This window comes from Emydura macquarii, unplaced genomic scaffold (genome assembly GCF_026122565.2).
Source record: "Emydura macquarii macquarii isolate MOO-44397 ecotype Brisbane River unplaced genomic scaffold, CSIRO-AGI_Emac_v2 contig_2636, whole genome shotgun sequence".
Classification (NCBI taxonomy): Eukaryota; Metazoa; Chordata; order Testudines; family Chelidae; genus Emydura; species Emydura macquarii.
The window spans coordinates 9573290-9645378 of NW_027132773.1; the positions used below are offsets into that span (position 1 = coordinate 9573290).

A 72089-nucleotide genomic window follows, 5' to 3' on the forward strand; every position below is an offset into this window, starting at 1 on the left:
GGTTCATAAGAATGGTATGTAGCTGCTGGTGAATGGAATATGGCTGATGGAAAAGGGGATGTGGCCTCCCCAGCTGATATCATGATAGCATCCAAAATATGCCAGGCTCAGTTCAAACACAAAGGAAGACAAAATCTGTGCCCTAACAAGAATGCAGTCTGACAGACAAGAGCTGACAGTGTTGAATGATTTGTGGTTTCCTTACCATTTTACTAATCTGCAGAGATGCAGCTTCCATAACAGAGCTGGATTACAGCATATGAACAAGGTCTAATGCCTACAGCTTCAGCTCCTAGAGTCCAGTGATTACATCAGAATCCTAGTATTGTTGGTTTTGGCTCTTTCCAGAATAAATGTAATATGAAGGAACCGCACAGGTATAGTGGACTCCAAATTACCACGGTTACTAACACAACATCCAAGGCCTAACTAAGCATGCAGACTCCTACCCTGGTTTATTTCTAAACATAGAACGTACAGTGCACTACTAGAGGGCTCACAAACTATTTAAAGAGATAACTACCTGAAAGGGGGTTCCAGGGAGGATGGGGCTAGGCTGTTCTCGGTGGTGGCAGATGACAGAACAAGGAGCAACGGTCTCAAGTTGCAGGGCGGGAGGTCTAGGTTGGACATTAGGAAAAAGTTTTTCACTAGGAGGGTGGTGAAGCACTGGAATGGGTTACCTAGGGAGGTGGTGGAATCTCCATCTTTAGAGGTTTTTAAGCTGAGGCTTGACAAAGCCCTGGCTGGGATGATATAGCTGAGGTTAGTCCTGCTTTGAGCAGGGGGTTGGACTAGATGACCTCCTGAGGTCCCTTCCAACTCTAATATTCTATACACAATTCCTATTTCCCACATTCAGCTTTCATTTTTAAAAATAAAGTAATCCTTATTCTTCATGGTTGCAGAAAAAAAAACTTGAAAAAACTACAGTGACTTGTGCCTGGAACAATAGCTCTGAGAGGAAAAATTCCCCCAGACAATTCATTTAGATGTTATCTCCAAGCCACACTGGAAATTCCACCAACTCTCCCTCAGAAGAGGACTATGGGGTTTTCTGCAAAAGTTAGGTTGAGTTCATACTGCATTTGAGCTAGCTGGTTTGAGTGAGTATGCCTAAACCGCATTTTAAAACCTGCAGCAGTGAGTCTCAGAGCCCAGGTCTACAGACTCAGGGTCATGGTATGGTGCTAAAACAGCAGTGTAGATGTTATATGGGCTTCAGAGCCTGAGCCACAATATCTACATTGCTGTTTTAAGCACTGTAGTGAAGCCCCAACAGCCGGAGTCTGTAGATCTGGGCCCTGAGAGTCACTGCCGCAGGTTTTAAAACACAGCACAGACATAGTGAGAGCAACCACACTTCAAAAACAACACTAGAATTGCACAGAATGATTTGACTAGCTGCACAGAGTGATTGGATAGACTGATGATGAGTTGTTGCAACTCAAGCTGCTACCAGACCTGGAGAGGGGAGAAATGGGGTCACCTGTCATTGCCATTACAAGTAGATAGTGAGGTTATGGTGCAGTGGTAGCCACTGTACTGGATTGCCTTAATCTGGACCTGGGTTCTCTTTCCTCTTCCATTCTTACTTCTCTACTGGATTTGGCTATTGGGTATTTCTGTTATGTTTGCCAACTAGTGGCCATACAATAATGGGAAAATCCTCCACCCAGTACCCAGGCTGAATAGGTAGTCTACTTGCTGGTATCTTCACATGAGAAGCATGAGTGAGGAGGAAAGTTTCTTTCCTCCCAGAATGTATAATGGCAGCTCCATGGAGATCACTTTAGTTCAAAGGCTGCGATAGCCAACTACCACAGGGGATGAGGAGTACCAGAAAAATTGTGCACCAGTGGATCCTCTGCCTTTACCCAACATGCCCCTGAAATGCTCCTTACATGACCCCTACCATGCAGGAAGATTTTATAAGCCATGCACTACTCCATTAAATCAATTGCCCATCTTTGTGCATCAGATCCATGTTAGTTCCACTGTCAGGAGTACCTCAGCATCTGAGGAAATAAGGGCTGAATCTGCTTGCAAAATCAGATAATTGTTTGGTTGAAGACTAAGCTGTGGTAATGTGTAGAACATGTATCTACCACATCTAGACAGCAAGGGACAACCATGGTGTCTGATTAAGTCCACTCTAGTGTCAGACCACTAGTTGGCAGATATTCAGCTTTGGTTTATCTTTATCTCTGTGAACTCCTCTTGACAACATATTCACTGTGACCCTTGCTAAAAACCAAACACAAAAAATCCTTACACAACAATTATATAAGACTCAAAATCACAACAGAAAGCTCTCTAGAATCACTTTTTTTGGGGGGTTCTTCCTATCACTCTCTTCTGCTTAAAAAACAGTTTTCATGATCTCAGAGGGTTTCACAGAGAGGTGGATTCATTTTAGTGGGGAATAATGAGATCCCTGGGTATATTTTGTGTATCAGTTTGCTAAATATATAAAGTGCTTTTGCACTTTATATGGTGCTTTATTAATGTAAGATATTATTATGGTATATAAAATCAAAGTTGAATATTTCAGAGGCTCATGGCAGTGCTGCTGTCAAAGAATCTGGCAGCATTTTAATTCTACATTCCATGTCTCAGGGGATTATAACACTCATTTTCAGATATTTTCCATTGATAAAGGACACAGCAAAGAAATAAAATCTAACCCACATTGCAACGATGGTCAATGTCCTTCAGTGAATAAATATGTGTATTCAAAAATTTTAAGGTAAATAGATAGTTATTGTTTATTTATGATCCTTAAGTGTTTAGGTTCTAATGCAGAGGAGTCAGCCAACCAGCCTGAAGAAGGAACACAATTTAACAGTCCCAGTTTCCAGCATTGTACTGATTATACTGAAGGCATCAGAAAAAGCAGCCAAGTCAGTGCTGTGCTGGCATTTTCTTTGGAGGGAACAGGAGAAAAGTAACTGTTTACCCAATGAAAAAGGACTAACGCGGTTAGAAGATTAATGGTACGATTGCATTCATATTGGCTACCACAAACTGCAGTCTGTAAAAAAAGAAAAAATCTGAATACTTGGTGGTACCTCTTTTAAGATTCTTTATTTCTTCTCTTCTGGCTAAAGTATCTCTTAATTTTTTTAGTAGTGTAACTCTGGAGGCAATTAAGAAGCTGTTCTTCTTTGAGGCTCACTAATTAAAATTAATGGGAGCGGGCCATGTAACATGAACATTGGGTGAAAATAATTTCATCTGCATAAAGCCAGAGGACCAGATTCTGCCACCCTTACTCACATTATTCCTTGAGTAGCTCCCACTCTGATAACCTAGGAGAAAAGAGACATTTTATTGCATGCCCTCAAGGTCAGACTTAAGGGATATCAGATAACAGTGTGATTTTAGAGCAGGTAGACATACCGGCACTAGCTTTAATCTATGGAGAGGCACAGATTTCCGCATGGGCTAGCAACCAAAGTACATACCAAGGGTCACTGGAGGGCTTGTGCCAGGTTGGCAAGCCCATGCTGAAGTCCTTGCCACTATGTCTTCATTACTACTGTTACCAGTGCTAGTTAGATTAAGCTAGTGCAAATATGCCTACCCATGATACAATCACACCTTTATTTGCTGCATAGATGTACTCTTGGGCTCTGTTATATCTCTCTCTACTTTAGGCCCAGGATTTGTTTGTGTGAGGTGAAGTGACCCTTCTCTGACTTCAGATGGAAATCAAGTGGTTCTTTCTAGCATAGTGCCTCCACTTAGATGCGCTGTGGGCATACAAATACCAAGAATCTCTCTAAGACATTTCAGTGTGGATGCATAGATAGATGTATAAGGTTAATAGCTCTATGGACTCAGGAATATGCATGAATGTATATGCAGTAATATATGATTTCCTAAGGGAAAGAAAAAAAGGGATGACCAGATTGGATACAGACAAGCAAAAAAGCTTGGATTCTACAGTGAATAATGGGTGCTACAGAAAACTCTAGGAGAATCCAGACAACTCACTCCCTCCCAGCAGAGAGTCCCCCAGGAATTCCAGTCATGGGACCCTCTCCAAGATATCGTTTTCTCAAATCTATTTCTATACACATAAAATGACTTTGAGAAGATGCATATTGCAGTGGTTATGTCGCATAGTATATTATCCACCCATATTCTCAATCTATTTTCTCATAAAACTGTCTTTTCTCCATAATATCTGTCTCATTATCATCAATTTTGGCTCAGGAAGGAAATGACCTAAACGCTGAAATGATCTTAGTAGCAAAAGGGGGGAAAAAAATCAAATTAGTAAACTAAGAATTCTAGATGGCAGTTTCACCTTTAAGACACACAGTGCTTTCAGAAACCATACGTAAAATAATATTTATATTGCCAGTGATGGAAGCCAGATTGCCATTAACATCTGTAACTGAACAAGAGCCCAATTTTATTCAATAAAAATATTATCTCTAACTTCTACCACTGAATCTACCAGAGTAATTAATTTCCTTTCTAAATAATAATAGCAAAGTGTCCTGGATACAAGACTTAAGACAAAACAGGAAAGGAATAAAAAATTAAATTGAAAGAGAGCAACACCATACACCAAAAATTGGGACCTTTCTTTTTTATAGCAATATTTCAGCACATTCACTCATCACAATGATTTATTAGCAGACAACAGAAGTACCCCTGACAGGCATGGTTAATATTTTAGTACTGCAGGCAATGGTATGTGACAGTTTCACTTGTTGCAGTGACCTTTATTTTTCTTTGTACCAGAATTTCCTAGAACTTTCATTTATCTGGAGAACATGCAATTAGAGATATCTTTTCAGATAAGCCATGATAATTTCTCACATACCTTTAACTCCTATTTTTCCAAAATGGAGCTTGTTATTCACAGTGTCCACATCAAAGTAGTTTGAGAATGACTCTGTAGGGGGTGTGGGGCCATCCCTCCTTATCAGTCTGTGAGGAAGGCCATGCCCCTTTGCTGTCCCATCTATGTAGGCTGGCTCAAAGCAAGTAATTCGTTTTCTCTGCTGCCCAGACCCTCAGGCAAGGCAACTTAAGCAGTCCATGGACCCAGGTCCTCAGGCAGGGCAGGGCAACTATGCAATCTAGGGACTCACAGACGGGCAAGCACCAAATACAGTGTAGGGGTTCACAGGCGGGGGCAAGTCCATTACCACCAGGATATTGCGGAAGCCCACAGCACGTCTTTCTAGGGGCCATGGCTGTCCTCTTAAAGGGCATTCCTACCACTGGGAGGGGGGGCCCAGTGGACCTTTCAGCATTCCTGATGGTGCCACCAACTGGCATTCTGGACAGGAAGCACAATAGTCCCTATGTCCCGGTATACACCCAGTCAAAAGAAGCAGGTCAAGATCCGAACCAGAGTCTTCTTTTCACCCATATGGCCAGCAGCAGGGAGGTCATGGGCTAACTTTAGCATGGCCTGCCAATGATACCGGGTAACCACTAGTTCGGACCGGAAATTGCGGGTCTGGGCATCCCGGTTGATCCAATACAGTTGATCCTGTTTGAGTTCAAACTGAAGCAATTGAGTGGCCTGTCACAGGTTTGTTGCCACGCCGTCTATGAAGGCCAGCTGCTTGTACGCTCAGCTCAGTGTTGGGTCTTCCTTCTGGTCATTGCCAAAGTCCTTTGCTGGGTCTAGCAAGGGTTCCTCTCCCTCCAGCTGGATTGGTGCTTTCTCGTCTGGGATGAGCTGGTCCTCCAGTGGGTCCCCTAAGTCTGTCTCCCCTTGTCCTGTGCTGGTGCCATCAGGGGAATCCCTCTTCAGAGCTATCTGCTCCAGGGAGTCCTGGAGGTTCACAATTTCCAAAAGCTGTGAGAATTCAGGCCAGTCCTTGTCAAGGATAACTGGGTAGGGCAGGTTCTGGCTGACGCCCAAGGCATTCTATGATCACTCCATCTATGGTTAGGGCTACACAAGCCAGGGGATAAGTCTTTACATCCTTATGGATACACTAGAGGCAGACCTGTCCCAGGGTTTGGTCACATGCTGGAACTAGCCACCACTGTACCAAGGTTTTTCCACACCTAAAATCTACAGGCATCTCTCTCCAGGGGCCACTAGGACTGTCACCTTCGTGGCCAGGCACTGATGGGTGCAAACCTCCCCGGTATATACCTGGCTGAACAAGCAGTCCATGGCTGGGCTTTGGCACTCTAGACACCCAAGATGGCTGCACATGAAGCAGGGGACAATCTCTGTGGGATGAGATTAATGCCACACATTAATGATCTGGAGGATGGGGTGGATTGCACCCTCAGCAAGTTTGCAGATGACATTAAGTTGGGGGGAATGGTAGATATGCTGGAGGGTAGGGATAGGATACAGAGTGACTTAGACAAATTGGAGGATTGGGCCCAAAAAAATCTGATGAGGTTCAACAGGGACAAGTGCAGAGTCCTGCACTGATGACGCAAGAATACCATGCACTGCTACAGACTGGGGACCACCTGGTTAGGCAGCAGTTCTGCAGAAAAGGACCTGGGGACAAGTGGACAAGAAGCTGGATATGAGTAACAGTGTGCCCTTATTGCTGAGAAGGCTAACAGCATATTGGGCTGTATTAGTAGGAGCATTGCCAGCAGATTGAAGGAAGTGATTATTCCCCTCTATTTGGCATTGGTGAGCCCACATTTGGAGTACTGTGTTCAGTTCTGAGTCCCCCACTACAGGACGGATGTGGACAAATTGGAGAGAATCCAAAAATGAATAGGGGGATGGAGCACATGACGTATGAGGAGAAGCTGATGCAACTAGGCTTGTTTAGTCTGCAGAAGAAAAGAACGAGTGGGGATTTGATAGGAGCCTTCAACTACCTGAACGGGGGTTCCAGAGAGGATGGAGCTAGGCTGTTCTCAGTGGTGGCAGATGACATAACAAGGAACAATGATCTCAAGTTGCAGTGGGGGAGGTATAGTTTGGATATTAATAAAAAAATTTTCACTAGGAGGGTGGTAAAACAATGGAATGGGTTACCAAGGGAGGTGATGGAATCTTCATCCTGAGTGGTTTTTAAGGTGCAACTTGACAAAGCCCTGGCTGGGATGATTTAGTTGGGGTTGGTCCTGCTTTGAGCAAGGGGTTGGACTAGATGACCTCCTGCCGTCCCTTCCGACCCTAATCTTCTATGACTCTATGATTCTATGACCCGGGCCTCCGTGGGAGTTCCACAGGGTCCATCTTTGGATGTTTTCTTCCACCATCACAACCATTGGGGTGCCCGCAGGCTCTAAGGGCAATTCATAGTTGAGGGCCGGCCACGCAGCTGCCATCACAAGTCGGGTTAGGAGGGTTCTCTGGTAGTACGGAAGCTACATGTCACCGTTGCAGTTCTGGGCATTAACGGACCAGTATCAGGAAGTTCTCAATCAGTTGGACTGCCGCGCAGAAGGTGATGGAGCCATGTTCCATGACCCCGGCCTGAGGTTGTAGGATACATAAGAACTGTTCCATCACCACCTGCTTGGCAATCTTGGTGATGGAATGGCACTCCAGCAGCAACCATCGCCAGCAGGCGTCCTTGAGTTCTTGAGCCACAACCCGGGGTCGGGCCCCTGGTGGATAAATCTTCCCCCAAAACCAGAGCCGGAAAGTTTCAGGGGTAATATCAAGTGTGTCCTGGATGGCCAGCTTTACAGCCTGATAGTTGTGGGCCTGTTCATTTGGGTGGGCCTGATATGCAGTTTGGCCTGCCCCTGTAAGGTAAGGGGCCAGGAGGGTGGCCCACTAGGTCAGGATCTACACTGTGGCAGAGGAGATGTGCTCAAAAGTTATTAAGGATGCCTCGGATCATCCTCTGGCCCCATCTTGGTGAGGCAGAACTGCATCACAGGGGTCATTGTGCCTCTGGGGGTAGGGCTGGAGGGACTGGGCATCAGGGTCTCAGATGAGCTGCTGCTGGTGTGGCCCCATTTGCTGGAGCAGACCTGATTGGCTTGTTGCTGCTGCTGGCTCTCGGCTCACCATTTGTCGAGATCCATGGTGGTAGGTTTGGAACAAGTTCAGTCCCCCTCTGTCTCAGGGGGCAGGTCCTGCCCACATTCTCCTGCACATGTAAGGGGTGTGCAGCCATCTCTCCTTGTCAGTCTGTGAGGAAGGCCATGCCCCCTCACTGTCACACCTGTATAGGCAGTCTCAAAGCAGAGAATTTGCTATCTCTGGTGCCCAGGCCTTCCAGCAGGGCAGGGCAACTAAGCAGATTATAGCCCCAGGCCCTCCAGCAGGGCAGGCAGGGCAACTATGCAATTTATGGCTCCGGGTCCTTTGCAGGGGCAAGCACCAAACACAGTCTAGGGGTGAGCACCAAAAACTATCTTGGGGGACAGGTCTCCTGGCCTTGTGGGGGGAGTCTGCTACGCCATAGGTGGGGTGGCAAGGAATAGGGGGACCCAGCCCCTCCTTACTGTACCAGGTCCCAGCTAGGGCGGTGGAGTGTTCCACACTGGGTCATCGGGGCTCCGGCCGAAATGCGCCGACCAGTGCTCAGGCAGGAGCAGAGCCGAACTGTAGTTGACTATCCCTGGGCTACTTCCTCCCCTCCCTTTGGGGTGCACCTGCGTCCGGGGGTCATCATCCACTGCACCAGGGTAAGTCATCAGTGGTAGTCCCAGTAGTTCTTCGGTGTCTGGGTTGTCAGGCAGCTCAGGTGGGTCTGGCAGAGTCCTCTCCAGGGTTCTATCCCCGCAGCAGGCAAGAGATATCTTTCTCTGCTGGTGGTTCTTTCCCAACTGAGCTGGAGGGTCCACCCTGTATACTTCCTGTTCCTGTCTTGCCCATCTGCTTCTGGACTGGTGGGCATGGCCTTCCTGGCTCCACCCACCAGAGGGTGCATGGTGGCCCATCCCTATCAGTCTCGGAGGGAGGCCACACCATCTCTAGACCCATCTCTAGACCCATCACTATAAACAATAAAAACCTTAGACAAGTCCCATTAAATTATATTGATTACTAATCAGAGGTTATTAAACTAAAATTTGATTTTTGGAGTGTTGAAGATTATATATCAAAAAGTACTTATATCTCCCTGGATGGAAGCCAAATTGTCTTTACATCTGTAGCTGAACAAAGAAGCAACAGAATGACAACTTCATTAAATTTAAATAAACTGCCTCCAACTTCTGCTGTAGAAGCTACTTGAGCAATTAATTTCTTTTTCTACAAGTAAAGATAATGTCTCATGGAATGAGAAACAGACAAAAGAATTTACAACAAAATAGGAAGGAGATAACTTACAAAACTAAAGAGCTAAATCAGATTTTGATAGTGTGCTTTTTCCTTTCATTAACAATATTTCACAATCATCTCTCAATACAATCAATTATTAGTACACAAAGACAAACCCTTTGTCAGGCATGGTTAATATTTTAGTACTACAGGCAATAGTATGTGACACTTTCACGGATATCTTTGTTTTTCTTTGTACTGTGTAGGGTGCTGAAAGGTGAAGCGCTGTATGGGGTGAGAGCACAACACTCAGGAGTTTTTCACTGAACTTAAGGGAAACGATGTGGCTTTTTTCTTCACACTCTTATATTCCCTTGGTGGGATTTTATTTTACAGAGACCTTAACTAGAGTTTCAGAGAATGTTGACTTTTGTAGTGAACAAAGTCATTTTAACATATGGGAACTGCAGTATATTGTCATTCACTGAGTTTTCATGTAAATTTGTTATGAGATGTGTCATTTGATTGGTTATTCAGGAAGACCTGATAAAAGTTGAGTAATCAAGTAATCTAGAAGTATATTTTTTTATATACAAAAAATTGAAAGTGCAACAGTCAATAGCCAACAAGACTATCAAAGAACTGGCAGTGCGGTGGATATTGCAATTATTTCATTGACAATAACTGTTACACCAAAACACAAAGGAGGAGAACCCACAGAAACAGAATAGTCAGCCTGATTCTCCATTGCCTTGAACCTCATGTAGTCCTTTAGACGAGTGCAAAGAGAGTGCACAGTGGCTGTTAAAGCACTATCAGATAAGAATGTTAGCACTTTATACCCACTCTGCACAGCTGTCAGTGGCTATGATGAGTTCAAGGCAGTGGAGAATCAGCTGAAGGAAGTGGAGGAGCTAAAAGAAGAGGATTATAAAGAAAATAACCTATTTTCTTTGTGAAGCTGCAAGGTGGGAGGAGGAGGATTTGTCTCATATTTCTTTGCCTGGGAGAATAACTGAGATACAGAACATTCAGAGAATGTTGAAAAAGACTCTAAAAAATGAGGTGGGTTTTTCCCAGCTGTACCTGATACTTTAGTATGGCTGCCAGAAGTGCTAGAGAGTCAGGCAGAATTCAGAGGGGATAGGTAGGGAACTCTAACCATCAGGCCCAGAACAAGAGGTTCTAATCACAGCATTCTTATCTCAGCCCTCCACCCCCACCAGACCTTAATGGAAGCAACTTGGCACTTTTCAAAATCAGTTTACTTACACGGGTGCCTAAACATGGGCTGAGGGTAAAATATTCAAATGTTTTACTTTGAGGTAGGGCTAGTCAGAAAACAACATTTCCATATGAGGAAAAATATTGAGATTTTGAAATTTGTTTTCATTCCGATGTGGAGCAAAACACAGACCTTTCAAAATATCTCATGAAAGGTCTCTGCTTGGTCTCATTCAGAGGAGGTCCAGAAACCTAAGTGTCCCACATGAGTGCCCACTGGGCTAGAGAGAGAGAATCAGTCTCTTCTGTTGGAGCCGTTCCACTTTGTGTGAATAATTCACGATGCACTGGGTCAGAGAAAAAGACGGAGTCTCTCTATAGCTTCGTGGTTGGGGCACTTGCCTGGGACATAGAAGACCTTGGCCTGAGAAAATAGATAAGCCTTGTGATGTGCCTTTAAGACCAACAAGCCTGAGTTCTACCAGACCAGAGTGGGGAAGTGAGTTTCAGAACTGTGTAGCCTATAGGACTAGCCTGCTTGCTTGCATATATATATATATATATCTTTCCTTATAGATTTAAGTATTGTTGTTTTATCATAATAGAGTCATAGATTCATATTAAAATATTATAGCTGTAATGCAAGGTACCTTACAGGCCACATCCTGTATGAAAGCTAAGGCAGTTAGCCTACATATGTTCAGGACCTTGGGCCCAGATATGTAATGACGAGTTAAAGGATAAGACATATGTGGTTATAACCTTTACCCTAGATAAGTTAGGAGGCATAGAAACAGGGCAGGCAGTCACAGGTTATGCCCCAAGTAAACTTCACAGATATACCACAGAACCCACAAAAAGGGCCAGAAATAACAAAGGTGAGATAAACGAACCATCTGGAAAGGATGTGGATACGTCATTAATACACATGAACCTGCAAGCCTATAGAATAAATGTACCCTAATAATTTGGGGGTGAAGAATCCAAGTTTGGACTTAGAAGGAGGACCCACATTGCTCAGGGTATAAGAAGGGGCAAATAATGTTACTTGGCGCAATCGTCAGCTACGCCTTCTTGAAGCTTCTTTTAGTTAGTGTTAAAATTTTGTTCTTCACTTATACTTAGTATTATTTGTAATGTTAATCTTAGCCTTATATCTCTTAGCCCTTGAGCATTGCCTATTTCACCCCTCTACTCAAGAGTTGAGGAACCAGATATCTCTCTCAATCAGGTCATCAGGGAAGGGTGTGAGTATATTAATCCAAAGCATACCATAGAAATATATATATCACACGAGTCTCTAAAATAACATTATTATCCATTTGATTATTACAAATCAGTAATTTGTATATCATTTAATAAAAGTTTATAAAATTATACAAATTTGGCTATCACTGTGAACCTTCCTGTCGTGCACCCTGGAGTCCCTATAAAACTCTTCTGGAGCCTGATTCCAGGACAAGAACCTCATTATCTTCTGATCAGATCAATTGGAGAGCCTATAACCCCATTCAAATTACTAGAACACCCAAGGCTACCCAGGCTACAGACTGGCGAGCCAGGCAGGAGACTTGAGGAGTGTGTGACAGGAATTCTAGGTGTTTCCAGGTATTTGGGAGACTCACCTGAGGTAAACTGAGCTAGAGAGCAAAAAGAGCTATCTGTGAATGAGTCTGGTAGGCTGCTTTGAAACACCAGAAACTTTATTTCCTTTGACTGTTTCTTGGCAGTGGTCCCAGAAGTGTTTTTCTGTTCTTCACTGCACTATAGCATCTGTTTATGAGTAGCAATTAATCTTGCAAGAAAAAGTTGTACATGCATTTAAGGGGTTTTAGAATGTAGGAAGAGTATTGATATTAAGATACCAGAAGTGGAAGTAATTGCAGCAGCACCCGGGCCCAGTGGCCCACATTTTGAGGCGGTGGGAGAGTTGATTTTTGTCCTGTTTAAGCCACCAGAAGGACCGCAGTATTTTTAGTCCCTATAACTCTCCCAGGCTGCATCCAGATCCATATATCAACAACTTGCCCTGGCTGTTTGGTAGGTCCAGACTCGGTAAAGACCTCTCGATCAGCTAAGAGTACATTAGCCATTGAGGGAAGAGAAGGGAACTCGCCCCACCCTTCTGTTGTTTTTGGGACTTGTCTGAAGTAACTGAAATAAATTGTTGAGACTGGTCAGGGGTGTTATTTCTCCTTTTAATATCTCTTCTTTTGTTATTGAAGGGACGCCTTCAAATTGGGAGTTAGAGATTTTAAAAGTTTAGAATATAGTGGTTGTTACTAAAGTGTTGGAAATTAGGCTAGCCAATAGAGTTTTATAGAGTTTAAGGTTTACATCTAAGTTTAAGTTCTTTATTTTGGATTATGAGTGAGCTCATTTAGTGTTAAGATGAGTGAGGCAAGAGCTGTAGAGTTTGTGGGCATCGCCCGCAATATGGCTTTGGAAAATTTTGCCAGGAAATACATTAAAGAACACAGAGGAGGTTAGGACAACTAAGAGACAGTGAAATTACCTCTGAACATAATAATCCATGGGGTTTTGTGAGTCAGGCTTTTAATCAGGAGGCAAAACAAAAGAAAAGAAAGGCTAAAGAGATGAAAGAGTGTTTGCTGACAGCTTGTAGTGCACTTGGGCGGAAATTGAATAAGAAAATATAGTTACTTAGAAGAGCCCAGTGAACTTCGGAGAAGAAAGAGAAAACTAACCGGAAGCTAACAAATCGGCTAAGTGAAGTTTCAGAGGACCGATTAACCATTGATAAAAAGGGACAGGAGTTGGAGAAAATGTTAGAGCAAAGTCGGTATCAGGTGCAGGAAGCAGATGAGAAAATTCATTGCTGGCACGAACGGGCAGCTGCCAGCCTAAGATCGCTAGATGACTATAGATCAGAGTGTGGTCGGTTGTTAGACCGAATCAGTGAGTTGGAGAGGCTTTGTGATATGTTAGAGAGAGAGAAGATGAATCAGCGCACGTCATCACCAGAGTATAGCAGGGCTAAAAAGACTTCAGCTGTGAGCTCCTTGAGGGAGAGTAAGCAGAGAGGTGACAAATTGTGAGAGAGCTAGAGGACGATGGAGCATCAGTGCCTATCTCCACTGGTATGGTAGAACCGATGGAGGTAGATCAACTTGCAGGACCAATTACTAGAAGTAGGGCGAGAGAGTTAGTTCAGTCTGACACGGTACCTTTAGAAGCTGAGTCAGATGTTACGTCTCAGGAGTTGCAAGAAGAGCCAGAAGAGGAAGCTAGTGGTAAAGCAGTTGAAAGCAGTCTGTCAGCAGAAAAGGGAAGTCCTAGAGTGGCACAGCAGGAGGAGGAGTCGGACATCATCTCAGAGGAGGTGACTGGTGATGTACAGGATAAGATGAGCAGAGCAAAAGGGGAGGAGATATCTTCTCTTCTGTTAGTATCTGCCCTCATTAGAGAAGAGGATGTGCCTTTGAAGTCTGTGATTGTTCAGGTATTAGAAGATGCAGTTTTACAAGTGACACAAGCAGCTAGTGCCTGTGATATAGTAATCTCTAGATTACAACAGAGAGCACTACAACAGCCCAGGGATGCTATCCCTGCGCCCCCACCTAATGTTACATTGGCACCATATAGTTTAAGAGATCTAGCCCTTTTGGGTGGCCACTTGGTGTTATTTGAATAATCATTAGGAGCACTACCTAGATCCATTGCATTTCGTGGACCAAGATCACTCCCTTGGTATACGCTAGTATCTCCCAGTGTATCTGTAGAGCACCCAACTACACCTCTTCAGGAACTTGGAAATGTCCTGTGCCAGTGTGCGGAAGCCTGAAGCGGGGAACATAGAAATTTAATGGAAAGCTACCCTGACCCAAACCTAGAATTGTGTTCAAAGGAAAGTTCTGATAGTTCTGATGACGACGTATTAATCAGGAGAGGAGAAGAACCCCATCTCCTGATTTGGGGAGTCAAACTCTGGAAACCATAAATTCAGATTCAGATTATCCTGTGGCAGTAGTTACAGATATTAAGATCTTTGATTTGGTGGCTAAGCAAGTAGGAATAATAAAGGATACTTCTGTTGCAGTACATGCACAATGTGTACAGGAAATGGCAAAAGTGTTTGGCTTACCAAGGGAAGACTGGGTTAAAATCCTACAGCATACAGTAAATGGAGCGTTATGGAGTACCTTACCCCCTGAATATAAAGTGGGTGAGAAATCTTTTAAAGAAATAGTAGCCCTAATGGAACATAAACGGCACCCAGGACAAGCTGGAGTGGCTATGCTGTTGAATTTAAAGCAAAGACTTAATGAGTCTCCACATCAGTTTCATCTTTCGTTAAATGCAGCTTGGCACAGTCACATGAGAGGGGACATAGACGGGCCACAATATGTTAGCTTGTTGATCAATAATTCTCTTCCCCATTTGCAGGAAAAGGTTAACATGCATGTCAATGATAACACTTCCTTCAAGGATGCATTGGCCTGATTGGCTAAGGCACATTCCCAAGGTAAATTAGGTCGGCATGGGCCTCCTGTTGCAATCAAGCCGGCAGGGATCCAGATCACCACTGTCCCGCTGAAATGAGGACTTGGTCATGCCAATGCTTAAAGTAATGCAGCAGACTCTGGAAGCTCAATGCCAGGATATCCAGGAACTTCGGACACAGCTAACTGAGTTGATGTTGGACGGCCAAGGCCCAGTACCCTCGGATTGTCCCGTGGTCTCCATTGACTTATTTTCTTCTCTCCAATAGACAGCTTCCCCTCCTACAGGGTCGGCTACCCCTGAGGAGATGGCCGGAGAACCCGTGGACTACTTGTCTGCAGAATACTCAGCATGACGACATCAGGCCCCAAGTGAACTCATAGCCCCTTTTGGCAGGGATGCAAGCGGGAGACCCACAGTATCTGCAATGGTAGGGGGCCATCACATGAATTTTATTATAGATACTGGGGCAACGATTAGCATTATCCATGTCAAAGATCCTAAATCCTCTCCTCTGTCTTCAAGGCGTACAAAAATGCTATCAACTTTTGCAAGTAAACAGGTCATAACCATACTGTCTAAACCCATCAAAGTACAAATAGGTCACCTGCAAAAAACTCATACCTTTACTCTAATGAAATTGGTTGACCCAAGAAACAGCTTACTAGGGTCTGATTTCCTATACAAACAGGGATGTGTTGTTGACTTGATTAATTAGTTGTTGTATTTTACAGAGCAGGCAATTGACTATCCACCGGTGATCGTGCCTGAATGTGGCATGGTGTCTCCAGTGGAGGAATCAGAACCAGAAGGCTATAACCTGAACAAAATAGTGGCTAAGTACGCAGACCAACCTGAGTTACAAGCTTTGCTCCGCAAGTATGCAGATGCATTTGCTACACACAAACATGATTGTGGATGTATGGCAGTCACAATTTTGTAGAAGGAGGAGATGTATCAGCCCAGAAACAATATCCTTACCCAGACCAAGGCAAACCATATATAGACAAGACTTTAGTCTTTACTAACACAGGGAGTACTACGTAGATGCCAATTCCCCTATTTGGCCTGTTAGGAAACCAGATGGTTCCTGACGTCTCACAATTGACTATAGACATCTTAATCAAGTAACACCTACTTGTGCCCCTACAGTGGCCAAAATGCCAGACCTTCTCAAATCCTTTGATCCAGAAGCAGCCTGGTTTACGGTCCTCGATATCAGTAGCAGCTTTTGGACATAACCATTAGTCTGCATTTCCCAGTACCAATTTGCATTTAGTTTCCAGGGGTTTCAATATACTTTGAATCTTTTACCCCAGGGATACAAAAATTCCCCGGCATTGTTTCATGCACAAATGAGCCAGGTACTATCATGATTTTCTAAACCAATTTTGTTCCAGTATGTAGATGACCTTTGTTTAGCAACTCATACCAAGAAGGAGCACCTGGAAAGACTTGACTAGCTCCTTCAGATTTTAAAGGAAGCAGGCTTGAAGTGTAATCCTGCCAAGGCACAGTTAATGACTACTTATGTCTCCTTCTTAGATCTCATTTTGACAAAATGGGATCAAACCCCAGCACAACAGAAAGTGGACACAATACAAAAATTTCCCCTACTGCAGAATGCAACAGCTTTAAGATCCTTTTTTGGGTTTAATTGGGTACCACAGAGACTTCATTCCCAATTTTGCTTCCATTTCAGGTCCTTTGTACCAACTGTTAAAAAAGAATGTTCATTAGAAATGGACTGAGCAACACGCGGAAGCAGTAACTCAGTTGAAACAGTCCATTGTCAAGGCTCCTGTGTTGCTCACTCCAAATACAGAGATACCATATTATCTGGAGGTGGCAGAGAGAGTTAATGCATTAGTGGCTGTGGCTTTGCAAGAGAGGCATGGGAAAATCTGACCCGTGGCTTATGCCTCACATCTAATGTCATCAATTGAGCTTAAATATGACAATTGTGAGAAGTACTTGTTGGCCACTAGCTGAGCCATTCAACATTTTTCTTTTCTATTTGGCCTCAGCCCCATCATATTACGCTCATCGCACACACCCCTTCAGTTTTTGTTGTTCAGCAGGGTAAAGGATGGGCAAGTCTCAAATGCTCGCGTAGCCAACTGGGAATTGCTGTTGCAAGGGAAAGATATTGCAGTGAAACCTGTTAGGACACCATCTCTGTTACCAACTGCCCTGCTGTCTGAAGGGGAAGCACATGTGTGTCCAGATACTGCATGACCCCATCAAAGGGGGGAGGCAAGAAAGCTTTTCCTACCCTTAATACAGGAAGCAGGTTTCTTCAAGGGGTACCAGTTCTTTATGGATGACTCTAGTTACTATCATGAAGGGAAACCTTATACTGGGTTTGGAATCTATGTGGTTCCACTGGAAGAAGAAGGAGAACCTTGGGAGAAAGCAAATTCAAGCTCCCCACATTCGGCATGATATGCTGAATTAGCAGCAGTAGCTTGTGTATTGCAGTACTGTGTGCAGTTCTCACCACTACAAAATCAAAACATCTGTCTGTTTTCAGACTCAGCATGAGTATGCAATTCTCTTACAGAGTTTCTACCATGTTGGGAAACTAAGGGTTTCACATCTTCGGACTGGTCACCTATTAAGTATTCCTCGCTGTTAAAATACATCCAACGGTTAGCAGCAAAACTCACTACTCTGGAAAAGCCAGTTAGAGTGCAAAAGATAAGGGCTCACTGTAAATTATAACCCTACATTATGGAAAATGGGAAGGCTGACAAATTGGCCAGAAAAGGAGCCCGATCAGGGAAATCCTGGAATGAAAAAGACCAAGAATATCCCAGTATCTCTGGTCCACAACTAATGTTGTAAACACTAACATACCTGACTTAAAAGAGATGCAGAAATCAGATAAGGACATAGTGAGAGTAACCCAAGCTTTCCAAAACAGAAGGAGAGTGGTCACTCACAGATACGGACAGTATTTGCAGATAGTGGATGGAGTTTTGATGTATATAGCAGGTCCTTTCCCCTGTGTGGGTAGCTCCAACGCACCTATGGAGGGAAATGATGTATATGATTCACGACACTCCAATAGGAGGACATCAGGCAGTGGACAAAACTATCCAATGTCTTACATCTGTGGGATGGTGGCTGCTTCTGAGGATGGATGTGCAACAATACTGGGACAACTGTTTGGCATGTGCTCAAGCGAATCCTACTCCATCCAAAAGAAATGCTCCATTAAAATCTCAGGTATATGAAGGTCCATGGATGGCTTTGCAGATTGACTTCATAGGTCCTCTGCCAAGGACCCAGAGAGGCAACCAATATCTGTTAGTGATTGTCGATCCTTTTTCAAAGTGGGTAGAGGCCAATACTGCAAAAGCCACAGCCAGGGTACTAGTAGAACAAAGCTTCTTTCGATGGAGGATCACTGTAAAGGTGGAATCAAATCACGGATCACACTTTACTGGACAGTGCTTTAAGAACTGCCTTAAATTGATGGGAGTCCCACAGAGACTACACATCCAATATAGACCCCAGTCATCCGGGATGGTGGAACAAACCAATCTGACTATAAAGATAATGTTGAGGAAACTAGTTGATGCCAATGGACGTAACTGGGACATCCTCATGCCTTTAATTCTAATGGCATTGAGGGCAACACCTGCTGCATCTACTGATAAAACACCCTTTGAGGTGATGACAGGCCGAAGTATGCAATTACCAGAACCTTTGATCTGGCACACCAGTGGAACTCAACTGCAGGGAATAAAAATGGATACCTTCCATGCAAAATCTACAACACCATTTAAATCAGGTCCACATGCAGGTAACTGTAAAATTGGGAAAATCCAGACAAAAGGCAAAGGCCTACTTTGACAAAACCCAGAAGGGAATACTTTGGAGGTTGGCGATCAAGTAATGCTGTTAACTTACAACGCACCAGAGCATGGAATGTGTAACCAATGGATTGGACCATCCCGAATCATCAATAAACTCAAGTCAGCAGTGTACAAAATTAGGATAACAGGAGGCAGGCATAATAAAGACAAAATTTACAATGCTAATCAGTTAAAGTTATATCGATCGTCCAAATCTCAGGAACAGCTTCCTCCTTAGGAGCTAGGTGAACAACAGTTGAAATCATTGCTGCTGAAGCCCAGCAGTCAACCACCATGAAGTGGACACTGGTATTCCTGATTTACTACATCCTTATCGTCTCTTTAAGGGTAAGACTGAATCAAAATCAAGAATTTAGGACTAAACTGTTGCAAAAGATACAACAAATCACCCAAGACCAAGAAACACAGCGACATGTACATGCTCAGTTAATTGAACATTCAAAGCAAAATGCACCTAAGAAAGGAGAGGAAGAGACTCTCTTACGATCGATCCAGTCCATATGATTTCCTTAGAAATGCATACAAACCAGTGGAAAATGCTTCTTTGGACTCATTCCTTTACCTTGTAAATGCTTTAAGTACTAATGCGGTGGTAAACATTGTCTGGAGTTGGAAGGGAGAGACAGGAGTAAAATGATCAACCTCACCTGATTTAAAATTGGAAGGATATGAGGTAATTTTGGGTTGGAAATATACTCTGAAACAGGGAAAATTAATAGTGACTACACGGAAAGAAACTACATTGTCTGCCTGGACAAATGATATTTCCCCACGCATGTCTGGAAAATATAGAGCAGGGGTGTGCACTGCCACTCATGCCCTCAAACTTCCTGCTAATTGTGTTTGGTGGAAGTACATCAAATTAATAGTCCAATCATCAAATGTAAATGATCTCCTGGAAATTGTGGATTTAGGCTCTAATCCAGAACTTGTCCACAACCCTATTTGACAAGTTAAGGGAATTAAAGAGAAAGATGTCACCTTTCAATATAAAATAGCCAGAGTAGTCGCATTACCATCCAGTGGCTGGAAAAAGATCTTGCCCTTGGATGGTGACTCAAAGGGGGGAGGATGTAAAATTTATATCTCTTCACCAACAAATTCAACTTCCCTCAAACATGAAGTACCTTATGGGACCTGGAAGAACAAAGCCAAATGTGGTAACTTGATAAGTGGAGGTAGTTTGACCTTATACAAAATTGAATATGAGGATGTGGGACAATACGAAGTATGTATCATAGCAACCTTCCAAACTAAATAAGGAAACAAGAAATACATAATGAATGTAACTTTTGACTTGAAAGTTCAGGATCCAATTATTGATTATGATTACAATGATTCAATACAGGATGATGTAATTTGTCCAGTGATAGACCCAGGACCCGCTAGTGGTCTTACCACAATGCCCATATCAATGGTATTGGTTAATCAAGTTCAGTTCATGCATATACCCTTAGTATTGAATCTGTCTAGTTGGTCGCTAGGTGAATTTAGTTATTGCAAGCATACCAAAGTGGCTTCCTTTTTCTCAGTGCTCCTTGTAGATAAAGTTGCAACTTACCAACAGCAAATGCAAGACATTACACTGTTGGGAATGGGCAACAAATTCCATACCCTTAGAAGGAAACTCAGCTTGACTTTGTAGTGCTGTCTGGCTGCAAAATTTCTAGATTAAACGTATTGTGTGCAGTTTAATGTCACACTGGCTCTCCTTGGGTTGTGGCTAGAACTATGTGGTCATAGAAGCAACTGTTCACTACAATTTCAGGCATGTGCCTCAATTTAATCTCTATTTTAATGGTATATTTTGACTCTTAAAACTAGGAAATTTAAAGAGAAATGAAGGATCACACAGAAAATCGAACCCAAATTAAGTTAGGATATACACAATGTGCTTCTTCTATGCTTATGTAGTATTCTAAGACTGAAATAGCATTATTAGTCACTGTCAGAAGACAGAATACTGGGTAGATGAACAGCCATACCAACCCTGTATGGCTGTTTGTATGTTCTCACGTTCGTTCATTGAAATCAGTAGTTTTCCCATCGCCTTCAATAAGAGTAGGCCCACATTTTGCAATCTGGGCTTTTCACTTTGGTAAATACAATGTTCCTGTTCTTGAGATTTCAGCTGTGCAAAATAAATGAACACAACATGCCTGTACAGGCAGTAATATAGTTCAATATTTTCATTAAAATAAAAAATCACTAGGAATCCTGTGTTTCGTAGAACTCTGTGAGTTAATTAAATTTTGCACTTCTTATGCCTCTCTCAGTATTAAGTAAGCTGCAAGGCCGAATCTTGCTATTATACACCCTTGGACCAAAATACATTTGTTTCTTACCATTTGACCACTTCAGGTGTTTTGGTGCCAGCAATGCAGCATGGATAAGAAAGAGAGGAATTCTTTCTCAAGCTTCTGATAATTGCATATATTATATTGTGGTATATATCAGGAGACTGGCAAATGCACCTCCCTCAAAATAATTGCTCTCAAATTATAGCGTTTCTGAAGTCAGAGGAAAATTGCTCGTAAATACTGTCAATGGCAATTTGCCTGTCATAACAGATTATAATTAGAAATCTCACCTTCAGAACTGAATATGGCAATGAAATCCTGGTGCCAAGACCTGACATACTGGCAGCTGAGCCAGTGTGACACATGTCACTAGCACATCATATTCACAGGCCCCACCTGAGAGCTGTCTTACATTTACAAATACCTGTATATAGCTTGGAATGGTGTTACGGCCTCAAGGTGTTTTTATTAAGTAGCCTTATTCCTTGCCTTCTGTGCCGTGGGTTAGAAACCACCACATTAAGTATTCTAAGACTCAAATAGCACTAAAAGCTTGCAATTACCTTATGAAAAATGATTTTATCAGATTCACACAGGGCACTGAGGGTTCATGTCGTGTACTCTATTCTGACAGCATTAAGAAGGCAAGAAAATATCCAAAAGGGGGCCAATCTTCAGCTGCTGTAAATGGAAGCCACTCCACTGATTTCAGTAAAGCTAGGCCTGTTTCCACCAGTTGAGGATCTAACCCAGTAAGTTTAACTCTAAACTTTACACCTAGCAATGGCTGGGTTCACATTAATATTACATTATCCTTATAAAAAGTGCCATTCTCCCTTCTATGGTTCCTTATGTTTTTGGTGTTATTTTTTTCTCATAGCCATTCACTTTTTTGTAATACATTGCAACGTTCTCTTTCTGAATGTCACATCATTGAGGTTTTGGAGATCTGAAGCGATTTTCAATGTGATTTATATACCCTGGAATTCATTACCCTACTTCTGAAAACCGAGTTATGGACCTTTATGTATAGATGATCGTGGCCGCACTGTGATGCCTATTTAAATGAATTCCTCCTGTTAAATATTTGGTATTTTGATGTATCAGTCTGCATTTTTATTTTATGTTATTTCCTGCCCATATTTTAAACCAGTCTATATGCATAGGAATTACCTTGTTGGGCATCTTGCCTATTATTCTGCCTCTGACATTTTTTGGTATGGAAGATGCAAGTAACCCTGATATGGATGTCACAACTTGGCCCAGTCCCTCTGGATGTACACCAGGCTGTTGCGATTGGATCCAACTGCTAAATCCCCCATGCTTCTAAGTGCCTGGAGAGTGACAGATCACTGTTCTGAGTCTCTCCAGTGCACTTCCATGTGAAGACCATGTGTCTGACTCCCTTCTTGGGCAGTGGGATTCAGCAGTCTGGCTGCATAGACCCTGGAACCAGTGCCTAAGCCCTCCTGAGCACCCAGTTAATAAGGCACATTCCCCACGTGGTTGTGGGAACTCTGGTTTCCTAGTTACACTATTCAGGGACAACATGGTAATAAAGTATTGAGCATAGTCTTAGCAAAGGTATTTCTTATCACAAACACTTTACTCTTAAAAAACATGAGCGAGTTACAGATCTGTGAAAAACATTGAATTCTTCAATGCAATCCTGCTGGTCTGATTTCACCATCTCTGTCAGTCCTGGGTTTAGTTTAAGTTCTGAAGCCAGGCAGAACCTTCTGGCCTTCTTGGCCTGACCATCTGTGACATTCCCCTCTGCAATCTGGACAGGTGTATTGCTGCATCACCCCAACCCCTCAGTCTTGGAGCCCTTCTTGCACTTGCTCTGCTGTGTAAATTCCCACTCCTGGGTAAGCCCATGCACAACCTACAGCAAGCAACCTGCTCCTACCTCTGTGAATGAGTGCATCTAGCCAGCCACTCATGATTATGCAATGGTATGACTCCAGCCACCACCCCCAGTCCCAGATGCAAACCTAGAAACTGCCCTCTTACAATATTCAGTGCTGCCCACTGCACACTGCAAGCTCATTGGTTCATCAATTTAGCAACAAAATTGATATGCACCTACTTTGTTACTTCAAATGGAGTCTCTACACACCTTAAACCACATGCATTGCCTTAGATAAAACAAACAAACAAATGCATTAAGGACAGAAAGATTTTCAGTGGTTATAAGTCAGAGGAAAGCAGGTCAGATTTGATCAAAAGTAAATAAATGGCAAATTGCATTCTAAACTAAACTTAACACTTTCAGCAATCTTACAGTCTTAGATGACTGTCACCACAGGCTGGCTAGTCTGCCTCCAGTCAGGCCCTCCCTGTGATCAATGCTTCAGTTGCTTGATGTTGTTTGTAGATGGGAGTAGAAGAGAGAGTGATTGGAAACTGTCCCTCCTTTTCAAAATGTTCCTTCTTGCCTCTAGGGCCTCACCCCCCGCCCCACCACTCCTTGAGGATCAAGTGACACACAATGTCCATGTATGGCTCCCTCCATGTCCTGAGTCACTGAGGTACCTTATGGATCCCTTTGTTGAGATCTAGGCCAGTCCTTTGTTCCTGGAATGCTGCTGGGTTTCTTCTATGCAAGCCTTAAGGTGCAAAATGCCTCTCTGTTCTCTGCCTAGATCTGTCTCTAGCCATGAGACACATATTTGGGAATATTACGTAGCAGAGCCTCATAATCCTACATATGACACTGCAACAAATATATTACTATAACAGTAATGTTCAGTTTGCCATGAGCATTCCAAAAACAATACAAGTTACACTATAAGGATGAACATGGGGGTGCAGTGTGTCACACAATCTTTCTTCTCGCATTGGTCAGCCTTCCTTGCTTAGAGAAATACCCCTTTTAAAACTGACTCTGCCCCCTGTTTTCCCATATGCTGCACTGGAGGAAGGTACAGGCTGCAACCTCCATTGGAGTCTATGTAGAGACCAATTCAAAGTCAATGGCCCTGCCCCTGGTGGTAGAAAACCCATTATTCCAGTAGGGAAAAGTCATTCATTGTCTATGGCCCTTAATGGTTCAACCAGTTTCTCAGACATAAATTGTCCACCAGGTGTCAAGTCTCTGCTACAAAAAGGATGTCTGATTCACAATGTGTTTCTCCCCAAAGTCACAGTCACAAACCGTGTTCACAAAACAAAATGGAATTCTCACAATTTGACACAGATACATCCCTAAACTGCCACATGCATAATTATGAAATAAACTGCCCATAGAGGAAATTTCTTCCTAAAATCTGTCACTTAGTGGCTAGCTTGTGCCTGAAACTTGAGGGTGCATTCTATCCCTTTTAGACGTTTTTCCCCCAATCCTGTTTCATGTAACTATGGATTTCTCAGTATCCACATATATCTACAATCCTTTCTGGAATCCTACTGAACCTTTGGCCTCATTAATATCCTGTGGCAATGAATTCCCTTTAGGCCATTGCACAATCATCACTGGTGACTGTTACAAAGGGTCCGCAGTTTATTGCAAGCAGTTCTTGTCTCAGACCTGACAAACTCACTACACCAAATACATGTCTTGCAGGTTATTTGTCCATAAAGGGTAATATGTAAGGTATCTACAGAAAGCTTATAACTCGTCAAGATTCAAAAACATTGCAAGATGTGTATACGAGTAATATTTAAGGAATAATGTAACTATACTCAAAGTATGCTTTATGGTCTTGGAGTAAAGGTTAGTCAGCAGAAAATAATATGTCTTGGTGATGGCCCATTCAAGCAACAAGGAGTTGACACCTCACCCTGGTTAGCTAGTGATGTAATGCAAGGCTCAGCTGTCTAGCCTTGCTCCATCCCACCACTATCAGTGGAAAACCACAAGACAAAACTCCAAACAATCAAAGCCATTTGGAGATAAAAAAGGAACATTACAACTGGCAGGGGATTGCCCTGTTTTTGAATAAAGACAAAAGACTGTTTCAATTTAACACAGGGTGAGGAGAGGCTCTCCGCATCCATGCACTGAGGAAACATCTTGTGGAGTGGAGTATTTTCAAGAAAGTTTGGATCCTAGTTCCTGTAAAACCAGCCAGCTCTGCACTAGTTTGGCACATGAACCTTAAGGCTGCTTGGCACGCACCTGACTGGAGAAACATACTCTTTGGCTAATCATTTTGCATTTAATGTTGCCCAAAGGGCTAGTGGGTGATCTGCATTTTATTGGGGGTAACCTGGAGCATCTGAGAGCCTGGTGTGATGATCTCAGCTCTGGTTGATCTCTGTCTGTGCATTCTGCTAAAGTAGAACCTCTTGAGGCTCTCTCTGTAAGGCATGTTTTTCAGATTGAAATTTTTTTTTTCGTTACAAAGGCATAAAATCTCACCTTGGGTAGTTAACAAGATAATGAAAGATGGAGTAAATGCATGCAATGCATACTTTCTGCCTAGATACACTTATTAGGAAACAATGGTAAGCTCCACGCTAGTTCTCTTCCCCTGTTGACACTCTCCCCACCCCACTCCGCAAAATACGTCCACACTCTGAATTGCTCATCACATTTATTTCATAAATGTTAACAAGAGCATATTCAATTGACATTTCAATAATAGCACGTAAGGCTCTTATGTGAAACCACTTGCATAATTAATATGTAGGCTGGGAATGCTTTGGCCACCAGGTCAACCCAGGTACGCTCAAGGTCCTGCTCTGGTGTGTGGAAAGGGTCTGAAGGGTTGCTGATCAGGCATGTTCCTGTGGCTTGCTTCCTGTGAAGCAGGGCCGAAAGGGCCTCCTTCGAGCTCCTGGCTTGGCCGTGAGACCGGGATGGGAGGGGACGAGATGGTGAGCCCTCGCTTGCTCAACAGGAAGGAAAGTCATTCTGCCTGTCCACCCACCAGGCCTGGCCAAAGGCACCTCTTTTCACCAGCAGGCCTCGTGGCACAATGGTAGCGCATCTGACTCCAGATCAGAAGGTTGTGTGTTCAAATCACACCGGGGTCAGGCTGCACTGTCTTTATCCCTGTTCTTCCTTTTTGGGAAGCAGTGGTGAGGGTCCATTGGCTGCCATAGCAAGCCCCAGAAAGAGGCAGAAAGACCTAGCTGGCATTAACTGAAGGGACTGGCGGAAAGGAAACACTCTAGCTGTGTGGAACAAAATTAAAAAGAAGACTCTCTCTGTGAAAGATTACAATGAGAATGATTTTACCTACTCCAATGTAACCCCATACTGTTAGATGCTGGTAAATGTGGTGAATTGAAAGTATGCTTATAGCTAGGGCCCTACCAAATTCATGGTCCATTTTGGTCAATTTCACAGTGATAAGATTTTAAAAATAGTCAATTTCACGGTTTCAGATGCTTTCATCTGAAATTTCATGATGGTGACCATGGGGGGTCCTGACCCAAACAGGGGTCAGAGGGGATCGTGTGATTGTCACCCTTATTTCTGCACTGCTGCGGGCACTGCCTTCAGAGCTAGGCAGTCAGAGAGCAGCTGCTGCTGGTCAGGCGCTCAGCTCTGACACAACACCATGGCTAGCAGTAGCATAGAAGTGAGGGTTGCAGAGTATGGGGGGGTTGTCACTTTTGGAGGGGGCAAAGCCAGCCTTATGGGTAGGTGACTGCCCAGGGAGCCATATTCAGGGGGGTGCCATGGTCCCCACCCCCGCAGCAAACCCGTGAGTGCTGGGCCTGGAGCTGGGGAGAGGCAGGGCTGGGACACCCCATCTGGAGGCTCCTACCATGTGCCAGGCTCCAGTGCTAGTCCAGGCTGGGCTGGGTAGGGATGGGACTTTTTTCCACTGCAGGAGCTGCTCCTGGGGCTAGGTCAGACCCACATCTGGGAACCTCCCCCAACTGCAGAAATCTCCACAGCTGCTCAGCCTTCAGAACTGGGCTCCCAACCAGCAGCCACAGAGCGTCCTGCAGCTGGGGGAGGTTCCCAGAAGCAGGTCTGACCTGGCCTTGAAAGCAGCCCCTGCAGGGGAAGAGGAAGTCTTTCTTGTCCTTCCCCAGCCTAGCCAGAACTGGCAGCTGGAGCCTGGAGCCCCCTTCCCTACAGTGGCCAGATTTCCTGAGGAAGATCAGATTTAATGGTCCGTGATGTGTTTTTCATGGCCCTGAATTTGGTAGGGCCCTATACATGAGTTCATTGAGAAGATTTATATAAAAAAATTGTTCTAGGAATTACATTGCTTGACAAAGAAATTTAATATTATATATCCTGTCTCTAGGCAATATAGAGATCGTATCAGTCTTGGCCTTTTTGCCATGTTTTATTATTGCTTCAAGCAACACTTCCCTGCCCTGAGAAGAGATTTCCCAAAGTAATTGGAATTCAACCTAGAAGTAGAGAATAACCATCTAGATGATGACAAAAAGTGGTCTTTTGCTACTGAAAATGTTTTATTTTGTGTACAGTACAATGTAGTAACTGCAATATATATAGCTCAGTAAATACTCACAGTGCTTCAGAATATCATTATTGAAAAATGAATTCAAATGGGCTTCAAGCACTGTCACCTGGGCTGAAAAATGACTATAGGAACATAAACAAAAGATTATATAAACAGCACTATTCTGGAGTGAGAGATGTCTTATGGGGTGCTGCAGAGACTAGAGTTGGGCTGGTTTTACTCAAACTCTTTATCCACAGTCTGGAAGAGGTAGTGAACCATTCTGTAGATTATATCAAATATAGCTGGGTTGTAATCACAATGATGGTTAGGGCACCAAAGACTTGGAGTCACCTTGTTACTCGCGGCCTCTAGCAAGTGGTAGCCTGTAGTGGCTGGGTATTAGGTCCTAACACCGCCAACCTGTTAGCCTCTCAAATACGCTTTTCTGGGATATACCAGCTCTGTCTCTGCCTAGGTTAACAGTACATGTATCCCAGTCCCTTTGAAGCATTCCCCTATGCTATCCAGCCCGATACTAGTTGCTTACAGAAATCCCAGATCCTCTGCCCCCAAAGGAGCTCTGCACTCCAGCTTCCTAGTTTTACCTGAAATCACTGCTCCTGTATAACACACAGCACTTGCAATAAAAAAAAAAGAGAGTTCATTTAAGAAAGAATAGAAAGTCAACTAGAGACAAGAGAGAGTGATGGAAACAAATAGTCATGATACTAAATAAATCATAAAATGCAAACTAGGGCCTACACTTATGACTAGTCACTTTTCCTATCTAATAAAGTAGATTTCCCCCCAAAGTTCAGTCTAGAGAAAGTGCAGTGAAAGAAGATAATTCTGAGTTACGGGACCTGAATGGCTCAAGGGTGACTGTTCCCACTGTCAGTCCCTCACCTGTAAGCAGACACTGAGAGTTCAAATCCAACCCTAGGCAGACATCTGAGAGGAAAAACAAGGAGACAGCTTGTTACAATCTATTTCTGTCACAGGTTTGTTTGTTTTTTCATTTTGGGGAAATGTAATCTGAGTACAGCAGGCTATTCAGAAGGTGCTGAAACTATTTTTGAAAAGAAAGTAAATTGCATATGCAAATGCTTGCTGGAAAGGAAGGGTAATTAAGAAGAGTAGGTGAGAATAAGTGGAGAGGGGTCTGGGGTGCAGCAAGGGGAGGGGCAGTTATGGGGAATGGTATAAATGGTGATGGGTGGATCAGATGATGTGGAGAGATGAGGTCTGGGAGCGGAGGGATGGGACACTGGAGGCGGGGTGGGGTGAATGACAGTGGGACCAGGGAAGAATAGGAGCAGGGGCACCTGTCAGCCCCACATTCCCCTGCATGTGCGTGCCATCTAGAGGGGTCTCCTCATGGGAACCATGTTCTTGCGGACTTGTTCTTTGAGGGTAGGTCTTACCACCTCTCCCTACTCCCACTCATGTTATCGGGAATCTGGAAAAGCATGTCCCTCGAGGAGGAGAGAGAGCTGAGCCTCTCTCTCTGCCTCCCACCTCCATGACAGCCAGCATCTGGAAGTGAAGCTGAGAACAGAACTATTGAGAGCATGCACCAAGAACCCACTGCTGGCAGAGGTGGGGCATTGAGAACAGGCATATTTGAGGCATAACAGGTTCTCCATCAGTGGGAGAGGGGATGGGAACACCCATTGCTGTAAATGGAGCAGTTCACATTTCTATGGTTTCAAGCTGTATTCCTTTCCACGGGATGTTCTCATTTAGCTGAAAATATCTCAGTGAGAAGAATGGGTCATTTCACACTTCTCTGCATATCCTATGCTGAATATGAGTGTGTAGAGCCTCTTCCCTCTTCCTCTATCTTTCCTAAAATGTCCCCTTTTCAACACTGGTTGTAGTAGACTGCCAGGTCCACTCTTGTTAAGGTCTAGACCAGCTTTCTGTTTAAAGGTTGAGTCTTAAGTGCTCTAAAATCTGTTTGGTTATTCAGATTGCCTTAAAATTTAGTTTGTCTCATGAGGGGCCCTGGCGAGGTTTAGTGAGTCAAATTTGGGGTCATATATCCAAGGGATTCTCAAGTTACAACACTACCCCTCTCCCAAAACCCCAGCTTTTATTAAGTTCAAAATACCAACTATTTTTGTGCACACCTTCTGAAATGCTGATGGCTAAATGGGATGGCAAGAGAAGGGTGAGCTGGTAAGAGGGGAGCTCTATACTGCGGACGATTGCAGGAGAGAGGAGAGAGACAATCAGTCTTCTCTCACTTTTTTAAAGTTCCTATAAACTCCATGTAACAACACTGTAAAGTTCTTGGAACATAGCCCAGGTCTGAAATTTCTCTGACCAGCCCTGCTAGCATCTACACATTCCAAACATTTAAAAACATGATTATTCCCATTCCACTGGAACAAAGTGTACAGAGGGGGGTCACTTAGTTATCACTTAGCAACTACGTGGTCTAGTAGAGTGAGCAGTGTGCTGGGACTTAGAAAACCTGGGCTTTAGTCCTGGCTCTGTCACTGGTTTATGGGATGACTGACCAAGGCACCTGACCTCCCTGTTCCTCAGGCTGTCTACACTACATCATTTACAGGGGCGCAGCTGCATCAGTGCAGGTGCACTTCTGTAGCACTTCTGGTGAAGAAGCTCTAAGCCAACAGGAAAGAGCTCTCCTATCGGCTTAATAACTCCTACTCCGCAAGAGGCGGTAGCTATGTCAGTGGGAGAAGCTCACCCACTGACATAGCACTGTCCATACTGGCGCTTAAGTTGATAGAACTTAGGTCGATATAACTTATGTCACACAGGGGTGTGGATTATTCACACCCCTGAGCAACGTACATTATACTGAAGTAATTTGTAGTGTACACATAATCTCAGTTTACCCATCTATGCAATGGGGATATTGATGTTTCCATTACCTGGCCACAGTAGCATCTGAGCTGCCTATCTATGTGATAATTACAACTGCCTAAATGACCACTAAACTCTTACCAATACCATTTCTCTCTCTGTTAAAAAATAACCAGGAAATTCAATGGCAAAAAGCTTTGTTAATACAGACTTAAGGTTGCCCAGTGATACAGAATGTCATGGTGAGCAAAACTCAAATTTGTGAAAACGAGGAACCGCCAAGTTAAGGTACACGCCCATGCAACCTTAACTCTGCTGTCTTTCTGCAATGCCCCAGCACACCCATAAAACATACTTGCATTTTGCCTTTGCATATATTCAACAGGAGTTACCTACACCTGCCCTGCACTCCAACACTTAGCCTACAGCACACCAAGAACACCATATCTGCTACATTTTAACTGTGATGGAATAACTGGGCCCAGAGAGTAAAAGGTGTTAACATGCCTCCATAACTGTACAACATTAACAAGGGTAAGGACTCCAAATACAGAGGCCTCAGCCTGCTCAGTACCATGGAAACTCCATTAAACATTGTTAATCTTTTATTAAAGATACAGAAAAGGGGGGGCGGGGACCAGTTAAAGCACTTGAAATGTAAAATATTTCATTTTTAACAATATCTTTTATTCCCCTTTTCCCTTAAATTGTAGAGAGATTTTAGAAGGAAAAAACCCCTATTTGACAGTCTTTTAGATGATATTAACTATCCTTTTGCAGAAAAACAAAATTAGTTAGTTGAAATGGGCTGGAGTTGTAATTGTTAAAATTTGATCCCCTTTCCTAGAAGCCAAAACAGGACAAACGCACACAAAAAGGAAGAGAAAAGAACAGCAAAGATAGAAAATACAGTTTGCATCTTTGGTGCTGATTTTCACTTATAACTTCACTGCTGGAAAAATGCAGGCATGGCACACAGTTTCATCAACCACTCCCAGACAAGGCAAACTTGTATCAGACTTGGACTGTTTAGGGTACTGATTTTAGCTGCCTCTTTCTAATCACATGCTTACGACAGTGTTGCAAAATATACAGTCTTGGACAGCTGAAGGAAATAAGGAGAGGAATAGGAAAGAGAAGGAATAAGATGTGAAGGAAAAGGAAACATGGGGGGGAAAGAAGGGGTAACAGCATGAACCCCAGTGTCACATCCCAGGAGGTGTTTGAGATTTAGCTATAGGCAGCGGAGATGACAATGTCATCTGCATCCCTGACTCTGGCTCAGTCTGGTCAGGACATCTCTCAGGATCAGGACAATGAAGGCCTAATGGTGTTATGGTGGATCCCAGGGTCCGAGAAGACAGTAGGGGCAGTAGCCCTGGTCATGAAGCTCACTCCTTCTGGTCCAATCATCTCCTGGCCAGCAGTGGTTGTCGGACAGCACTTAATTTCTCCCCAAAGTATTTTCTTTTAAGAACCTCAAAAGGGGAGTGCTGGGTGGAATAGCCCATCCTCTCATTATTTTGTCCAACAATTAGGTCTAATTTTTGACATACCAGCTTGGTCCATTGATTTCTGGTCTCACACTTTTCTTGTTTATCAGGCCTGATCTTAACACAGTCCTTAAGTTATATCAGTAGGCCTGTAGTGTTCCCTCCACCTCAGGCTTGGAGGGAGGCTACTCTGACCTGCTGCAGCAGGCAACAAACAGCAGTTAATTAGGGGTCCCTAGCCCAGGCCTCCTGGCTAGGGCAGACAGTGCTCACAGTCTGGGCTCTGATTTTCTGGCCAGGCAGAGCAATAAGCAGTTTTTAGCCTAGTCTCCTGGCTAAGGCAGACAGCAAACAGTTAGTGCTCTGGCCCTCTGGACAGGTAAGTAAGCATTTAAGCAGGCTCTAGCTTAGTTTCCTGGCTAGGGCAGATAGCACACACAGTCTAGGAGCTTGCAGCCTTCCGGCTGGGGCAAGTCACAAACAAGGCACAGGCCTTCTGGCCTAGGGTGACTGGCCACCACCTGAGGTTTTGGGTTGGTGGCAGGGAAGTAGGGTAAACTGGGCCCACCCTATTCCACCATGTCCCAGCCCATGGCCCTAACAGTGGCGAGAGATCCCACCACTGAGTCAGCAGGGATTCTGCGGAAACACACTGACTCGTATGGTGACAGCACAACCTGACTACTGACTGGTTCCCCTGGGCTATTTCCTACCACAGTCATTGGGGTGGCTCCATAGTCTGCCGGTCCTCAGTCTCAGTGGCAGATGGTAGTCCCAGCAGCTCCTCTCCACTCTCAGTCTCCTCCTGTAGGGGCAGGTTGCCACACAGCTTGGGGTCTGGTCCAGTGACCTGCAACGAACTAGAGACTTCTGCCTCCTTCACTGGCCCCACCGCAACTGAGCTGAAGGGCCACCTCTTAAACTTCCTGTCCCTCTCCTCTGCTTCCAGTGCAAGGGATGGGGCTGATTTGGCTCCACCCACCAGAGAGAATGTAGTGGTCTCTCCGCCTCAAGCCTGACTGGTCCTTTGGGAGTAACCTGAATATTGTTGTGATTTTTGGTGTAAGGGACTGTCATGGGGTCACTCATTCCAGGTGGCACCTCCTTCTGGTCACTCTGGGGATTAGCTCTGGCCAGGTGTTGCGCCCTCCTCTGGCAGTGTCTCTCCTGTCATCCTCTCACCCTGAAGATGCCTCTCACTCCAGGAACCGCAGCCTCCTTTTTGTGAATCGGCCCTCCAACCAGGTTACTACATGGTTCCCCCTTCCAGGGTTGTAACAATGTCTTTCCAGAACAAGTTGTCCCAGGCAGTCCACTGTCCTCTGCCTGGTCTGTGTCATGTACCTAGTGGCTGCTAGGGGAACCTTGACCCACACTCTGCGCCGTGTTCCAACTCAGAGGCGCTCTAATCAACAACCAAGGTCCACACTCTTATTCCTTGCAGCTTTTCCCCTGAGCCTTCTCCTCCCTTCCTGGCTTCCCCCACTTTGCATTTGCCAGCCTCCCAACTCCCTCCTCCCAGTGAATAATTGTGGACTATCCTTTACAGTCCCAATACAGCTCCTTTCACCAGTGAGTGACTGCAGACTACCTCTCTGGCTTTATAAGGGCCCCTCTGGTTCCTGTCCAGCTGGGTCTCATGTTTGATTAATAAATCCCTGCTCCCTGGATCCACCTCCAGATGCTTCCTATAGGTTAATTGGGCTTAATTTACCCTCTCAGGGCCAATAGGGGGAGTACACCCCATCACAGGGACCATCTATCACAAAGGCAGGCTTGCCTGGATGTCAAGATAAACCAGAGTGCCCATGGGGACTGTTTCTTACTCCATGTTAAGGCTCTTATACTGCTTGAGGAGCTCAAACTTGATACTTGGTTGGCACTATCTAATTGTAGAACACACAACAAGTTGGGAATTTGTGCCCTGATTTGTAATCATTTGCCCTGAGGTTGGCACTCATGGTCATGGGCAACTCCAGACAGCTTGACACAGAGATTGATAATAAAAATGGCAATACTGGGTCAGACCAATAATCCATCTAGCCCAATTTTCTGTCTTCCAACAGTGGCCAATGCCAGATACTTCAGAGGGAATGAATGAACAGAACAGATAATCATCAAGTGATCCATCCCATTGCCCATTCCCAGCCTCTGGCAAACAGCAATCCCTGCCTATCTTGGCTAATAGCCATTGATGGACCTATCCTCCATGAACTTATCTAGTTCTTTTTTGAACCCCATTATACTCCTGGTCTTCACTACATCCTCTGGCAAGGAGTTCCACAGGTTGACTATGTGTTGTGTGAAGAAACATTTCCTTTTTTTTCGTTTATAACCTGCTGCCTATTAATTTCATTTGGTGATCCCTAGTTTTTGTGCTATGAGAAGGAGTAAATAACACTTCCTTATTTACTTTCTCCACACCAATCATGATTTTTATAGACCTTTATCACATCTCCCCTTAGTCTCTTTTCCAAGCTGAAAAGTCTCAGTGTTACCAATAAATCCTTATATAGAAGCTTTTCCATACCTCTAATCATTTTAATTGTCCTTCTTTGTACCTTTTCCAATTCCAATATATCTTTTTTGAGATGGGGTGACCAGATGTGCATGCAGTATTCAAGATGTGGGCATACCATGGATTTATAAAAAGGCAATACGATATTTTCTCTTATCTATCCCTTTGCTAATGATTCCCAACATTGTTAGCTTTTTTGACTGCCACTGCACATTGAGTGGAGGTTTTCAGGGAACTATTCACAATGACTCCAAGATTTTTTAGTGGTAACAGTTAATTTAGACCCCATCATTTTATTTATATATAGTTGGAGTTATGTTTTCTAATGTGCATTACTTTGCATTTATCAACATTGAATTTCATCTGCCATTTTGTTGCCCTGCCACCCAGTTTAATGAGATCCCTTTTTCCAGATCATTTATGAATATGTTGAATAGTACTGGTCCCAGTACAGACCCCTGGGGGATACCACTATTTAACTCTCTCCATTCTGAAAACAGACCATTTATTCCTACCCTTTGTTTCTTATCTTTTGACCAGTGACTGATATAGGAAAGAACCTTCTCTTTTACCCCAAGACTCCTTACTTTGCTTAAGAGCCTTTGGTGAGGGACTTTGTCCAAGGCTTTCTGAAAATCTAAGTACACTATATCCACTGGATAAGGCCTAATAGCTGATGAAGCCAAGATGGGGAAGGAGCTGTGCTAGGAGTGTATAGCCAGGAAGTAAGAGCAGAAAGGGGCTGCAGGGAGAAGGTTTGTAGTCACTCTGTAAAGGCAAAGGAAGTTGGCCATGGACAAGGAGGAGATATAGGGGCAGAATATGCACTAGGGTACATACAAGAGGCCAGAAGTGAATTAGACGTGAAGAGCAGAGGAAGCTCTGATATAAACCCACAGATAGGCAGGAAAATAGAGAGGTGGGGTAGGAAGGAGCCTAGGAAACAGCAACGGGATTTGAGACTGAATAGACCTAGATCGTTAGTCATAGGGTCTTTGTGCTGGAACCCACAGTAACAGGTAGGCCTGGATTCCCCTTCCAACCACTGGGAAATGGCACAGGACCTAGAGATGGAACAAAAGACCAACTGGGGCAGCATCAGACAACTACTCTGGTGGGACTTTGTTACCCTAGAAGGTGGAGGGGGGGGGACACTATACAGTGAACCAGTCAGAGACTGGTTCATGAAGAAACAGAGGGGCCACAGCATGAACAACTGACAAAAGGGGGTGGCAGATGGGCTAGGAGCTAATTCCCAGACCCAGCCACAAGGAGGTGCACCTGCAGTGAGTGAACCCCTTTAGAGTCCAATTACAACAACAGTGATGAACTCTCCATTACTTGGAGTCTTTAAATCAAGGTTGAATGTGTTTCTTAAAGTTATTTTCTAGCTCAGCCACAGGTTGCTGGACTACAATATATTAATGCATCATTAGGAAGTTTACTTCTGCTACTAGCTCTAGCAAATTTCAAAAACCCAAGACATTTCTGGTATTCCCCACAAACCTCAGGTACTAGGAGAAGTAACACACATTCTATACTGAGACAATACAGAATGATTTATAGTAATAAATCTATTGGGGAGGGTGAGAAATTCAAGATGCTGAGTAATAGATGTTCTGTTCTTCAGAAACCACCCTAGGCTCATCATTTTTCAGTTCAATTTATTATACATACTCTGAATTATTCTGTATTTATCCCAGTATTTCTTCATATCATTCTTCATAGTAGTGACTTCCAGTGTTTCACAATCCCTCCCTATGCATAATGAAGCATTTGACTCAAGATGCAGGCTCTTGTACATGCGAATCAGATATGTGGTCAAGTGTCACGTGACAACCTACATGTCAATGGGCAGTGTCCCTGTCTAAAAACTGCATAGTCTAGCTCCTTCGAAACTTGTGTCAGAAGCAATGTAGGAAACATAAAAACTATATACTGAAGCATTGGAGAAGACAATCCTGGTGTAAGAGTTTGGTCCACAACAACAGTTTGACTATGGTTTACTCTGAAATCTTGGAATACCAAATGCCAGATAGTGATGCCTGTCAACTAGGTTAAATCTACCAACCTCACTCATACAAGTAGTCCCATTTACTTAAACAAGACTCCATGGGTGAGTGAGAATTACTAGCATGAGTGACAGTTGCAAGCACTGGCCCTTTTGTGTGTGTGTGTTTAAAGGATGATGTCCATACATATACAGGACTCTTACCAGGCTGCTTTAGAACCTGCTGATGAATCATGCATAACAATGATACTGAAAAAGAGGTTTGTGGTCTAGGGCACTCTCATTAACTCAAGCAGGAGAGTCTAATTTATCATAACTCTATTTTATGTCAGTATGTGTTTGGGAATAACAACAAAGTTGTATATTTGCATATTTGCAAAATGGAAAATGCAGATGCCCTTATTGTTGTCTTGGTGCCAGTTATTAAATTAATATGTTCTTCTCATTAAGGACATCAATGTGGTAATTCAAGTCTAAGCCTAGTGCTGACATTTATCTGATACCTGTATCACTAGCAAGCATTGCAACAGAAGCAGAAGTGAATAGTATTGGACTTAAAATTCCTCTAAGGGCCCCCCCACTCAGCAGGGGCACAGAAGTTCAGGGCCGGGGTGAGGAAAGAAAGCCCCTCCTGCCTCGGGCCAGGGCAGGAGATGACACCTTGTCTGGATCCAGGGGCGGTGGGGGGACAGCCAGCTCCTCAGGCCGTCAGGGGAAAACAAATTGTATCTGCTGACAGGGAGAGAGCCAGCTCCAGCAGCTGCAGGAGGAAAGCCAGCTCCACTCTGTCCACAGGGAGTGTACCCCTCCAAAAGCAGACAAATTTTTATTCCTGTGCATGCCCCTGTCTCGGGTACATTCCTGTTGTTCCTTCCTACTTATCTTCTTACTCCTTAAATAAGGTCTTAGGGGGATGTCTTATTCCTAGATCTTTTTGTCATGTCCTCATACTGCTTCCTGTCAAGTCAATAAACCATCAATTGGTCAGTCATTGCACTCTGCCAGATCACTGGAAAAGCATTTGCACACAAGCCGTTGGAATCATAGGAGATGCTTCATATTTTCAGGCTCTCTGCCAGAGTCACTGGTATTGGGGCCAGTGATGTAGCCCCACTTGATCACCACATCTCAAGACCAGCCAACTCCAATGCAAAGTCAATAAAAGCAACACCATATAATTCAGGGTTGATCTGCACTGAGTGGAAGGTGCTTGACTGGTGAGAGCCAAAGTATACAGTATACAGTATCATTCTCTACTCTTTTTTGGCATAACTGAGCCCTTGTCTATTTGGGTGGCAAGAAAACTTGGTTGTGACTTCAGTCAACTCAGCATCGGTGTTATATCATATAAGGGCTGTCTTGGATCTGTGCATTACCTTGTACACTCTACTCTACTGGCAACTTCCTGTGCTGTATATCAGGATGAGCAATACCTGCAAGGATGTAGAGGCTGTTGATGTGAGCAGACTTTAGGCTCCTGTAAATTAGCGGCAGGTGGTGGAAAATACAGGGTCTAGCTTTTTTGCATGAGGGGGATCATTGTCATACTGCACAGGTGTATTTAGCAGACTAGTCACACAGTGCTAGTGCTGTTGATTACAGAGTGGATAAGTCTGCATCCCACTTTCACGTAACCAGATTGCTGAGAATTGTTTCTTATACTAACATTGGCTTTAGTTTTCTTGATGTTGGCTCCAAAGGAGAGTGGGCAGTTTACGGTGACATCAGGGTATATGGGATTTATAAATTGAGTCAGTTTTGTCACAAGCCAACTGATGTTGAATTTGTGTTTGGCCTCTCAGTTTTTTTAGATGGAATGCATGGACTTGTTGCACAGTTAGTTGTCTGCATAGTACTTGCCTGGGTGTTAAATGCACTTATGAGAGTACTCTATAATATACTGAACTCCTTGTGCTGTGTGGTGGCGCACAGATCATCTGTGTAGATAAAGCACCTTGTGCCAGGCTTGTCTGGTTTTTTGTGTATATATTGAATAATATAGGTGCTAAGACACTGCCTTGTGGGAAGCCATTCTTCTGCCATCGCCATCAGCTTTGTTTGCCACAAAAGTTCACTAAGAATCTTCTGTGCTCCAATATGGTCTGTATTAGTTCTTCACTACCATTAGTTCTTTGGCAAGGAATCCACAATGAATGATTTATTGAATGAATATTATAGGCAGCAGTGAGATCAATAAACAGCGCTCACATAATGTGTCCCCTTTCATATCTATCTTTGATATGTTGTATCAAATTCAGAAGCGGTCCATTAAATGATCAACCTGTTCATTGATAAGAAGAGGTTTGATAACTGATGTAAGGCAATACAATAGTAGCCACTCAAACAATTTTAAAATATCACACAGGAATGAGGTTGAAATTTGTTTAGGTTAGATGGTTACTTACAGGCTTCCAAAGGGTCACTACCTTGGCTTGTCACCTGTTTTTCAGTATATTGAGCTGGATGTGACAAGTATTGAATATACTTGGAGCCACTTCCATGTATACAGCCCAAAACCTTTTATCTGTTCAGTTTAGATGTCATCTAGGCCTGACGCTTTCCCTGTTTTCAGAACATTGATGCCAACATTCAATTCCTTCATGAAGAAGGGCACTGTATGATCTAGATCACTGAATATATCCGGGAGCATTTGCCAAAGTGATGACCAGTTGATAGTGATCTACATAACCATCCTGTTGAGTAGCATTTGTTAATCAATCTTATCATGCGGGGTGTTGAAATGTTAGAGTCAAACAGTCTACGTATGGTTGAGCATTTTTTTTTTTTGCTGTTAAGGGTCATATCCATGGATTCTATCAAGTTCTGCCAGAATTGTACGCATTCTTAAGCAATTTCCAACTGCAGATGTTCACCAGTGGCTATTGTGTCATCTCAAAAGGGGTTTTGGAATTTTTGCCTGGCTACCTCATACAGTATAGTTGACTAGGGTATTAGGCCAGGGGTATATTCCCTCTGATAGCCACATGGTATGTTGCACCTAGCAGACAGATGATTTACAGCATCAACAAAGCAGCCATGTTATCAGTTCAATAGATCTGACAGCTATGTCAAGATCTTTGGCAAATGCCAGCCAGTTTGCTCTCTTGAAGTTGAGCCAGGATCAGAATGACACACTGATAGGAACAAGAGCAGTGTTTACCTCAGTTCCAATAGGGTGATGGTGTGAGTTGGGAATCAAGTCTAGCACCAGTTTTCTACATGTGTGAGCTAATGTAGTACTAACAAAGCTCAGGTCAGGGTTATACACACACTTCCACTGGCTATTGTTAAAAGAATAATTTAGCTTCAAGTCACAATTCAGGCTCAGCTAGGAATGACTGCCAATGTCTCAAGCAAGTTTCCATCATCATTGTTCCCTGTGTAGACTGTTATGGCTGTTGAAATCACAAATTATGTGTGGTACATTTTGTTGTCATACAGGTGCATTGACAAAATTGAATAGTATCTCTAGTGACTTCTAGATGGACATTATAAAAAACTTTTCAAGCTTCTCACCACTGAGCTCGATATTATTCTCTACTTCTGTAGATGGATGCAATCCGGATACTTGGTTTAGCAATACAGTGCTGTCAAATTGACTGTATGGTCTCTCAACAGCCAACATCATTCCTGATATCCTGGGTCATTTGTCCTTTAATCCTCAGTATTATCTCCTGTAGGCAGAGAACATGGCACTGGTGTTTTGCACAAATATAAGCAATCATTTCCTGTTTAGGAGCCGATGAGTTGGGGGAGGAGGGGGATCATGTGGGGTCACATACCCCTCCCCAGATTTGCTGCTTGGCTTCTACTAAGCATGCTCAGTAATGCTGCTGAAACTGGCTGCCCTCACTCTGTTCCCCCACTATTGACAGGCCTGGGTCGTCTCTGGAGCTGACAGTCCTTCAACATTTATGGAGAGAACCGTCAATGCTGGTCCCAAAGAGGACCCTTGGTGTCTGGTTTCGATGCAAGTTCTTACTATTGACATAATTTTCATGTAACTCTAAACTGGTCAGGATTTTGATGCACATATTTTTCTTCAGCTTTACAAGGGAAAAAAAGCCATATATAGTGAGATACAAGTGTAGGATTACATTTACTCTAAACCTTCATTGTTAACATGAATAGATCTATATTAAATAATAAGACCCAGATTTGGCAAAGTTCCTTCAACAGGTTCCTAAATGTAAGCATGTGAGCCATTCCATTTATGTTAAATTAAGGACAAAGAAAAAAATATAACATCTCCATGAGAAAAACAGATTGTCTTTCTCACTCTATAAAATCCCCTTTCTCCAGTTGTATCCCAGCACAGCACTTAACTGACAAGCAGAAAGAATCCGCACATTTGAAGGCACGATTCTGAGCAAAAAGAGAAATAATGGGACTGATTCTCCTCTCACTTACACTGGTGTAAATCAAGAGTAACTCCATTAAAGCCAATTGCGTTATACTGATGAAAGGGGAAACAGGCCCAAGAGCTCTTCATGTGTACCTAACCATCTACAACATGTTTGCAACCCCATTGACATCAGTAAAAACTACACCCAGGTAACTGAGAAGAAATTGTCATCAAGGGCTCGATTTTTCAGGGATGCTGAGCCCCAGCAGCTCCCAAGAACTTCAGCTGGAGTTACAAGTGCTCAACACTGCACAAACAAGGCCCTAAGTACTGTTCTTACACATGCATAAATGGTTGAATATCAACCATTTGAGTGGAAAATAGGGAGTGAGGAGAAAGTGTAATGCTGGCAAGGCTTTTGGGCTACCCAGGGTATGTCTATACTGATTCCACTGGGTCGGGTTCCACTGCTCGATGCAGCGGGATTGATTGAGCAGTCAGTGGAGACCCACTCATTCGATCCCAAAAGTGCTCTCTGTTTGATGCAGTAACTCCACCCCCCCGCAAAAGAGTAATGCTGCGTTGACCGGAGGCCATTGCCCATCGGCGCAGTGCAGTGAAGATACTGCAGTAAAGGAGCATAAGTCAGTCAACAGGAGATATGAAAGCTATGTACTGTAGAATGCATATCTCCCATCAACCCAGCGTGGCAGTGTAGACCAGACCCCAGTCTTACAGGCTATCATAGGGCATGTCTACATAAGAAACGCTACAGCGGCACAGCAGTGCTGCAGTTAGATACTTGCTACAGCAATAGAAGGAGTTCTTCCATCCCTGTAATAAATCTCCCTCTCTGAGAGGTGGTAACCAGGTCTGCACCGGGGCTTAGATTGGCTTACTTACATCGTATAGTCCATGACATTTTTCACAGTTCTGAGCAATGCAGTTAAACCCTGTTTCATTCTAGTTTATGTGTTACTTAAACCTCCATCCTCTTTCCCAGTAAGGAAGAAATTGATGAATCCCAAACAGCTTATTTTATTGCACTGCTTACTGGTAACCTGAGATAGCTAGTACCTTATCCAGGCAAAGGAACAAATGATTTTTTTGATTGGATCAAAAGTGTTCCTGAAGGCTGTTAATGCCTATGTAGAGCCGCATCAGCACCAAATTTACCAGAGATTTGAAAGCTGACAAACCAACTGACCATGGCTCCCTTGTGTAAATTAGTGCTCTGCCTTTTCTTCCTGTGACAGGGTAGTCTGCCCCTTAAGGGCAGTACTGCCCACTGGTCAGCCTCCCTGTCATGTGGCCTGGCCCTTTCAGAGTTTGGGGTCATCTGAAACACAAAGCCTGAGAAGCTATGTGGAGAAAGGAAAGGGCTCCTAGGAAGTAGTAGTATTTAGAAGAAATCCTGTTACTGTATCTTTAAGGGCATGGTGCCTTTTTAGTGCCTTGCAGACAGGGTGGGGAAGGGCTCCTTTCTCACCCAACCAGTAAGGAAAGAGCTGAGAAAAGGGGCCTCTTCCTTCATATCAGGGCAGATGCCTACAGACTCTGAACGGGTCCTGCAGGGCCCTGACTTAGCAGGGAGCAGACACCAGCAGAAGAAGGCTGCCAAACCCTTGGAGCTGGAGGACTGAGTGGGGTCAGCTAAGGGAGATAATTGCAACCCAGCTCCAGAGAGAGCGCTGGGGGCTCCTGGTAAAGAGAGGGATGACAACTTCTTGAATCATCCAGCTCCAGAAGGAGAGATGGGGCTCTTGTCATAAGGAGACTTAGCATCAGAGAGAGAACCCTGAGACGACTGGGAACAGAGCTCAGAGGAGGAACCCTGAAAGACAGAAGTACCTTTTGTTTATTGGTGACTTTTAGTTATAGCCCTGTTGTAGAAGGTTTTGTAATAAATGAGCCCCAAGGAGGGTATTGATGAATCAAGCATCAAGAGTGCCTGAAGTGGAATTATTGGCTCCCTGAGAAGAGAAACCGAGGCAGAGAGCATACACAGCGCCATACCAACCCAACAGGAGGTGCCACAGGGCAGGCACATCCTACCCGGTGGATTAAAAAGGTGTCAGAGTTATACTGGGTAAGTCATTTGTTCTAGCTGAGGATAAAACCACTCAAGGAAAGAAAGTCTTTGAACGCTGAATAAAGCCTAGCTGTCTCTGGAGTGATGCATGTGAGAAGGCCAGTGGAAATCAATATTAATCCTCCGGATTATGGCCTTGTTCAGCAAGGTAATAAAGGTATACCTGTGATTTAAGGATCCCATTCAAGTGTAACCCCCAAGGAGATTACCTAGATTCCTGGGGCTCTGGTGCTGGTACCTTAGGGAGGGCGAGTCAGGGCAGACTCAGTCAGCCCAGAAAACAGTAGGGATGGAGATGCCCCTCCCAGGGAGTTCAGAAGAGGGGAGAGGCCATTTTGGGAGCAGTCTGGAGCTAGGGGGGAAAAGGGCAGGACTGGCTGTGTGGGGAGCCCAGGCCTGCGTGCAGGGTTCCCCCTGAGAACTGACCTCTGGGGACTGGAAAGCAAGATCCCTCAGCTTGAGCCCTGCCCACTCCAAGGTGTCTTCTAGTTTGTAAAGCGTTGCTGGGAAAACTTTCCCCAGCAGGCTGAGTTAGCCTTCCAGCTCCCTAGGATGAAGAAAGAGTCACCACATGGCAAGCTTTGCTCTGGCTGCTAGTCTAGGGCCATGGCCTGCTGTGAGTGTGCCAGGGTGGGAGACTGAAGTTTGGATTATTGGTGTAGTTTTGTAATCTGCACTTTGAGCACTGCACCCCTCGGTTGTGAGGGGCAATCCTGGGACCAGAAGCAGCCTGACGCCTGCATGAAGAGGATCCCTGCCAGCAGAGACCTGCCCCTCTGCAGTGATTGAGGAGTCCAGAGTCATCTCTGACCCTGAGGATCATTCCCAGAGTGTGATTGCACCGTCTTAGTTAGTCAGAGAAATTGTTTGGGGAACAAACAATGAACAGCATCCTCAAGCCAGGGAGTAAGGATTTTGGGGATTTTGATAAACTGCTGCCTATTAAACCTACAGAAGGATTAACCACTTTGTCCTAATTGTGAGCCTTTTGGGCTGTGCCGAACCCAGTCAGCCACACTGCTAAACCACTGCCCAGAAGATAGTGGCCACAGATCATTGCTACATTAGGTCATGTGACTGGTGATCCTAAGAATAACGTTTTACCCTGTTATATCTGTCTCCTGTTTAATATAGTGGCTGTATGGAATATGTTGTATGTGTTTGCATTATTCCTTGGGAGTCTCCAACTATCTGGCAAGTAAGTAAGAGTTATCCTGTGGTTAGAATTTTCTTCCCAAGCTGCCATGGTGACCCTGCCAGGAAGGAGTGAGGGGGAGTGGAGGCACCACCAATTAAATTCATAGGGAAAAAAATAAAGCAGATACACCCTGCTGAGTGGGTGGCGGAATCCATAAGAACCCAGGTCTGTCCATCAACACCTATAAGCAGATTGGCATTAAAGAAGGTAATAGGGTGGAGAGGTGCCCTATACAAATCAATGGGATTAGCCACATGTTTAAATTCACAAATGCACTTAAATACCTTCATGAACTGAGGCCTGGTGTGTGGCCTGGCACCTCGGAAGGAAATCTAGATCCATATAGCTCAGATAATGGGGCCTGATTCTCCTCTCACTTACACTGATGAAAATTACAAGTATATCCATTCAAATCAATGGAGATTTACTGATGTAAACCCTGTTCCTGGGTTAAAACTTCAGCATCTGTTGGTTCAAGGTGCCCTGTTCCAGACCCCAGACACACAAACTGGACTCCTAATTTATTCCTGGGTCCAAACTGGAATGTCAAATCTGGACACTCCCAAACTTTAAGCAATTAAAAAACTCAGCCCTATATCTGACCTGGAATTAGAGAGAATATCATCCTCAATGGAATTAACATGATTTATTTAGGGCTAGATTGTGACACCCTTACTCTCATTCAATAGTACCTTTCACCTTCAATGTGAGGACTCATTATGTAAATTACTAGTCAGTGTGAGTGAATTCCAGAGATACAGGTCCTCCTCTGAAAGCTTCCTATAGAGTTTAACCCCTGCAGTGAGAATGAGAGGAATCTGCAGGCTTCATTGACTTCAGTGGAAGTATGCCCACATATGCCATCACTGAATTTGGCTCTTAGAGCAGAATTGGGTCTCAGATCATCTGGAACACATTTACATTTGAGTTGTAAAACAAAGGTCATAAGAGATAATCTAAAGGATTGATGTACAATGGTTTACCCCACATACTATCTTCCAAAATGTTACACAATATTTAGCCTTTGCATAATTTTAAACTCCTGTTCTGGATGCACTGCCAAGTCATGCTCATTGTCATCAACATGGTAGACTCCAAAAGAAAGCGGTAGTGACAGCAATGTTTTGTGATAAGTAACATCCATATTAATTAAGTGAAAAGTATGGCACATCCTAGATGGCATGTGTCACAGTTCAGGGCAACTGCAGCTGTATTCCCTCTCTACATTCCAGAAAGGACACCCACTCTACCTTCTGGCTCCCCAGCTGTTGCATGTCTTGGATGGAGACTTCTCTCCCTCCTGACCAGAGTATTACCAGGATGAACAGTCCCATGATTATACTGTGATATCCCCACAAAAGACAGGCTGCCTAAGCATGCTTCTTTTGCCTTTTCTTCAGAGACTAACAGTGTAATTGCTCATAGTTAAATTAGCACACAGCTCTTTCTAGTCACAGGGTAATAGCCCTACAGAGTAAACATATTAAAAACAATGGTTTTATTAGGTTACCAAAGATCACCCCAACTCCAACATGGGCTCTGGCAGGGCATTCAGTCTTTCAAATCCCAAAATAAGTCTCTTCTGTGGTCAGAAGTTCATAAGAACATAAACAATGTGACAGACTGTCTGCCACTCACCAGTCCGACGGGCACCTCCTGCTGGTGTTCTGGGAATTAGCACATGGCAACGCCCCTATCCACGGCCTGTGATCCATCACTCTTCCCTTCCTGCTGTCATCAGGGCTCTCTACCATCTTCAAGGCTCAGCCCAATGGCCAAACCACAGTTCGTGTTCCCTCCCTTTCTGGGGAAGGTATTCTGCAGTTCCTTTTCCACCACTTGTTTCAGTGGCTGTTATAGTCCACCACTACTCCACTGGCAGCCTAAGGAAAACAGGGTGTAGCCCAGCAGTCTTCCCCCGCCTCCCCTCCAACTCCTCTCTAGCCTTCCCTGCAGTCCCAGTACCTTCTCCCTTGTATCAGGGCCTCAGTACCACCTCTGCCCTTCTATCGGGGCTTTCTGCTCTCACCATGCCACAGTCATCAGCCACTTCCCCGCTCAGGGTGCTGATCTCGCTCAACTTTTCCTGCCCGCCTGCCCGCCCTCCCTGAACTCCTGGGAGTGACTGCCCTTCTCTGCTTGCTACTCCCCTTTTTATACTGGGCTCCTGGGTCCTGACTGGCTGTCCTGCCACTCCTGCCCATTTGCTGCTTCTCACCCCACCCTCCTTAACCTTCTATTTGCCAATGCAGGCTAGGTGCCCCACCACACATAAGAACACAAGAATGGCCGTATTAGGTCAGACCAAGGGTCCATCTAGCCCAGAATCCTGTCTTTTGACAGTGCCAGATGCTATAGAGGGAATGAACAGAACGTGGCAATCATCTGTAACTAATAAGATGTCCAATCTCAGCTCAGAACTAGCACATTCATGAAAAGTTTAGACTATCCTTTTTTCAGGCCAGGGGCCTCTGACATACAGTTTTCAGGAGTAGGTAATCAGTAGACAATTTGTTTTCTCCTCAGGGCACAGCTTCAAAAGGTGTCCCAAGTACCTCCTAAGAAACCCACTTCAGACATATTGTCCCAAACAATTCTTAGAAGTCCCTAACTTGTCTCCAAGGTTTATGTTAGTCACATCTCCTAGAAAAATTACATGCAATCTTACAACAACACATAATCAATTGCATTTTTAATACAATGGACCCCAAAGGTATTAAACTTAATCCAGTAAGGTTTATCCAGAATACTGCAGAAACTTGCTCCCTTTCACAGCATGCAACATGTAAAAAGCAGATGCATGACATACTTATCATTGTACTAACATGTTCCATGCAATGCAACAGCCTGTGACTCTCTCTCCTATACTGAAGATATTATGTATATCCTCTTGCACTCTCTCCCCTATGGGGCCATTTTATGCAAATTGCTCATAACCTAAGTAAGGGGTAGTACACAATAAGGCTGATCAAAATGTACACCTTGTTTCCATTTCATGTGATTTAAAATGGACTCATTTTTCATTTTCCTAGTTTTTTCATGGAAGTCTTTAATGGAAATTTTTTTCAGATTTATTTGTTTAGAGAAAATGGACTTTAAGGAAACAGTCTACCAAAAACACTTTGGTATTGGTAAACAATATTTTTTGTAACTTATTTTGAAAAGAACAGACAATATTTTTATTAACATTTTAATAAAAATAACAAAAAAGTAAACTTTTTGCATATTTTTTGTTTTAATTAAAAAGGCCATTTTTCTGAAATTAAAAAAAAAATTGGCAAGTTCTACTGCAGAGCGTGTGTGTGTTTGTGCATATGCACAAAACATGCCCTCACAAAGCAAAATCCTTCTTCCAGCTCTTTGGTGTGCCTGAGTATCTTTCTAATAGTGCTATTCGAAGAGATCCCATGGATTGATGCAGAGTGTGACAGGGCCATGGACTTGCCTCCTTTCTTTCTGTCCCTGCCTTGTGATTTGTGCCATAAGGGACAGTAGGAGAGAGCATTTCCTGGTCCTTAAACAGGAATGCGAGAGGCTAGAAGCTTCTTTGTAGCCTTCTTTCTGTCTGCACTAGGCCAGATACAATATATGGCATTCAAAAACAGTAAATAGAAAACTGTATCCATTTGGCTCATCCCAGAAGTCTGCAAATGGTGCTAAATCAATAGCTTTTCCTCTCTAAATAACTTAATCTAAGAATGCACCAAAACAGAAGAATTGGGGTAAATGATACTTCGGTGTGAAAATGTCCCATTTCTCTGGCAAAATGCCCTCTCTTGCAGATCAATTTGACTATTTACAGTTTTTAGTAATGGCACAGACCCATCTGTATTTTTTATGTAGGGAGCAGTTTTGGAAATTAGCATGGATGTGTTGCAGCCAGAATAGCATTTAATTTGAAACTGCTTATATGAGCTCTTCATAAGAACATAAAAATGGCTACACTGGGTCAGACCAATGGTCCATCTATCCCACCGTCCTGTCTTCTCACAGCTGTCAATGCCAGGTGCTTCAGAAGGAATGAATAAAACAAACAATCATCAAGTGATTAGCCATTCCCAGCCTCTGGCAAACACAATCCCTGCCTATCCTGGCTGATAGCCATTGATGGACCTATCCTCCATGAACTTATCTAGTTCTTTTTTGAACCCCATTATAGTCTTGGCCTTCACAAAATCCACTGGCAAGGAGTTCTACAGGTTGACTGTGCGTTGTGTGAAGAAACATTTCCTTTTGTTCGTTTAAAACCTTCTCCCTAATAATTTCATTTGGTGAGCCCTTTTTTTGTTATGAGAAGGAGTAAATAACACTTCCTTATTTACTTTCTCCACACCAGTCATGATTTTATAGACTCTGTCATGTCCCACCTTAGTCATCTCTTTTCCAGACTAAAAAGTCACAGTCTTATTAATCTAGCCTCAGACAGAAACATTTCCATACTCTAATGATGGAGGAGGAAAGTCCCAGGAAAAGAGATCATCCAACTGGAGTGGAGGGAAATGATCCTATATTTGGGACCCTCCATCCAGATGATGTCATGGTATCCTCTGGCACTGCGGATGCACTATATAGGAAGTTATTAGGAAGAGACAAGTAATAGTAATGGGGGATTTGATTATTAAAAATATAGATATTTGGGTTTGTGATGACTAGGAGAATCACAGGTTAATTGCCTGCTGGGTGTGAAGATTGTGAACCTCTCAAGACATCTAGCTAGATGGAGGCCATTGGGAGATGTTCATATAATCTCCATGCCTAATTTTAACATTGAGAGGGAGGAAAATCAAGTAAAAAAGGATACAGCAATGGAGAAAGGAGCAGCAGTGGGTAGGAGAATGGACATTAAGAGGTAGGACAGCACTGATATCAATCAGATAGGTGACACTGGCAGTAGAATGACTGTAACCAATCAGACGGGGAATGTGGGCAAAGTCAAGCAGCAACAGTTAAGATGTTTGTACACCAGTGCAAGGAGCTTGGGTAACAAAACGGAGGAACTAGAACTACTGGTGCAAGAAGTGAAATCAGATAGTATAGGGATAACAGATACATGGTGGAATAGTAGTCATGACTGGAGTACAGGTATGTGCAGTTCAGGAAAGACAGAAATAAAGGGAAAGGTGGTGGAGTAGCATTGTATATTGATGATGTAGACTGTAAAGAAATTAGAAGTGATGGAATAGAAAAGACAGATCTATTTGGGCCCAAAATCACTTTGGGGAGGAAAGCTACTAGAGGTTTTCCTGATATAGTGCTTAGGGTGTTTTACAGACAACCAGGATCCAATTTGGATATGGATAGAGACCTCTTTAATGTTTTTAATGAAATAAATACTACTTGGAACTGTGTGATTATGGGAGACTTTAACTTGCCAGATATAGATTGGAGGACAAGTTCTACTAATAATAGTAGGGCCCAGATTTTCCCGGATGTGATAGCTGACAGATTTCTTCACCAAATATTTGCGGAACCAAGAAGAGGTTATGCCATTTTAGATTTGGTATTGGTGTGTAGTGAGGACCTCATAGAAAACTGATTGTAGAAGACAACCTTGGTTCGAGTGATCATGAGTTAATTCAGTTTAATCTAAATGAAAGGGTAAACAAAGATAGATCTGCAACAAGGGTCCTTAATTTCAAAAGGGTTAATTTTAATAAATGAAGGGAAATAGTTATAGAAGTTCACTGGCCTGAAGGACTCAAGGTTCTGAATGTGGAGGAGGCTTGGAATTGCTTTAAGTCAAAATTGCAGAAGCTACCTGAAGCCTGCATCTCAAGAAAGGGGAAAAAATTAGTAGGGAAGGGTTGCAGACCAACTTGATGAGCAAGCATCTCAAACAGGAGATTAAGAGAAAGCAAAAAGCCTACAAAGAATGGAAGCTTGGAGGGATCAGCAAGGAAAGCTACCTCTTGGAGGTCAGAAAGAGTCGGGATAAAGTGAGAACTGCCAAAAGCCAAGCAAATTTGGACCTTGCAAAGGGAATTAAAACCAACAGTAAAAGGTTTTATAGCAATATCAATAAGAAGAAAATAAGGAAAGAAGAAGTGCAGCCACTAAGCACTGAGAATGGGGTGGATATTAAAGATTATCTAAGCATGATCCAACACCTAAACAAATACTTTGCCTCAGTTTTTAATGAGGCTAATGAAGAGTTTAAGGTGTGGTGACAGGGTAGCAACAAAGATATGGAGGTAGAAATGACCACCTCCAAGGTGGAAGTCAGACTCAAACATCTTAATGGGACTAAATTGGAGGGCCCAGATAATCTCCATCCAAGAATATTAAAAGGAACTGGCACATGAAATTGCAAGCCCAATAGCAAGGATTTTTAATGGATCTGTAAACTCTGATGAACTTTTAATGAATCTGTACCCTATGACTGGAGAATTGCTAGTATAATTTCTATTTTTAAGAAAGGAAAAAAGTGATCTAGAAACTACAGGCCTGTAGTTTGACCTCAATTGTATGCAAGGTCTTGGAACAAATTTTGAAAGAGAAAGTAGTTAAGAACATAGAGGTGAATGGTAACTGGAATAAAATACAACATGGTTTTTAAAAAGGTAGATTGTGCCAGACCAACCTGATCTTCTTCTTTGAGAAGATAATTGATTTTTTAGACAAAGGAAGTTCAGTAGATCTAATCTACCTGGATTTCAGTAAGGCATTTGATACCGTTCCTCATGGGAAATTATTAGTTAAATTGGAGAAGATGGAGATTTATATGAGAACTGAAAGGACAATAAGTAACTGGCTAAAGGGGAGACTACAATGGGTCATACTGAAAGGTGACCTGTCAGGCTGGAGGGAGGTTACTAGTGGAGTTCCTCAGGGATCAGTCTTGGGATCAATCTTATTTAGCATTTTTATTACTGGCACAAAAAGTGAGTATGCTAATAAAATTTGCAGATGATTCTAAGTTGGGAGGTATTGCCAATACAGAGGAGGACCGGCATATCATACAAGAAGATCTGGAGGACCAGAAAACTGTTGTAATAGAAATGGGATGATATTTAATAGTGCAAAGTCAACCATTTAGGGACAAGAATTTTTGCTATAAGATGAGGACTTATCAGGTGGAAGCGACAGAAGATGAGAAAGACCTGGCTGTTTAGGTTGATCACAGGATGACTATGAGCCGTCAATGTGATGTGGCCCTGAAAAAAGGTTAATGCAGTCCTAAAATGCATCAGGTGAGGTATTTCCAGTAGAGGGAAGAAAATGTTAGTATTATTATACAAGGCACTGATGACATCTCATCTGGAATACTGTGTGTCTTGTGTATCTCCCATGTTTAAGAAAGATTAATTCAAACTGGAACAGGTGCAGAGAAGAGCTACTAAGATGATCCGAGGAATGGAAAACCTACCTTATGAGAGGAGACTCAAAGAGCTTGGATAACCAAAAGGGACTGAGGGGAGATATGATTGCTCTCTATAAATACATCAGAGGGATAAATACCAGGGTGGGAGAGGAGTTATTTAAGTTAAGTGCCAATGTGGACACAACAACAAATGTCTATAAACTGACTATCAATAAGTTTAGGCTTGAAATTAGACAAAGGTCTCTAACTAGTAAAGGAGTGAAGTTCTGGAATAGCCTTTCAAGGGGAACAGTGGGGGCAAAACACCTAACTGGCTTCAAGACTGATCTTGATAAGTTTATGGAGGGGATGGTATGATCGGACCACCTACAATGGCTTGTGGCCCACCAGCGACTGCCAGTAGCAAAAATCCCCAGTGGCTGGAGATGGGACACTAGATGGGGAGGGCTCTGAGTTACTACAGAGAATTCTTTCCCAGGTATCTGACTGGTGATTCTTACCCACATGTTCAGGGTGTAACTGATTGCCATGTTTAGGGTCAGGAAGGAACTTTCTTCCATGTCAGATTGACTGAGACCCTGGGGATTCTTTTTTTGCCTTCCTCTGCAGCATGGGGACAGATCATTTGCAGGTTTAAGCTAGTGTAAATGGTGAATTCTCTGTAACTTGAAGTCTTTAAACCATGTTTTGAGGTCTTCAGTAACTCAGCCAGAGGTTAGGGGTCTATTTCAGGAGTGGGTGAGGTTCTGTGGACTGCAATGTGCAGGAGGTCAGACTAGATGATCACCATGGTCCCTCCTGACCTTAAAGTCTATGAGTCTACATGCAGTGCTCAGGAAGAGCTGGTGATCATGGTACATATAGGTACCAGTGACAGGGAAAGGTAGGAGAGAGTCCTGATTGGTACATGTAGGTGCCATTTTAGGGAAAGGAAGAAGAGAGGTCTTGGAGGCCAAATTTAGGCTGCTAGGTAAGAGATTAAAGTCCAGGACCTTCATGGTAGACATGCTTCCAGTTCCACATCCACGGCCAGTTAGACAGGCAAGACTGCAGGATCTCAATGCACAGATGAGATGATGATGTTCAGAGGATGGATTTAGGTTTATTAGGAACTGGGGAACCTTTTAGCAAAGGAGGATCCTATGGAGGAAGGATGATCTCCACCTAAGTCAAAACAGAACCAGAATGCTGGCATGTAAAATTAAAAAGATCATAGAGGAGGTTTTAAACTAAGGGCTGGAGGAAAGATGACAGATGTGGAGGAGCAGACAGTGTGAACAGAGACATTCCTTAGGGAGGATTTATTAAAGAGGATACTCTATATCCAAGTAAAGAGGAAAAAATAGAAGTTGATAAAGTACAGGTAGGAATTGAAGAGAAACAGTCAAACCAAAAAGAGTCCAATTAAATTACATCACATAAAGATAACTAAATATTGACACATTTTATAAGTGCTTGAATACAATTGCTAGAAATCTAAGGTGGATTAACTTAAGTACCTGGTATTAAATGAGGATATTGATATGATAGACATCACATAAACTTTGTGGAATGATGATAATCAATGGGACACGATAATTCCAGTGTAAAAAATATACAGGAATAACAGATTAGATCTTGCTGGTTGGTGAATGAAAGAAAACTATAAAGTCACTATAAGTGAAAGAAAATGTTTGGGTAATTGGAAATTACTTGCATTCAGAGAGAAACCAGCAGACAGGAACACAGAGAGATGTAAACACACATAGACTCTTTATTCAACTACTCTAAGACCAGCCAGAACTGGCTGAGCTATCCCCTAATAGTCTAGCTCTAGTTGCTACGGCAACCAGCTAGGCTCTGTTGCTACAGCTCCAAGGACACAAAATACAAGCTACGGCAAGCTAGGCAGGATGCAAAATACACAACAGAAAGCATAAAGTCAAATATAGTAAAAATCTTAAATGAATCAAACAGTACCATAGAATCTCTATGGCTAGAAATTCCATGCTTAAATAATAACAGTATATCAGTAGCAATATACTGCTGACCACCTGACCTGATAGTGATTGTGAAATGTTCAGTAAAATTAGAAAGGCTACAAAACTAGAAAACTCAATCATAATGAGGGATTTCAACTATCCCCATATTGACTGGTTACATGTCCCCTCAGGATAAGATTAAGCTAGTTATATGGTAGTTAAAAGGAACAGTCACAAGTGTGAAATGCCTGCAAGCTGCATAGAAATGATTTTAAAACATCATAACAGAAACTCAAACTATAATGTACCCCAAATAAAAAAACCACTAAGAGGACCATGTCTAAACAGCAAAGTAAAAGAGGTGGTTAGAGGCAAAAAGATATCCTTTAAAAATTGACAAATTGAAAAAAAATAGAAAGGAACATAAACTCTAGTAAGTCAAGTGTAAAAGTATAATTAGATAGGCAAAAAAGGAATTTGAAGAGCAACTAGAAAAAGATCCAAAAACTAACAGCAATTTTTACAAGTGTATCAGAAGCAAGAAGCCTTCCAAAAAATCTGTGCGACCACTTGATGATCAAGGTGCTCAAGTAGCACTCCAGGAAGACAGGGTCATTGCAGAGAAGCTAAATGAATTCTTTCCATCGGTCTTCACTGCAAAGGATGTGAGGGAGATTCCAACATCTGAGCCATTCTTTTTTGGTGACAAACCTGAGGTATTGTCCCAGATTGAGGTGTTGATAGAGGAGGTATTGGAACAAATTGATAAATTAAACATTAATCAGTCAGCAGGACCAGATGGTATTTACCCAAGAGTTCTGAAGAAACTCAGATATGAAACTGTTGAAATATTAACGGTGGCGTGTAACCTATCGCTTAATTCAGTCTCTGTGCCAGGTGGTTTGAGGATAGCTAATATAACATCAACTTTTAAAAAAATTTCCAGAAGCAATCCTGGTAATTACAAGCTGATAAACCTAACTTCAGTGCCAGGTAAATTGGTTGAAACATAGTAAAGAACTGAATGATCAGACACATAGATGAACACAGTATGATGGGGAAGAGTCAGTGCAGCTTTTGTAAAGGGAAATCATGACTCACAAATCTATCAGAATTCTTTGAGGGTGTCCACAAGCCTGTGGACAAGTGTGATCCAGCCAAAGGCTCTTAAGCAAAGTAAGCAGTGATGTAATAAGAGGAAAGGTCCTCTCATGGATGAGTAACTGGTTAAAAGACAGAAAACAAAGGGTAGGAATAAATGGTTAGTTTCCACAATGGAGAGAGGTAAATAGTGGGGTCCCCCAAGGATCCGTACTTGGACCAGTTCTGTTCAATATATTCATAAATGATCTGGAAAAACAGGGTAAACAGTGAAGTGGCAAATACTAAATTAAAGACAATACTAAATTATTCAAATAGATAAGTCCAAAGCTGACTACAAAGTGTTACAAAGGGATCTCACAAAAGTGGGTGATTGGGCAACAAAATGGCAGATGAAATTCAACGTTGGTATGCACTTTGGAAAAAATGATCCCAACTACACATACATAACTATGGGGCCTAAATTAGCTGTTTCCACTCAAGAAAGAGATCTTCGAGTCATTGTGGATAGTTTTTGGAAAATATCTGCTCAGTGTGCAGCAGCAGTCAAAAAGCTAACAGAATGTTAGGAACTATTAAGAAAGGGATAGATAATAAGACAGAAAATATCATAATGCTACTATATAAATCCATGGTACACCCATACTTTGAATACCGTGTCCAGTTCTGGTCACCTCATCTCAAAAAAGATATACTGAAATTGGAAAAGGTTCAGAGAAAGGCAACAAAAATGATTAGGAGTATGGAACAGCTTCCTTATGTGGAGAGAGTAAATAAACTAGGATTCTTCGTCTTAGAAAAGAAACGATTAAGGGGATATGCTAAAGGTCTATAAAAAATGAACAGTGTAGAGAGAGCGAATAGGGAAGTGTTCTTTACTCCTTTACATAACACAAGAACCAGGTTTCATCCGATGAAATTAATAGTCAGCAGGTTTAAAATAAACATAAGGAAGTACTTTTTCACACAACACACAGACAACATTGTGGAACTTGCTGCCTGGGGTTGTTGTGAAAGCCAAAAGTAAAACTGGGTTCAAAAAGAGTTAGACAAGTTCATGGAGGATAGGTCCATCAATGGCTGTTAATCAGCATAGTCAGAGATGTAACCCCATTCTCTGGGGTTCATTTTCATAAACCTCTGACTGCAAGAAGCTGGGACTGGACAAAAGGATGGTTCACTTAATAATTTCCCTGTTCTATTCATTCCCTCTGAAGCACGTGGCATGGGCCAATGTCAGAAGACAGGATACTAGGCTAGATGGACAACTGATCTGACCCTGTATGGCCATTCTTATTTTCTTAAGCACATTTATAACATTATATTGCATCCATGCTAGGGATGCTGCTACATATTAAATCAGTTTCTATCTAAATATATATAATGTTACTAGCCCCTGAGAGTGGTGTATTTCTCCAGTGGAGCCTTATAAAAGAACATCTTAGGATGAAAGAGGAATCATAAAATAAGCAACACAAAAAGCAGTGAAATTTCTTAGTAAAGGGGGAAAGTATTAGCTGAGGGTTAAGAGAAAAGTGTGCACAGACTCATGATGAAGCTTTTAAAAACAGGCACAAACGTATCAAGCCTTTAAAAGGAGACTGGCGTGACACTGGCAGACCAGGTATCAGCTCTTGCCAAGGCTTTAGGCCTCAGTTGAGCAGTGATAAATTCATTGATGGAAACCAGTCTGTCTCACCTGTATGTTAGTATTTTTAGGATGGGTACCGAACTTATAAATGTTGGAGGCCCAGTGAAATTTGAGTTGCTTGACCCCTGTTTTGGGGCCTAGCATAGCTTAAGTTGCTTTCTTAACTATTCTGGCCTCAGCAACCTGACATCTTCCGGTTGGCAGAAACAAATAGGAATACTGAGTAACCTTGCAGATGTCTCAATTTCTGCATACCACAGCGCATAGTAAGACAAAATACATAACATATATGCTTGCAGCTGCACATAAATAATGGGAATGGGAATAACAAGTTATCCTTGAATGTCTGGGGAAACATTTTTCCACTGCCAAGGGGCATATTTTGTTTACCATCCCTCTTCTTACCAAATGTTATTTTAACGACCCCAATTATTATAGTAAAAATAAAATGTAGGTAAGGGTAAAAACCCAATATAAGTAATAAAATATATAGTAAATAATAAATAAGTAATAAAATAAAAGTTATATATACAAAAATATAAAAAGTCACCACTCAAACAAAGGGGCGAGCTCCATTAACACCTGATGCCGCAGGAGGTGCTGCTGGTCAGACCAGAGGATGCACTGATTTCCTGGCAGGGTCCCTAAAGAAAGCCATTCCTGTATACAGCCTTCTGAGTAACTGCTTAGCTCTCCAGGCTTAGTGAGTATAATATATTGTAGTTAATTTTAGGCTTTGTATTTAACTAGTATATTTATAAAAAACCTTGCACATTAAACCTGATTGATCTGCAAATCAGGCGTACCATGTCTCACTGGTATCCACACTGATCACTAAGCATCCAGTATCAACAATAACCATGTGCTTAGAGTTTAGACTTTATGAAATACTTGTAAATTGCTGCATGTATTAATCTCACTTATAATATCATTATCACACGCTGTAAGGTAATAGTTTTTGCTTTATGAATGTAAAAATGTTTGCCTAGTTAGGAAGGATCAGCTTCTAACCATCAAGGTCTATCAAAATGAAATGGGCCATTGTGGGACATCACAATAAAAATACTGTGTTAATTGTCTTTTCACACTCATGAAGAGGCTACCTGCAAAAGGCTTCATCCCATCAACTTCAATTCTGGAAGAAGGAAATCAAAAGAGCTGACAAGAAAATGATCCATCTGTTTTGCTCTTTGGACTCTCACAGGGTTGGAGTATGAAACAGAAGCATAGATCCCCAGGGTCAACCTGGGTTAGCCCTAAAAGACATTCAGAGCTGACAGATTATTACAGCTCTATCACTTTTTAAAACCATAGACTGTAACTCATTTGTGTATATATGCTTGCCTACTTTACCCTTCCAATAACTTTCACATTTCTTTTTCCTAGTTAATAAATCTTTAATTACTTTATTACAGGATTGGCTACAAATATTGTCTTTGGAGAGAGATCTAAGGTACAAATTGACCCGAGGAAAGTAACTGGTCTCATGGGAGTGTAAGAAACCTGTATATTTTATGATTTTTGGTATATAGCAACCAACTATCACTAAATCCATTTTGCCTGGGTGGCAAAATAGACTGGACTGGCAAAAGGGACTGTCTGTGACTCCACTATAAGACTGTTATAGTGCTGAAGGTGTTCACGCTTGTTATTGGTTGGTGAAATCTAGTTATAGAACACACAACCAGCTTGAGGTGTCTGCCCTGTTTCTTGACAGTCTGCCCTGAGCTTGACACTCAAAGTCATGAACCATCTCAGACATTATGACAAGAAGGTTTTAAAGTAAGACGTGTGTGAGTAGAAGAAAGGACTGGAAAGAGCACTGTGATTTAAGAGAAGTAAAGTTTCCTAAAGTAGGAAGGCGTCAGGTTTCTTGCGGAAGGTTTATGGCTATTCCAGACAAAACTCACCAGTATTAACTGAATTTTAACAAACCATACATATTGTGTGACTTATTGAAGTAAGAGAAAAATGCCAAATGTCTTCTGTGGGGAAATTTTTTTAAAAATCCATTTAATTTGAAGTTTCCTGTGAAATGGTTGAAATTAAAAAAAAAAAAAAAAAACTTTTATATTTTGGTAAAAATATTCCATTTTTGAAAACCAAAAAAAAAAATGTATCTAAGAATTCAGTTTTTGTTGAGAAGGTGGAAAACTTCAACCAAAATGGAAAAGACATTTTTTCATTAAAAAAAAAAAAGGTTTCAACAAAAAAAATGTTGACCTGCTCTGTTGCTTATAACAATTTTCACTGTTTTTGGCTATCATTAAATACTTCCCATCCATCATCATATTGTTTAAGGTTAAAAGATCACAAGAAAAAGCAGACAGCTGTAAGAGACTAGCATAAAACTGGTCAAAATTAATGAAAAATCTGCTGATATTAGGTTACATAAAAAGTTCCTCCCTACCTCCTCATGAAATGTGTTACATATGGATACTTTTTTAAAAGTGTGATGACTACATGAAAGCTACCTATGCAAAAGGAGGAGAAAGTTCAGGAGAGTACTTATGCGGTGAAGGGAACTACCTAGAAAATCCCACCAAATGAGGATTTCTAATTTATTATTATTATTTTTATTTTATTATTTTATTTTAAGATTGGAAATATTTGAAGGTCAAACCTACAAACACAGGGCTTGATCCAGTCTCCGCTAAAATCAATGGGAATTTTGCTTTTGACTTCTCTAGGAACAGAATCAGGCTCCCAAAATGGGATTGGTTCTCTCAATACAATTGGGTGCCAGTAGTGCTTGAAATGAATGAGAACAATAATAAAATCCTAATAAACCAAGAAGAAGGTGGAGAACGTTTTAAAGATCTTTTCATCTTCCAGAGAAACCTAAAATCTTTCAAATTTAACCAGCTATATTACAGATGAGTATTAGATAAATTGTTAATATTGAATTTTTTAAAGGAAAGGAGTAACTTCAAGGAGGAGGAAATGAAATAAAAGCTCTGAAGGTTTATGGGATTTGGAAATAGTTATTTAATTTTACATCAGCAACTATATGAAACTAAAATGTATTTCTTCTATAAATCTCTGTAGAACACATTATTTGTTTTGCTAAGCAGTGAATATCATAAGAAGCTTTCTCTCCAATGTCAAAATAACAGGAAATTAATGTAATATATTCAAAGCATTATTCTGAGCACTGGCAGAGTTTTAGAAAAAGTTCAATTGAAGTTAAAGATGCTTCATCTATTTTGTGGCCAGAATAAAAACGTAGATCTATTCCTATATATAATACAGAAGTTAGTATTCTGTACAAAATGTGTTGTAGCAAAAGATTTGATAAAGATCCCAGAAAAATGGTGCTGTGTTGTCACTGTACAGTTTGTCTGTCTATCTCTAATATACAAAGCCACATTTATTACTTTATCTATCAATATTTCATTTTGTGCAAAGTTAAGATGAAGTAATTTTTATATTAAAAGTTGGATGTATATTAAACTAGTCACTCCTTACAGCCCTTTATTTCTCTGAACTTTCTTTGCAAGCCAATTAAGATACCCAGAATCCACCTGACATTTATAGTCTTAATCATACTTTAAATATGTAATAACAATTAGGCCCAGTGAAGATCTATTTCCTAACAATGATATGAACTGGTTTAGAAACTTGTAAAAGGCTGTAGCTGGCAGTGTTGAAATCGTGAGCCTGGCTCACCACCTGCCAGAGGGAAAGGGAAGCAAATACAAGAACTACTCCACAATAGTCCGGTGCTATTCATTGGTGACATAAAGCACTAGTTTTGAAGTAAATGGAAAACTCTCATGTTTAAGATACACCTCAGGATTCTACACCATTGTGATGTCCCCCAGTTTTGGGCTTTCCCAGTTCAGCCCCTCACACAACTTAGAGCAAGAGGCTTGATGAAACTGGATATGGCCTAACCAATATAGAATACAGACTGAGAAAGACACACAGTTTTCTATTGGGGATTTGGATTACAGAAAGCAAATTCTCTAAAATGTAAAAGCCGTTGTTTACATAATAGATTGTAATAAAAAATAATTGAACTAATTTAACAATGCTTTAGAGGAGTTATTTTTATGACTCTTTTTCTGTCCTGATTCCCTATTTTTCTCTGATAAACTTGCATTTAATTAAAATAATGTGAAATTGGAACTGGTTATTTATGGAGGGGGAAATTACTCTTAGGCACCTTGGGATGCTCTTGAAGATAAAGAATCTATCTGCTGTTATCAAAAGAGGTAGAAATAGAGCTGCTATACTGTAAGGTATATGGTCTATGAAATGGGAAATGTGGGCCCTGCCCTAGAAGATACTAGCAAATACCAGGTCAAGCACCTTAAAAAATCAGAGTTCTACATATGCAAGACTTCAAAATGGCATTTTGCTGTAGTCTCTGAATATTGCGTATTGTTGCTGCAGCTGTCAGTCAGTATTCTCTATCAGTTCAGTCATTTTCATTCATATCTCATTTTCCTAAGTTGTAATGGTATATTCCTTTATATTCTATACATTATAGGAATATTTAGGCACACAATAAGGAGATTTGGTACCTGTTGTATGCTAACTGCCCATGTAGACACTATACATGCACACTAAATCTTTTAGTGAACACCAACAGAATCTACACGGACCAATTAGTGCACAACATGTTAGTGTGCTTTAGAAATCACACCTGCATAGTGCACATTGCTGTTCTGTGTAGACATGCCCTTAGGTTGATAGTTTGCTGTGCTTTCAACTTTGTCTGCATACTTTATAAATGTTTAGTTTCTCTTATTGAATAACAACCAAATTGCTAACCTAACTCTTACATGGTAGATCTCCAGTAAAAAATTTAAAAAATCATATATTCTGTATGTAAGAGTTATTTACTTAAAATTTTCAATTTTTTATTGATTACTATGAGCCATTCATTTTTTGTCTTTTCTTTGAAATTCACCATGAATTTAACTCCATGTGAGCTACTGTTTAAATATAATACTCCAGTAGTGGCAGGATATGAATCTTATTAATGGGAGGCCAGAAGAAAGAGCCATGCTTTATTAAAGAAACAGCTATAAGATTGCACCAAAGCTTTCAAAGCTAAGGAGCATGCTGTGACCTTCTGTACTGCTAAAATATAAGCACATCAAAAAGCCAGAAGTGAGGAAAGCCTAGCACCCAAACACTAAATACCTGACATGTCTCACTTATCAGCACAGGAATCCAGAGCTGTACAGATGAAGAGTCCACTTATTTTATGATATCTAAATAGCCATTTCCTTGCTCCATAAATCAACAACCTTTCTTTAATGAGGAAGTTTTGACTGAACTGCTACACATCCATCAGTGCTACAACTAACTCAGTCACAGGGCTTGGTTAAGTGATGTTATTGTTGCCCTCACCTCCTGTGGCCAAGTGCACTGTCTCTGCAGTGTTCCTAGTCCTTAGTGTGTGATTCTGGATCTGTGAAGTCTAAGGGTCCTAGTATGCAAAAGTCCAGTAAGGTCACCCAGGTTGGGTGTAGACCACTTACCATTGCTAGCAATCTGCCTTTTCTCTGTGTAGGCTTGGAGAAGGAGGGGATTGAAACACTCAGAGTTCACAGACCAAACTATGGTCAACTGAAAGGAAGACTTATGGATTGGGCATTTCCTCCTTCTCCTCTTCCACAGTGATCTGGAGGAGAAGACTGAGAGCAAGGGCCTGAGAAACTGAATGCCTCAGCCTCACATTCCTGACATCAGCGAAGTCAGAAGACAATCTAGGGAACTGGCTGCTGGGAGCCAAAATCTTTGCCTTCAGATTGTCCACCTCCTTGATGTTTGACAGTGGAGTCAGGATACACACAGTCTGCATTAATGGCAGTTACAGCTGGTCAAAAAAAAATTCAATGGAACAATTTTCCATTAAAAATGCAGCTTTGTTCAAATCAAAACTTTTATAGGAACATGTTGATTTTAACAAAATTTTCTATGGAAAAGTTAATGTTGAAACATTCCGTTTTGACTTTATCATTTTGATTAGTCTTTTATGCTATATTAAAATATTAATATTTAAATTACATATGTGATATATAAGTCAAAATGAAACATTTCAAAACTATTGAAACAAAATTTTTTATGGTCCCACATTGAAATTTTTCAGAATGTTCATTTGGCAGGAAATATCAAAATTTTGACTTTTCACTCTGATTTGGAATGACATTTTTTCCAAATGCTGGAATTTTCCACAAAATGGGCATTCCAGTTCTTCACCAGCTGTAGTGGCAGCTATGTCTATGTATCTGTCTGCCACCAGAGTTGGAAGGGGGTAAACCTATTGCCTAATCTACCCAGTTAAATGCTGGTTTATCAGACAGTCATCTAAAGAGATCACTTGGTTACATAGACAAAATAGCTATTCTAGCACAGAAGTAATCTCTGGAAATAGCACCACATGGTGGAACACAGTGGTGCCCCATGTGCCAATAGCTGAATGGGTAAACAAATATTCATTCTGTCTATATGACGATGAAAACAAGCTTGCTAGGAGAGCTCAAAATTTTCACAAGAAACAGAAGGCATGAATCTCATTTACACTAAGGCCATTTTACACCACTTGGACAACATGCAGAGGTCTTAAATTGGGAGCAAATTACATTTACACACACACAGGGGCTTTTGAGTAAATGAGAATCGGGCCCCGTACCTGATATCACCGCTTGACACACATTTATCAAATTCTGACAGTTTCTTCATGTTAAACAGCAATGTAAGTCTCAAAATCAAAAGATTTTTATATTCCACAATACTTCTCTACATATGTAGAAAATCTGACAGAACATGAAGCTCCTTCACAGAAAGTGTTTGAAAAGTGAGGATGGCTCTCACACTAAAATTATACACATAGTAAATTATTCATATTTGCTAAACCTTGATATTACACCTCAGTCATCTTCTGTTGTCAACAGCAATGAAAGTGATTTCCAGCAGAGATAAGCTTACCACAACTCCAACTGGGTAACGAGGCTCCCCTTGCTAGAGCCGGTAAAGTGGCTGAATGTACGTGACAAAGATCCTGATTTGTATCTCAGTTGTGGTAAGGTGCAGAATGTGCACTCAGCCAAACCAGCCAATCGGTCAGGGATGCTGCCAACTAGTTACGTGTATTCTGGAGTCTGAACACCAGCTGGAAAAACATTTAGTCTCCTGAAAGGCACACAAATCAATAAACAGAAATGAAAAAAAAATCCCAAAAGATTTTTTTTCTATTGCCTTGAATAGCTGATCATGGGAGAAGGTGGAAAAAGAGCATACATATTTAGGAATTGTCCAGCTGGCTTTAGAGTGAGAACAGACACAATAAAGAATGAACATGTTAAGAAACAAGAGATTCGAAGTGAACAAATGAAAGGGAGTGGGAAGTTGTGGACATATGAATTCAGGCCAAATTTCAATCCAAACCTGTTCAAATCCCTTTGTGGTTGAGAATTTACAATTAGCCTGGGATGGCCCAAAGGAGATAGAGGACAGGCTTGAACACCTGGCTGGGGTTTCCTCTTGCACAGCTGCATCCAGAGTGGCATCAAGCTGGCATAGTTGGTTCCACAACACTCCTCCTAGCCCTGTGGTATGGGTGAGGGATGTGGTTCTGAAGCTGTGCTCTTACTTGCAAGGCGACCAAACCTGTTTTCTACTCCCAGGACTTTTTTGGGAGGGATGGGGGTAGGTAGGGGAGAGACACAAAGCCACTTATACCACTCGCTTCAGCCGTACCTGATAACCTGGCTCTGTAGCGCTATGGAAAACAATGACAATACAGTATGTATGTATGTACAGGTAGTTTAAAAGAAATAAGACAAGCAGGAAAAGCCACTGAGGAAACCTTGAAAAAGATAACAATAAAGATGCTGACAGGGAAATAATACTTGTCTCTGGAGCGGTTTAATGTATGGAAAGTGTCATTAGCTTTGTACTGGAGAGGGAAAAAAGAGAGAGGAACAGTTATTTGACTGGTAGGATGCCATTTTTCCTGCTTTTTCCCTCCTCTTTGTTCTTTTTCCTATCATTACCCCCAAGGAAGTGAAAGGAAGAAATTGGGCCATGTAGACTTTGTCAAATAAGAGAAATAAATGGCAGATATTTTTGTTTCAGATTACAAGCATTGTAAGAGCCACACCCATCAAGAGAGACTGGTAAGTACTTCCAATAATGTTTGTTCTTATTCACTGTGTTTAAGTATAAGACATGTAGGCAGCTGACAGGAACAGAGTTCTCAGGTTGTTACCTTAACTGGAGAAGTGGGAAGGCTCATCAGAATCAAAATAAACCATCAGGAAGTCATGCTGTTATTGAATAAAGCAGCCCAAAAATCCAACAGCTGCCACACAAAATCTAATTGGAACTGAATAATCTGAGTGAGTCCAAATTAAATGTCCAATCTCTTGTCTGCCTTTTCAGATAAAAGATTATATTGCACGATGACTACTTGACTATCCAGCTGACATTATTCCAAGAAATAACCCCTGTACTAATATGTGTAAGGGTGAGAAACATGATAGCTCTGATTATATTTGATTTATGGGTTCAGAGAAAGGACTCAAAATTACAGGATTGAGACAATTTATTATTTATACAACACTGTAGGCATACGTAATGCTTTACAGGCCATAATATAAAGGTTGATTTCATAGTATTGGTTAGGCACTAAAGTAATATAGGGCACTATCATATATTCTTTAGTCCTTAGTATGGCAAACCTCCCACTGACTGAGGATGGAAGGATTGGGTCCATAACCAGAAGATTAGTGTAGCACTCACATTCTTGTTACAAGTTTCAATACTTCCATGAAGTATCTTAAATAACTAATACATTTTGTAATTGAGAAGTTAGGTTTGGAAGCAATCCAACATTGTGAATTTACCTGGATCATCCTCTATACTAATCTCACTAAGATCCTAGCCTATTTTTGGAAATCCATAGTGAAGATGACTCAGCTACTGGCACCTGACTCAACAGTCTATTACAAAACCTAATTTCATGTTCTTTCAAACACATATTTCCTATTTATACCTTCAATAGTTCCATCTTTAGTTTTAAACAATTTCTTCTCTTAACTGCAGAAAATAGCTATTTCTCTTCACTTCTGGTACCATGTCTCAGATGTACATGGAGTGTTATATTTAGGGCTGGATAAACAGTTTAGAAGGAAATGGTAATCCATCCAATGTTCAGGTGTAACACTGAATTTTACCAGCTCAGATTCAACAGACAGATATGTTACCAGGACCTGCCATGGGCAAATGGTTGTCATAGAGTCACTGGGTTCCAAGTGTTCATCATTGAATCCCGTCTAGCTGAGTCTTTATACCTGTCTCATCACCATGGCATTCAAATGCCTCAAAATTATGTAGGACATGCACAAAAATCATTCTCCTCTATCTGCAGAGACTGTATTTTTCTTCCTCCCCTCTACACCCCTTTTTCTATTGGTTAATTGTTTTATTATGGGGAAGCAAAGTTGAAGAAGTGGGTTTGCATTTTGCTCTGAGGGCTCTAAGGTTCATTGGCAGTCTTCCAGAAATGAGTTCCAGATTCATGGAGCAGTTGTGGTCAATGACCTGTCACCCGCATCCCCAAATCTCACTCAAGATGGACAGTTCCATGGGAACATAGCTGTCATTGGAGGTCGGGATCACATAAAGAAGCAATATGGTACTTGGGTCAATCCAACAGAGGACTTTGAAAATGGAGGAGCAAAACCTTTAATTTTCCCCTGTATTCAAGCAGAAGCAACTGAAGAGAGATAAGCATTGGGGGGGATTTAAGATTGAAGATGGATAAACTGGAAGGTGCCAAAAAAGGTTATTAAAACGACATTACTTAAAATTGTATTAATAAAAATACAATTAAAATATTAGATAATAAATTAAGCATGCTATTAGAATATCCTAGTGTGACTAAGAGTCTCTCGGTGCCAACTGACAGAGGACATACTATATTATAACTCACTTCAGGGCTAACATACTAATTGCCCCAGCACATTGTTGTCATAATCTGTATCCAAAAGGTGCTGTGTAAAGTACCGTATGCAAACTGGTAACACTCTGGTCCTGAAAATTATTGCATGATGTAAGTTGTACAATGAGTTATAAATATGTGCTGGAGATACGTTCTTAAAATGTGTTTGGCAGGTAGTGCATAAAACCCAGCTGACCCCAGACAAAGGTATGTGTATTTACTTGTCTGACCAGCGGGATTGCAGAGGACAATGAAAAGCACATTTACAGATAAGGTAAACACAGCCATCAAGCTAGCAAGTGAGGGAGATGACTTCTTACCAGTCATGATGGGGGATGGAGTCTGCACCCCCAGGAAGCCTTCCTGACTCTTGAAACAGAGACAATGGACTTTGGGGAAATATAAGAGGGATAAAGAGACTTTTGAGTCATCTATCACTTAGGGAACAAAGAAGAGCAGCACCCTTCGAGTTCATGAAAAGTGCCCCAGGAGGCAAGAAACTGACTAAAGGTAAGAAAGCTGCTTAAACAAAGATAGTAACTTCCTGAAATTAGGTTTTAGTCATTAGAAAGTGCATTTTGTTTTGTTTTACTTGTAACCATAGCTATCTCTTTTATTCTTGCTTAGTGTCATTTAAATCTCCGGTCTTTGTTAATGAACTTATTCTTGTTTAATTACAAGACCCTCCTCAGTGCTGTGTATAAAACTGGAGAATGCTAAACTAACAGGCTGATGTGTATACTGTCTCTTTGGAGGCAATGAACTCAATAACTTCTGTGAGTGTCCAGTGAGAGGAACTGTAGACTGCAGAAACACATCTCTGGGGAAACAGAGAGTTGGGTTTCCTGCAAAGGAAGGTTTGAACTAGCTGAGTCCTGTAGAGTTTGCAGGCAGGGCAGACAAGTTGGTGTGTCAGAGAAAGCTGACACATAACTTAAGAGCAGCAAAGCTCTCACTCATTGAGTCTGAGAAAGGTAACACAGCAGCTCACAATTCTGGGTGTCCCAAGAGAAGCATCACACCTAGTGAGTGGAGATTTATTGATTTAATTGTCACGTGGTTTGCAAAGCAGTGTGATCCTGACTCATGATGTCAAAATATCACAAGGCTCTGTATTTACCACTAAGAACACAGGATTTCCTAATGCCATTCTATAATATAGTTTACAGAACATAGATGCTATTGGGATCTGCAATCACTATAGTTAGGGCACCAAGAGTGATAAGAACTGGATCCCATTGAAATTTTTCTTTTAATACTGATTTCAAGGAAAATGAAAAAATAACACTCCCTCCAGCCCGCCGACCTGTCCATGTAACCCATTCTCAGTACCGAGAGGCCCAATCTTACAAGTTGCTGAGCACCTTCATCCATCTGGCAGGAGATGCTGAGCACCTTTACAGGATCAGGCCCTAAATCTGCAATCTCTCTCAGAATGCAAAAAGAGATACATGCTCTTGGAATTGCAAGAATCTAGAATGAAAAAAAGGTTGATTCTGTCCTATGATAATTCTTTACAATTTCTGATAGTCTTTTTCACATTTCTAGTGCTTATTTGGAATGTTTTCCAGCCTTACTTTCCTTCCAAATGACATCTCTTAATCACAACAAACTGTCGTGCATTGTCAGTCAACAGCAGTAGAAATGATAATGACCAGCTTTGCATTACAAAAACACATTAACTTATTTCAGATTGCTGGGTTGGCAAACAATTTTGCCCCAGACAGACTTTGAAGAACATATTTGTGCAGCTTGGAAATTCCATTCCAAACATGTAAATGTGCTCTTGGCTGTGGGAAGAATGATTGCAAAACCTCTGCTCTGACAACACAGTAATCATGAGGCAGATATTGATTTGCTGTAAAAGCAGTTAATATATTATTCTATAAACTCTGGGCAATAATGGCTACAATTTGTAATGGTCAGTTCCACGTATGTTAGCTCTGAATGACAATACCTTCTCTGTGAACTTTGTCTTACAAGTGCCATATGTCTTCCTCAGATATCCAACATCTATCCCCAAACAGCTAACAGTCCAGTAGTCAGGGCAACCACCTGGGATGTGGGAGATTGAGGTTCAAGTCATTGCTCCAAATCAGGCAGAGTAGGGATTTGAACTTGGGTCTTCTATGTCCCCAGAAAGGGCCCTAACCATTAGGCAAGTGGCTATTCTGTGGCAGGTCAGTGTCATTTTTTTCCATTAACATTTTTAAAGGTCTCAGTTTCGAAGTGGAAGAAAACAAATGCCAAAAACTTCAACTTCTTTGTAAAATGGAATTATTGTTTTCTGGCCAGCCCTAGTTGGTGATAGCCAATACCCATGTGCATTTTGACATGCTGGTGGAATTTCCCTCTCCTTACTTTATTGATGATTTCTAGATGCATGACTAAGGCCCACTGTCAAGCTCAGCTGAAGAAACTCCTTATTGGTATACAGCATTTGTCTTGTCATACTGGCACTTCTTTGCATGGTCCCTATTAGTTTTATGATGAAGAAGCTTATAAAAATTAATATCACAACACGAGCTCCAGGACAGATTTTATAGGAGTTTTTTCTCTCCTTGCAATAAATAACTAAAGGACATCTATGAAGAGAAATGAGAAATGACCTATAAAGCAGAATTTTACTTTTGACTGAGCAATGATGGTATTTCCAGTCTAATATTTTGGATGTATGTGGGTGGTCACAAAAGCAAAGAACTTAGAGTTCTGGCTAGTTCTCACAGCTCTGTCAGTGACCTTCACTCCAAACTAGCTAGACTAACCATGGGCCTTTCCTGGGTAGAAATTAACAAATTTGCCAAACTGTGTGGTGTTACGTGATTTCAGCCATCATCCATTAGGGACATTCTCATTTTCACTTGCTGTCTATCTCAGAAATGGCATCCATAAACTATACTGTGCAAGGATATTTCCTAAAACTACTCTGCTGCCCTGATTCTATCATGTTAAGATACATCATCATCTTCCACCCGACTAGAAGCATGCTGTTTTAATTTTGTCCTGGACTATATTGAGCATTGGGCATGATATAGTCCCAATATCTAGGATATTAAAAATATAATTGTTTTAGAATCTAGGGGCTGATTCTGCTCCCAGTTACATTGGTATAAATCAGGAGTAATTCCACTGAAGTCAACTGAGTTACAACACTGAAGTACTGGTGTAACAGATTAGATTCAAGATGTTTCTTGTTCTGAACATTCAAAACATTGATCAATGAACCATAGCAACCCCTGCACTCATAAGAAATTGATTATCTGAAATATACCTAGCTGATTGTAATGGAAGTTCAAGGGACCAGAATAAGGCTAAAATATCAATGTTCCTACCAATGTGCTGTAGGACAAAAGTCCTTCTCAGTTTAACTCTGTGCTTGTGAACAAGAAACTCCAATTGCATGTCACAATATCTCTTGAGTCCATGTTACTGTCAACTTTTCTTCTTGAATGCTAATAATGAACAGGAAATACATTTACCATTCTCCGCTTTCCATCTGATTTTTGCAATCTATTTATAACATTGTAAACACAGAAGTAATGACAGCTTTCAAAGCTGCACAATGAATGGTAAGTCTCTAATTACATTTCCGCAGTAAAATCTGATTGTTACAACAAAGCTTTCCTTTGTAAGGAGAGAAACTAGATGCTTGATCATTTGCCTGCAATGCGATTCAATACTACAACAGAGATTTCAAGCTGCTTGCCTTTTTAAAGGTGTACTTAAAGAAAAATAATGGAAGTTTCTGTGTTGTTAGTTTGAAAGAAATAAAAATTGAGCTTCACACAGAGAGAAATGATTTAGGAGGGTTTTAATTTGAAGTAGTCCTACAAAAAATGCACTGAGCAGTTACTGTAGATGTTCCTTGTTGAAACAAAAATGAAGTAACTCTGTAAGTACAGTGTAACTAAGTACAGTGGGTGGCATGAAAAATTCAACATTTGCTGTTCCATGGTGAATGTGGCTCCAAAGTATCCCCCTATTATCAGTGTAGGAAGCTATCACAATTACTGGGAGGACCTGAGAGGACTGGGTGGTAAATGAAGCCCATTGTAGGAAATAACAGGCAACTCTGTGTCATAATTGTACCTTATTGTAGATTACTGAGCAATTTATACCAATAGAATGACAAAAGTAACTGCTGTATGGCAATCTTTTCAATGCCAGTGCTGCAATGCTTAGCACTTAAGCAACACTTTATATTTTCAAAGGGCTTTCCACACATTAACTAACTAATCACCACAACATTCCTGTGAGATAGGTGAGTATTAATTTCCCTGTTTTACAGGTGGGGAAACTAGAGACAGCAGTGAAGGCCTTCATTTTCAGAAGTGGCCTCTAATTTTGGGTGCGCCACTTGAGACTCCTAGGGCCTGATTTTCAGAAGTTCTGGGAATCTTGACTCCAGCTGGGGTTGTGAATGCACAGCACGTCTGAAGATCAAGTCCTAGGTGTCTAATGGTGAATACTCAAACATCAAGTCACCCAAAATTAAGTGACTACTTTTGAAAATTTGGGCCTTGGTGACTTGCTAAAGGCCTCATAAAGAGTCAGTCACTGAGGCTATGTCTACACTGACAGCGGCAAAGTCACCACCGTCAGATCAACTTATCTGGATCAACTGAGCCGTCAATGAAGACCCGCTCAGTCGATCCAGAAGTCGACGTACTAAAACCACCTCCTCAAGTGGCATAGAGCTGCATCAACAGGAATGCGGCTCCCATCGGCGCAGTGCAGTGAAGATAGCATGCAGAAGAGAAGCACAGAAGTCGACGGGAGTTACATAAGTTCTTTGCGTACTTTGCGTAACTCCCGTCGACTGCCGCCGAATCGCCGAGGTAAGTGTAGACCAAGCCAGAGTCAGGTTTTCCTAGCTCTTGCCACAGCAACCTATCCACTAGACTGGTCCTTCTAATGGTCCTTCTATATTTTTCTAAAGTATAACATACACCGTTTATTAATATCAGTTATAGCTTCTGGAAGTTGTGCCCCAGAGATTCAAACTCTTGTATCCCAATTCTTTGTAAACTTGTATCAGAAACTCTCTTCCAGATTCATGTTTGCAGTGTTGTTGTAAGCTGTGCTGGTTCCAGGATATGAGAGAGACATGATGGGTGAGGAATATCTTTTACTGGAGCAACCTCTGTTGGTGGAAGAGACAAGATTGTGAGCTTCACAAAGCTCTTCTTCAGGTATGGAAAAGGTAGCTAAGTACAAGGTAGGACAGATTGTTAAACACAAGAGATTAACACATGTTGAAAGAAACCATGTGTTGAAATGAACATATGAAATTCATAATTCTGCTAGATGCTAAAAATCATGATCTCAGCAGAGACACTGGTTTTATGGCTCATTACAAAAATTGGTAAACTATTAGCCCTCTTTTGTCCTATCATTACAGAGGTGTTTCTTGACCTCTTAATTTTAAGTGGTTTCTTGCAACCTATGTTAACCTCATATGTTTAGCAATCTGTCCTACCTTGAATTAAGTTAAGACACTCTCCCAGGTGTGAAGAAAAGCTTTGTGAAGCTTGAAAGCTTGTCTCTTTCACCAGCAGAAGTTGGTCCAGTAAAAAATATTACCTCACCTACCTTTTCTCTCTCAAATATAATACTTTAAATAGAATTAGTACACCAGAACACTACATTTGGTGTAAATTAAGGCTGCTGTATACATAAAAAAGGAAATTAAAAGAGAAGGCATCTAACATAACATACCGCCTACTCCTCCCCCCAGAGACTCAAACCTCATCACTAGAACCACCACGACATAATACAGACAATACACCACAACCTTAAATCTGCCCCAGCAGGGATGCCAGCCTTCCAGGACTTGCTTCCCCTAAGCCTGCATCACCATAACCAGCCAGATTCCTCCCACTCTTTCCCCACAACTATCTGGTCTGGAAAATCAGAGTCATGTTTGGGGAAGGAAGTGCTGGAAAGTTGGCATATTATTAGTGGTGAGGAGCATTAGCATGGAGAAGTAAAAAGTATAGCATGTTAGATGCCTTCAGTTTCCTTTCCATATTTTTGTGTGCTAATTTCTCAGTCTTTTAGATTAAGAAAGGACCCCCAACCCAGCAATGGCTACTTTCACAAAGAACAGAATTGCTGTTTCTGAACTGACAGAACTCTTTGACAAAGAACATGATCTTCAACATTG

At 42.0% G+C, this 72089-nt stretch overlaps 1 non-coding gene across 1 annotated transcript; it reads left to right on the top strand.

Annotated features, from left to right (window-relative positions):
- The first annotated feature begins 25964 nt into the window (after positions 1 to 25964).
- Positions 25965 to 26036, top strand: TRNAW-CCA (transfer RNA tryptophan (anticodon CCA)). The gene has a single exon. It is a non-coding gene; the product is annotated as a tRNA-Trp (tRNA).
- The last annotated feature ends 46053 nt before the right edge of the window (positions 26037 to 72089 follow it).